This window comes from Telopea speciosissima, chromosome 9 (assembly GCF_018873765.1).
Source record: "Telopea speciosissima isolate NSW1024214 ecotype Mountain lineage chromosome 9, Tspe_v1, whole genome shotgun sequence".
Taxonomy (NCBI): domain Eukaryota; kingdom Viridiplantae; phylum Streptophyta; class Magnoliopsida; order Proteales; family Proteaceae; genus Telopea; species Telopea speciosissima.
The window spans coordinates 25,975,825-26,047,913 of NC_057924.1; the positions used below are offsets into that span (position 1 = coordinate 25,975,825).

General features: G+C 44.1%; 1 protein-coding gene across 3 annotated transcripts; it reads left to right on the forward strand.

Moving 5' to 3' along the window:
• Positions 1-36,445: 36,445 nt before the first annotated feature.
• On the forward strand, positions 36,446-59,886 carry LOC122640820 (GDSL esterase/lipase At5g45670-like). Of its 3 annotated transcripts, none has more exons than XM_043834066.1 (6): positions 36,446-36,719; positions 36,826-36,950; positions 37,533-37,766; positions 37,893-38,162; positions 53,911-53,913; positions 59,873-59,886. In XM_043834066.1, the coding sequence occupies exons 1-4, from the start codon at positions 36,458-36,460 to the stop codon at positions 38,160-38,162; spliced, it is 891 nt and encodes a 296-aa protein (XP_043690001.1). In that variant the 5' UTR covers positions 36,446-36,457; the 3' UTR covers positions 53,911-53,913; positions 59,873-59,886. The 3 variants fall into 3 exon arrangements, with proteins under 3 accessions (XP_043690001.1, XP_043690000.1, XP_043689999.1); XM_043834065.1 differs by lacking the exon at positions 53,911-53,913 and adding an exon at positions 55,421-55,425; XM_043834064.1 differs by lacking the exons at positions 53,911-53,913; positions 59,873-59,886 and adding an exon at positions 38,958-39,188 and having other exon boundaries at positions 37,893-38,151.
• Positions 59,887-72,089: the final 12,203 nt, after the last annotated feature.

Below are 72,089 nucleotides of genomic sequence, written 5' to 3' on the forward strand. Positions count from 1 at the left end.
GTCAAATAGACACTATCTTATTTTAACCCGACCTTTGACTAAGTCCAAGTAATGGGCAAATAGACATGTTGTTATTCAACAAGCCCTTACCCTTGAGACCCTAGCCGCCTCAAATTTTGAGGATGAAATTTTTTATAAGGTTGGGGGGATGTTACACCCGCACCCTAACTATACCCCTATACCCCGGGGCAGTGTAGAGTTTTACTTAGAGGACAATGCCATGGTGGCACTAGCCAACACCTGTAACCTCAGACTTAAAATATTACTAAGAGTATCCCCTCGAAGACCTGAAAGTGTGGGTCAAAGCCCCGCAACTCTCCTTGAAGTTTGGGCCCTGACAGCAGCACTGGAGTCACGAACGGACTCACTCGATTTGAATCCGCTCTAGGATTTGCTTGTGCTGTCATCTACATTTTTGGTCTATTTTCCTGTGGGACCCACATCCCCGTATCCCAAACATTATGATTGGACCTTTGGACCATATGGACCCCTACCCTTACCATTAGATGGTTAGTTGAACCATGAGAGTGGGCCCACAAGGCCCAACGTAGGTGAATAATGGATTTTATATACCCTAACCTAAACTAAACACACCTTAGAGGGAAATTAAGTCCTATGGACTTAGGATATACCCTAAACATGACCTAATGAACTTAATGGTTATGACTAAGGCCAAACAAGCCCTAAGACCTAACTAAAACCCATTTAAAGACCTAAGGGCCACTAAGTGTTTGGGGGTACCTAAACCAAACATGGCCTAAGGCCCATTTAATCCTTAAAAGGATAAGAGAATCCTTATTCTCTTATCTCTTCACCTCCCAAGTAAACCGTGGAGGAGAAGAGACAAGAGAAGAAGGAGAAGTAGGAAAGAAGAAGAAGAAGTAGAAGTAGGAGAGGAATAGGAGGGGAAGGGAAGAAGATGGAAACCATGCCAAGATGGCTGGCTACCCCACATCTCCACCCTAAGCTGACCGGACCCAAGGGATAAGAGAAAGAGGAGGAGAAGAGATGGAGAGGATGGTTGGAAGGAGAATCTCACCAAGGTAAGACTCCAAGCTTGGAATCTCTCTCTCCATTTCCATTTTATATTTTTGATGATTTCTTGAGCTTGGGCTAACCTAGGGTTCCATTTGGGACTCCAGGTGATACTTGGCTCTATTTGGGAGCTCTAATGGAGCTAATCCAGACCTCTACGTGCTACATTTGTAGCCATTGTTGGTGAACCCTTGGTCCTAAGCCATGAAACCCAACCCTTGGACCAATGTGAGACCAATCCTTGTTGGATCTTGAATCCATGAGCTGAGCCTAGGACCTAGTGACCCTAGGAAGGCTTAGATACTTCTCCCTTGTCCTTGAGAGCTTGGGGCACTCCAAGCTTCAAGCTGGAGCAAAAGCCCTCTGAAATCTCAAAAGAGATTGCCAGCGGACGAACGATCGGATCCACCAATCATGGTACCGTTTGTTAGTCCGCCCAGTATAACCCTGTGTGTTGAACTGCCTAGATGAAGGAACGGACTCAGGTTTGTTGCATCCACCAGAGGCTAGTTGCTCTCGGGTATGTCTCAGGGATTAAATGGATGCAGGGGCAGACCCAAGAAGCACATCCGCCCGTTGATCCTCTCCCTTTTTGGTGTGTCTTAGGTGTCGAACAGATGCACAATCGGATCCAAGTAAGATGTTCCGCCCGTGGGTTCGCTCGCTGTGTTTTTACCTTTTGGCTTGAACGGAGTCAGGGATGCACTCACCTCTGCTAAAATCGTACGTGAGTCCGCTCATGCTGTCTTGGTTGAAATCTAACTTTAACCTTGAGGGCCTAGCATGTGACCCTTCTATACATGCTTTAATAATTGTTTTTATATTCCTAGGCTACCCAACTCATTGGATAGTGGGGAGCCCAGGTGAGATTTATGTCAACCACACATGACGACGCCTGTGTTAGGTGAGTGGGTTCTGGGTGATTTGCTGGGTTTGAATATATATAATATGCAAATCTTAAACATGCTATTATATTTATAAGCATTGTGATTGCATTCCTTATCTCAATTGTGAACTATTATGAATGTGATAATATGCTCACCATTGTATCGGGCTACAGCAGGCACCGGAACCCCAATTTATTTAAATTATGAAAACTACTATATGCCATTCTGATCTGTATGTGCCGTGTCGGACTGGTACCCGGGTACTAGATGGAATGGGACGTTGATGTACCTGGAATACCTCTCGAGACGATAAGACTTGCATATAGTATATCTGCGGCTAGGATGCTTGTTCCCTTATGCTACGACCCTTACCAACAAGGGTTTATGTGTTGGATAGTCTGAGCACCTGATGGCTGTGGAGGCGGGAGAGGCCAAGTCAAGGGTAGTGATGGCTATCGGGTCTACGATTGGGTGGTCATGATGGCTTCTACCGACATAGGTCCCCTCGTGATAATTGAGGTTTCACTGGGGTGGTAGGATAAGTGACCCTTAGTGTCTCCCGAGTTATCACAGTAGCATATATTTGACCGATAGAATTTGTGTGCTAGGTGAAAAATGAATCTAACATTAGCATGCATCATTCTGACATTGAACTGTTTGTGTGGTGTATGTGCATTCCCCTTTGCTCTCTCACTAGCTAGTGTATCTAACCACGTTGCGCAACCCCTTTTTTAGTTGTTATGCAGGAGGTACTACTTTGATGAGCATCGTAGGATGCAAATTAAGTGGTGCTGGAGGCCGTGACTTGGATGTAGATGTACACCCAAGATTGGTGATCTTGGGGCAATTATTTATTATTTAATTCCTGTCTTCATTCCACAATCATGTATAAACTATATGTCTATTTATAAGGAGAGTAATGAATGGTTATTTATAGAAAAATTGTAATATGTATTATCATTAGAGAACCGATGCTATATAATTTCACATGAATTAATTTAATTTTGCTTCCGCTAACTCTGTAATTGGAATGATTTATTCCATTTTGGTACGTTCCTTTCTGTTATCAATGTGTGATGACAGGGTGGACTGTGGCTCGGGACACTGTATCTACGATCTTGGTAGGTGTTGGGATGACACGTGTTGTCCCAGTCATACCCCTATATGGCAAAATATCTTACATCGGGATGGGGGCGTAACAACAATGTTAGTCATGATGCTCTTCAAACATATTATCATGATCCTTATTTGACAAACAAAGTTATGCAAAGGGCTGATAGTTTTATTGCTTAGATTGATTTGAGTAAACCTCCCATTTTATATGATTATCTTGATGAGGTTACTGATATTCATGATCCTTTTGATGCTTACTGTGATCCATTCTTGGTTGGTTTCTGCGATAATGACATGCATTCTGCATTGATCATGAGAGGGAATGGGAGGATATGTCTACATGGACTATTTTTCACTGCCTCCATTTTTCACTGTCCCAGGATGACAGATTTTCCTGTTGGGTATTTATCATTTGTACTTAACTTCCATGTTATTTCTCGCTTTACTAAAATTCATGGTCAAGTATTTTTTTATTCTGAAGCTCTTTTTACACTTACCGGCCACGGATTGAGATTTCTGTTGATGCTCCTAGTACCTGTTGTAGAGCTCATGACTCTTCATGATCCTCTTTATTGATCATATCTGGTAAGCCCCTTCATCTCCTCCCTTGTCCTTATTCTTTCTTTTCTGCATGCATTGCGGACACTGCATGATCTAAGTGTGGGGGGTGTGTGAACTTAATTGGTGAATTGTGATTGTGGCGGTAGTCTTGGTTTTGTGCAAACGTTTCTTTGATTGCGAAGTAAGAGAGCGAGGAAATTAGGTGCCCTAACATGTGAAATAATAAAAAAATTCTTTTTCAAGGACGATAATTGGTATGTATCCGGTGAGAGGGACTGAGTTGAAAAATATGACCACTATTTTGTTTGATGGCTAGATTCCTCTATGTGTTTTATGGACCCTTTGATCTTTTGGCTAGTAGTTGAGACCAATTTGTTTGTGGCAAGGCATGAAAGTGAATGAAAAAAAAAAAAAAAAAGGAAAGTGGAATTCCTTGGAACTACATAGGGCATTGTTGCCTCAGGAAGCAGGGTGACTTGTTTGAAATTCCTTGGAAGGATACTCAAAAAAACTCTTGCAACAATGTCTCAATGTCTTTATAGATATATGCAAAAAGCGAAGCTACCAAGTACTTGAGTGTCTGGTGTGTGCTCTACCATATCATTCAGGGAATAGTAGTGGAGTAGAAATAGAGTTTACTGTTGTGAAAAAAAAGCTATTGCCTTAATGCCTGAAAAGAAAGTATGGTAAAAAATGCTCAAAGCCTAAGTCTTTGGTTCCATCGATGCTATGAGTGGTTTACTTGAAGGTGAGTAGTGTTCGGAAGATATGAGGAGATCCCTTAATCTTGATGCATGCTTATTGCTTGAATTGATGTGGGACGATAAGATTCAAGTGTGGGGGAACCTTTCGCTCCTTGATCTTTAGTTGAGTAGTTTTAGGGATTGTGTGCACTACCTTACTTACGTCATGATTAAAATTTGCAGCATTTTTTTTGACTTATTGAATTTTGGGTATACATTCACTGCAAACACCCACGAGACACAACTCGTTCACTAGGGGTAACCTAGGGGTTCAAAGGCTTGTTGCACATGCTAAGTGCAACGGTGATTCCTACGAAAGTGAGTTAGGATTTTTGCATTTTAGATTAGTTTTTGTTTTGTTTACTTGAGGACAAGTAAAGTTCAAGTGTGGGGGAATCTGATGAGCACATTTATGTGTGAAATCTTAGGGCCATAAAGCGTACATTTTTGTACTTGGAACGAAGCTACTCAAGGTTTTTGTTTGTGTTTTCAGGTTTTATATGAATTCTTGTGAAAATGGAGCAAATGATACTAAGGAGCTGTTTTTAAGCTGTTTAGTGGTGTTTGAGGTGTTAATAGTATGGATGTGTAGCCCATTGAGTTAGCTTCGTAACGGTTCAAATGGCACTTGATTCTGAGTTGAAACGAAGAAGTTACAACCATTTTTGTAACGACACGCGAAAATGGCATGACACTGTTTTCAATTTTTATGATAGGAGTTTGTTTGTAATTATCAAAAATTAGCCGGGGATAAACTAAAGCAAAAGTTCGGATTCGAGGGACCATAGTATAATTATCAGAAGTTATCTTAAAATTCAAGTAGACGCCGATCCAAAGGCTGATATTAAGTCCGATTTTTAGAGGTAGATCTGACGGCCCAGAATGATGCCGTGGCACAGAAGTTCTACGTATGTGCCTACATCACGATAAATCCGGAATTGACTTTTCTATTAGCTGAAAGATTCCATTTGGAAGGCTTTGGAGCAATCCAACTTCAACTTGAGATATCTTGGGCTCCCGAACTCCAAATTAGACGAAATCTGGGTCTATTTTGGGTGATTTTTCGCAAGGAATGCAACAGTGAGGACTATATAAGCATCTCATGCTCCACATATTTTGAAGGACAGAATGGGAATTTAATTAATTCTTGAAAGGAATCCCAGTCATCACACTCTCTCTCCTCCAACTTTCCAAGGGTATTTTTTGAATTTTACTATGGAAGGATATCTTTTGGGAGAATATTCTCTCATCCTTGGAAGGTTGTAAAGTCAATGATTGAAGATGCCTTGATCATTTTACTTGGAGAAGAATCCTACAAAGCAAAGGAAGCACGAGAATTAAATTGGAAAGTCCACTTTTTAGGAAATAGTAGATTTAGGGAGCCAAGCTTTGTATTTCTCCTACTTTCCATATTTTTTTTATTCTTTTTGGATTCAAGTTTTTGGAAGGAAGGAGAAGAGAATCTTTTTTTTTTGGGAGGACTCTCTCTCCAAAGCCTCCACGGCTTTAGAAGCAGAGAGCCTCCCAAAACCGTGGGCTCTCTCCCTCTCTTCTCCTCTTCTCCTCATTCCCCTATAAATACCCCTATGCTTTGGGGTTGTAAAGTGTTAATTTCTAATGCAATTTTAGTTCAATTTTTTATGAATTTTCTTCTTCTTTTCCTTCTAATTTATGATGTTCTAGTTCTAGTTTGATTTTATGAGCTTAGTTCAATGGTTGTAATGAGTTTATGCAAGCTTTAATTTCAATTATTGTCTTCAATATGGTTGTAATCTCTTAATTCTAATTTAGTTTTAAAGCTTTCTAGTCTAAGTTTCTAATTCTTGTGAGAAGACTTGAAGATTTGGAAGAGGAAGTCATGCAAGGATTATTCAAATTGTTCAAGCTTCATCAACTACTTTCATTCAAACCCTATCAATTCATGCACTTACAACTTTGATTTAGTAGGAGCATTTCAAGTGTGATAGAGAAAGCAAGCAATTTCAGTCCGGTTCAAACACCTTCGGGTTTTACCTCCTTCATCTCTTAGATTTATTTTTTCTTTGTTTTTTTTGTGTGATTGTGATGTGTGGCTGTGGTTATTTAATCCTTCAATCCACGTTAGTATTGATAGGTTAGATGGATGTGTGTTAGGACGCCAATTCAATTTGTTAGATGCGTAATTTTGTTAGATGGATGTGAGTTAGGATTCGTTAGTTTAATACAACACTTTAATTAATTTGGTTCACTTTGCATTGCTTTTAAGTAAGATAGAGTGGCGTACATCTCCTTGTGTTCGACCCGTAGCTATGATTGATCCCTACGCTTGCGGTAATTATTTCTTGCAAACACCAATCACATACCCTTGTCGCCCAAGCGGGATAGCGCAAAAATGGGTCTAAGCGCAAGAGACAGAGAACCACTGGGAATCAGGATCAAGCTCAGAAAGCTGCACCAATTGGGTGTAAGACCACCAAGCGTCGGCGTGGCAAGCGAGGTGGAAAGAAAGATATACCAAAGTCAAGTGCTATAACTGCCAGAAGATGGGGCACTTCGCTCGTGACTGCACTGAAGTGAAGCAGATACCATTTCTGCCTCTCTCTCCTTGTACTTTTGTATGTACACATGTTTTTGTTACCAAAACCCAATCTGATTGGATTGTGGATACAAGTGCAACAAGACACATAGCGCAAAATCGAGGAGGATTCGTAGATTATAGAAAGATTCCAGATGGCGCCCAAAGTATCTACATGGGGAATGGCACAAGTGAAGCAGTTCGAGGAGTTGGTACCTACCAGCTCACATTGCGCATGTGGGGCATCTTACTACTTCATGATGTGCTATATGCACTAGAAATCCAGCATAATCTACTTTCCGTTACTGCATTATTGACTTTAGGATATTCCTTTATTTTTTATGATGACTCTTTTGAGATACGATTGGATGATAGTAGTTTTGGATATTGTAGACTTGAAAATGGTTTTGTTAAATTAGATTTAATAATTCCTAGTGTTTCCTCTTCATCTTTTGTAGTTGATTCTAATACTAGTCCTTGTAGGTGCAGCGGACAGAGGGTCCCTGACGTGCACCCGGGGGAAAGAAAGAAAATAGAAAAATAGGAGTCGCCACCTAGATTCAGGGTCTAGGACCCATGAATGGTGCCCCTCCTTTGCAAAAGGGGCACTAAATTAGCTCCAATGACTCAATGGATGATCTGCCCCCAGATCTATGTGTAAGTGTCAAGTTGCAGGCTGGGAAGGTGTTAGGCACCCAGCAACAGCCCAGCCGATGGCCGGTCTTCCTAGACCAAACTCTGTTTGTGTAATGTTGTGTTATACATATTATGCACCTAATTAAACTAATTTTTTTGAAGATTTTTTATTATCTTGATTGAAATTTATGAGCCTAATTAGGCTAATTAAGATTAATTTTTTAATCCTAATTACTATCACTAGGCTAGACGATTATGTACATTATGCATCCTAATTAAGCTATTTAATGGATTTTACATACATTAGAAAGCCTAACTCTATGGTCAAAAACATAGTTGACTGTAAAAAAGAAAACCAAGTTTAATTATATCATGGAGAAGGACAATCATTGATAAGCAAAACAGCTCATAGGCTAAACTAGCCAAAATTACGAAAATGCCACTAAAGGGCCAAAATATGTACAGAGGCATGAAATTATATTTAAATGCTATAATTAAGCAAAACACGATTCAATAACATTAACATTATGCATTTGGATCATCAAGAGCACATGAAATGCTAAGGAAATGTGAGGTGGTAAAACTTACCAAAATGCCCTTGTTACGACAAACATATAGAAAATGCATGATAATTCATGAAAATGCTGACTTACGCTTAAAACATGTTTATTAATGTTAAAACATACAGCAAAAGTACCAGGAGCCTTTCCGGGGTCCTAAACAAGGTTTGGTCGCAAAATGACCACAATGCCCCTAAGGGCAAAATGGTAAAAGTGTCAAAAAGACACTTAGAATCATTGTAGGCATTGAAAGTGATGTTAAACATCCTAAAATGACCGAACACACCAAATGATATTTCCATAATGATAGTCTGGGCTCGCATTTGGTAAATTACCAAAATGCCCCTGGAGGGCGAAAATGACTTTTTATGCATATTTATCAAGCATGATGGTCACGTATGCATATGAAAACATCCTAAAACAATCTAAAACAGCATGTCATGCATAAAAACATTTTTTTTCTTATTTTTCCAGGATTTTTCATTATATTTAGAAAAATGACATTTATATCCCTAAATGGGGTGGGGAACACATATAAAAACGATCAAACATGCATGACAGTGGATAATTATTCCATAAAATCAAGCATGATGAAATATGCATCTCATAACTTTTTGTGAATTTTTATGCATTTATACTATTTTTAATATATTCTGAAATTCTAAAAAGAAGGGGAAACAAAGGAAAATACATCCCCATCACAGATCCGAATTGGATCAAACCAGAGCCCATTCCCACTAATCAAAACATGATCTTTAACATGGTCATAATAATTTTGTCCAATTACCCACCCACATTTTTAGATTTTATATAATCTAAAATCCTTCATAGGGGCAAAAATGTCAACAAAACCATGATTTGGAGCTTGAGAAAATTAATTAATATAAAAAATAGTGGTAACCATCATCCCTGGAAATTTCAGAATTTTATCACTCTTGAGTTATTTTTAACATTTTTATAACTGAAAAACGACCTTTGTTGTAAAGAAAATCAAAACAAATACCTAAAAAATAAATAAAAAATATGGGAAAATACCCTTGAGGCGTGGAAGTGCCTGGGCTCAGCTTGGGTAACCTTGTTTGACCACAAATAGTCGCCAGAAACCTCCAAAAGCCGCTCCAAGTGTGGTTGCTCCGAATGGTAAGAGTGGTGAACAAGGGGTATTTACGGAATTTTATATGAATAATAAAGAATAACATATGGATTAGAAAACCATGGATTGAAAGAGGAGATCAAGGAATGCACGAAGATAATTTTTTTACTAATTTTTCTCCTTCTCTAAACCCTCCAAAACACAGCCTATTTATAGGAAAAGATCTGTTCGATGAAAAGACTAAATGAACCCTGGGGCATTGATGGCAGGGAACAAAGGCAGGTTGACACGCACGACTTGTGCACACAGCAGGCGCGACTTGTGCGTCTGGGCTAGGCCTGCTGGGTTGTTGGGCGTAGGCCGGTGGCTAAGTCATGGCCGGTGCAGGCCTGACTTTGACACACCCATGTACGCATGGGCCCATGCCCATGTGGGGGGTGGGTGACTGGTTTTTGGGTCAGTTCTGGTTGGCCCGAGTTAATTCGGGTCATCCCGGATTGACCAGAATTTTTCCCTCTTTTTTTATTTATTTTACTTTTATTTTCCTTTTTTTAATAAAAACAAAGATTCCATTTTAAGGGTCCACATTCAAACATCACTATCTTTTGATCCGGATGGCCGATTTTGATGCATCACATATCGACGCGAAGATTGCAACACATACTTTCCATCCGTAAGGCGGATATAGCCAAATATTTCCAAAAAGTGACACGGATACCGAGAAAAGCACATAATTGGTGTTTCATGCCGATCAAGGTCCAAATGATATCGGAATTACATGAAATTTTATGTGTAAGCACAATATGACCGAATAAAGTTATCCAAATGGTTTTAGGTCACATCGGGTGGCTCAGATACCAAGAACCATGTCAGGGGTAAAATGGTCATTTTCATAAAAGTTATTCGATTTGGCCAAAACTTTACGTGAAAACTTAATATGACCAAATGAGGTCATCCAAAGTGTTTCGGACTAAATCGGGTGGTCTAGATACCGAGAAACGTGCCAGGGGCAAAACGATCATTTTTATAAAAGTTATCCGATTTGGCCGAAACTTTATGTGAAAGCTTAACATGACCAAATGAGGTCATCCAAAGTGTTTTGGACTAAATCGAGTGGTCCAGATACCGAGAACCGTACCACGAGCAAAACGATCATTTTAACAAAGGTGTTGGATTTGGGTGAAACTTCAAATGTGGACTTAAAATGGTTAAATATGGCTATATTAGGGGTTTAGGCTCTATTTGGGACAGTTGGTTACAAAAATTGGGGAAGGGGTAATTTGGTAATTCTTGCCATTCAGTCACCACACGAGTTACGTCCTTAACCATCATTTCCAAGACACACTTCCAAGGTGTCAAAATGTGGTGTCTACAGTCCTAATTCAATTACATGGCATGCTAGACTAGGACACATAGGTCGAGATAGGAAGGGACGACTAGCTAGAGAAGGTCTTCTTGGCTCACTCGCTAAAGTCAACCTACCGACATGTGAGGCCTGTTTAGCGGGTAAGGCCCATCGAAAGCCTTTTGGAAAGGCTAAATGGGCAACCCAGACCCTAGAGCTTGTCCATTCGGACATCTGTGGACCAATGAACGTGAAGGCACGTCATGGTGCTTCCTATTTTCTCACCTTTATCGATGATTATTCACGATATGGTTATGTGTATCTAATCGTTCACCGTTGCGAAGCGCTAGATTGCTTCAAATGCTTTGTGGCAGAGGTTGAGAATCAACAAGGCAAGAGGTTAAAAACTCTGCGTACTGACCGAGGACGCGAGTATTTGTTCGATCAATTTAAAGAGATGTGTGAGGAAAAAGGAATCACTAGGCAGCTGACTATTCCCCACACTCCGCAACAAAATGGTGTAGCAGAGCAGAGGAATATGACGCTTTTAGATATGGTTAGATCGATGATGGCGCAGGCTAACCTCCCAATATCCTTCTGGGGGGATGCTATGTTGATCGCTGCCTACTTCCTTACCCGCGTGCCTCACAGTCAGTTCCCTCTACTTTCTATGAATTGTGGAAAGGCGCAAAGCCCACTTTGGGGTATATGCGACCATGGGGATATGCAGGATATATTTATAGTACCTCCCATAAGTTTGGGAAACTTGGCCCTAAAGCTAAAAAGAGTATTTTTATAAGATATTCCGATACCTCGAAAGGCTATGTAGTGTACGGTGAACATCAAGATGGAGGAATGATAAAGAGTGAGTCCCGCAATGTGGATTTTTTAGAGACTGATTTCCCTAGCATTAGTGATGCTAGCAGATACCTTGATCTTTTTGAGATAGAGACTGATGCAAGCGTCTCACCTACTCTTGGCAAGGGTGAGGAATTAAACACTCATCAAGAGATCGCCAGAGAGGGTGAGAGTGATCATCAGCCCAGTGGGAGTGCGCTACCTAATGAAAGCGCACAACCCACGGGTCCAGAACCCTCTGCGCATAAAAAGCACACATGGACACGTTCCCCGACATCATTTTGAGATTGAAGGGGACGCTACCCTCATCTATACCCCAAGGGATGAGGATGAGCCAGCCTCAGTGAGTGAGGCGCTCTCTTCTCCAGCTAAAGAAATGTGGGAGGCTGCTATGAAAGATGAGTTGAGTTCTATAAGCAAGAACCAAGTCTGGGAGTAGTTGATCTTCCACCTAGGCGCAATGCCATCAGGAACAAGTGGGTCTTGAAGGTCAAGCGAAAGGCAGATGGATCAATTAAAAAGTATAAGGCACGTCTTGTGGCGAAGGGATATACCCAAAAGAAGGGTATAGACTATGATGAGACGTTCTCCCCTGTGGTGAGAATGGCCTCAATACGCCTCATTCTAGCCATTGTCACAAAGTTGGATTTGAAACTCTACCAAATGGACGTTAAAACTGCTTTTCTCAATAGAGAACTGGATGAGGAGATCTTTATGGCTTAGCCTGTAGGCTTTAAGAAGAAGGGACATAAGCGCAAAGTATGCCATCTCAAACATTCCATCTATGGCCTTAAGCAATCGTCCAGGCAGTGGTACATTAGATTTCACCATGCCATTACTACCGCGGGTTTTGACATGATTGAAGGGGACCACTGTGTGTATGTCAAACGGTCCAAGGCGGGGTTTCTTATCCTATCCTTGTATGTTGACGACATCTTGTTGGCTAGGAATGACATTGAAATGATTCTTGCCACTAAAGAGTGGTTGTCCTCTACTTTTGAGATGAAGGACATGGGTGAGGCCAACTTTGTGTTGAGCGTGAAGATTGTGAGGGATCGCACTAGGAGACTTCTTAGTTTGTCTCAAGAGACTTACATAAAGAAAGTCCTAGAGCGGTTCTATATGAGCAACTCAAAACCCATTGACACTCTAATGGACAAGGCGTGCATTTTAAGCCTAGACCAATGCCCTAAGAGTGATGAAGAGAGACACCAAATGTCCAAAATACCCTATGCAGCAGCAGTAGGCAGTCTAATGTATGCGATGATGGGCATGCGTCCAGATATTTGCTTTGCCGTTGGCATGGTGAGCCGTTACCAGAGTAACCCAAGGCCAGTTCATTTGCAGACAATAAAGAGAACACTTTGATACCTACGTGGCACTGTAGACCTCTCGCTCACCTTCAGTGGTTCAGATTTGAGACTGAGAGGCTATAGTGATGCTGATTGGGCTAGTGATAGAGGCAAGTGCAAGTCCACTTTGGGGTATGCGTTTGTCCTGGGAGGTGGGGCTGTCACTTGGAGTAGTAAGAAACAGTGCATCGCCCTGTACACGATGGAGTCGGAGTACGTCGCATGTTCAGCAGCTGTACAGGAGGCCGTTTGGCTCAAGAGGTTCTTGCAGAGACTTAATGTTTCTGCTCACTCAGACAATGCTATGCTTATACACTGTGATAGCACGGCAGCGCTTGCATTTGTGAAGGACCCCAAATTCCATGGTAGAGCCAAGCACATTGACATACAGTATCACTACATTTGAGACATGGTAGTGCGAGGTGAAGTTGTTTTGTAGCATATCTCCACTCGCAATATGTTGGTTGATCCATTGACTAAGCCCATTACCAGAGATGTTTTCCTAGTTCACGTTAGGAACGTGGGACTCAGGCGGATCTGATATGTATTTGCTTTGGGAACACTTTGTTTGTGATGGACATTTATCTATATTTCTCTTACATTTATTAATGAGTATATATTTGTTTGAGTAATCTTGTGTATATACATTCATTGTTTGTAAAGATGTCACCAGGCATAGAATCGACCCACTCACACTGGTGATTCACCTCGGCGCTGGGGTGTAGCAAGCGAGATGAGCCCATGAGCATGTGTGCTCTATGGCGCCTTAGTTAGAGCTAAGATGAGACCTTTACTTGGTCCAACTTGGGAGATACCACACTTCTAAGTAGCCTGTTAGAAGCCAGATGTGAGGTTCTAAGCAGAAACCATGAGGCTGACTGTGCTAGAAACTCAGGTTAGGCGCTTAGAGAAGCGACTAGACTAAGATTTGTATGGCGTTTGTTTATTGTGAGTGACATGCCTACCCTAGTGGGAGTTACGCCACAGCATGCACATCATACTGCATGTGCTCATGACAACCGATAGTGAGAGTAACCGAATGGATCCCTGCTTCCTCACTGTGTGAGCCACATGGATTATATTAATCCCACAGTACCCTTATTACCTAAGATAATGTCATGAAAAAGACACCCAATGATGCTACTTTGACATTCTCCTTAGGACCATGGATGATGCAGTCCAGTAGGAAACGATTGGGAAAGTTGTTGGGGATATTGGGATTGACATGAGGGGCTCAAGGAAAACCATTGGACGTTACACCTTTATTATGTGACTCATTGCCTAGACGACGTGTCGTATTTGTGATCGACGCAGTCATGAGTACATTACATACCAAGGATTGGCACTGCTCATCATGAGGGGTCGAGAGTGTTAGATCTGGTGTAAGTAGATCTTTTGGGGTATTTTGAGAATTTTGAGAGTGATGTACTATGTTGGCTAGATGGAAGTTTGATATAGTACTCCTACCTTATATCATCTCGATAGGTCGCACGCCCCATTACTTGTATGGAGGATAACGCGGACTGAGAGAAACTTTAATGCAGAATATATGCACCTTATGTGGACAAGTGGGAGATGTAAATTGTTGATGGGCTTGAGGCCCAGCTGGTCCGCCCACATGGGGCAGGCCGGCTGAGCCAAAAACGAGAGAGAGAGAGGGACGGTCACTTAAGTGACCGATCCCTCCTCTGGCTGGCTTATCTTAGGGTGAAGCCTATAAATAAACTTATTAGGCTTAACCCTAAATAAGGATTAACTCATATTATTTCTCCCTCTTTCAAGTTCTGTGTTTTTCCTAGGGTTTCCATTCAGTTGCCTAGGGCTTTGTTGTGTGGGTTTCTCTACGTGAGAGAAGCCTGTGGAGATCGTGGAGTGCTCATTACTATAAGCTATGTTCAATCATCTCTTTCGCTGTGATTCCATTCGGTTCAGGTAATCCCTAAACCTCTACGTTTATGGAATAGAATGCATGATTCCCGAACAGTAAGAAATAAAGTAATTAGGGGTTTGGCCAAGGCTGATCCCATGCTGGTTATTCGGGATGTTCTAAAATGGCTTTGTGATTTAAACATCCATCCTCCATCTAATGTGTCCTGTTTAATTGCATCTCCATAGATCACATACCCCACTCCTATAATGCACCAGAATAGTAACCCGATTCTATAACTATCTGGTTTAATTTGCGCAGGCATATATGAACCTCAACTACGATTAATCGGTTGGGTTTTTTGCATTTTGCTAGCTGGCCAGGGATTTTTAACATCTGCAGGTTGTCTTCCAACTCGTGATGCAAGAGAAGTGGATTTGTATGGACTTCTGCAGGGGTGGAAACATGCTGTAAAGGCTAACATTAAAATTGTTGTTTTTGGTTTTTTAATAGAGATCTATACTCCTTCCTTAGAGATTCGAACCAACTGTGCTTACCATGGAACTTAGTTAAAGTCTTTTATAAATTAGTAGATGCAACTGACAATTTCACTAATATTAATATTCACCGTGATAAACCCAAAATCACACCGACCAATTGGAGGTCGCCATATGTCCCCGGTCCAAGGAGGTGGATCGAAACCGGCCCAACGAAAGACCAACTGCGGGTTCGAACCGCACGGCCCACTATGAGCGCGGACCAAACAACCACCCTCCAGGGACCTGGACTTGGATACTACCATCGTCCCTAATAAGAGGTACACCATCACCTGGACTCTATACCACCATCATAAACAAGACTTATACCATCTTCAGGACTCTACACCATCCTCTATCAATCACACAATCCAAGACAGATACAAACACTTTACATTTATCTATTGCAAAAACCATTCCTATCAGGACACTATCTCCCCGTAGAGAAGCAACCAACCATGGAAGACCCCTGACACTCCTAAACTCTATCTGCTATGGGGATTATTCGCCATCAACTAGGACTCTTCGCACCGCCATACTCCATTATAAAAAGGAAGGTATGTTACTCCATCAGGCATCTTGAATTCTATTGATTCATCTATTTGATTAGAGAGATCTAACTTATGCATCAGATAGTCCAAGGCCGAAACCACACCGGTTCTCTGTTGTCACCTAGGTTCTTTTGCAGGTTATGGCACTCGAAGGACCGCTGAACGATTTCCTGACGCAACAGATTGGCGTCGTCTGTGGGAATGACGCTAGCCATCATACCTACTAGCTTGTTCTTATAACCATTCCATGGCACCATGAGGCAAGCAGACCGCTCCCTCCACCAATAATGCTGCGAGGGAGGCCCCCGAGAACCAACACATTGGGGTAATTGACCTCAACCCTGAAGTAGCCATTGAAGCCATCATGGAGCCAGTACCTGATCCTAATGTACCAGTGATTGTGGGTCAGATCAATGACTTACAACAACAGATCCTCCACGACCAACAACTCTTCCGCGACTACCTGAGGCAGCATGCAACATCCCACCATCGTAGGACAGATCCTCGATAGGAGCAGAGCCCTAGGAGATCACCTCCCAGGGGTGATAGGTCAGAAAGACACACCAGCCATCAGGGGGAGCCATCCCAACCTCCCAGGAGAACAACAGACCTTCCAGTATGATTAGACCGTGGGAGAACACCATCACACCAATCCGTGGTACCCAACCCAGAAGGGTCCATCAGGAGGTCGGTGTTCCAAGGCCGACTAGGAGGGAGTCATACACCAGGGCAAAGCCAGACCTACCGAGAAGAAAGCCCCTCGCGTTCACGTCAAGGTTCATCACGACGTGACCCTTCACCATCCCACCAACATTCAAGGCAGGAGGGGACTTCGAGGAGAGGACGAGAACGAGGTTGCAGTGAACGACCAGCCAGATGTGAGGGACAGTCATGGGATGAAGAGCTAGACAAGAGACTCCGAGATTTGGATGAGAAGTTGGAAGGACTGAAGAAGCAAACCAAGGGCGAGACACACTCGATCCCTGGACAACATCCGTTCTCGGAAGAGATCATGTCAGCCTCACTCCCATCCAGGTTCAGGTTACCCACCTTTGAACTCTACAGTGGAACCACGAACCCTAATGATCACATCAACTACTTCAATGGGATGATGACCTTATATGGGGGATCGGATGTGGTCTCCTGCCAAGCGTTCCCTGCATCCCTCAAGGGTGCAGCTACATTATGGTTCTCTAGACTACGACTGAGGTCGATAGGTTTATTCGTAGAATTATGCGAGCAGTTCGTCACCCACTTCCAGAGCAGTGTCAAGCAGAAAAAAACCACGGTCAATCTACTAAATGTGATACAGAACCCTGGAGAGTCCCTCAGGGAATATGTCAGCAGGTTCACTAAGGAGTCCCTGGAGGTCTGAGACTTAGACGACCAGACCCAACATGCAGCCTTGGCTAGGGGCATCAGGGACCTGGACTTGATTAAAGACCTAGCATGTCATGAGACCAAGACCATGAACGAGCTTCTAGACCGGTGTAATGAGTTCGCCAACATGGCCGAGGTACTACAGGCTCGAAAGAAGGTGATCGAAGCCAAACCACAAGATAACAAGAGGTCGGCGCCGGATGACGGCAAAGACAGCAAGAGGTCGAGGACTGAGCGTCGACAGGGGAAGGGTGACTACCCATCAGGAAGGCCAAAGCCCATGCCAGGTTCGTGGGAGTACCAGAGAAGCCGAGCAAGGTAGCCAAGACCGAGATGGTAATCTCCTTCTCGGATGCAAACTTGGAAGGACTGAGCTTTCCACAAGAGGATGCTCTGGTAGTATAGGTAGAGGTAGCCAATTGACCTGTACACAGGGTGTTGATAGTTACAGGGGCATCCATAGACGTACTCTCCCTAGAAGCCTACCGATAGTTCGAGTTCGGGGACGACCAAGTCAAGCCAGAGCCCACCTACCTCCATGGATTCTCGGGCGCCACAGCCTCCATCAGAGGCACCATAGAGCTACCCGTCACCTTTGGAGAACACCCTTGACAAGTAACCATCATGGTGAACTTCATGGTTGTCAAGTCCATGGTATCCTTCAACGGCCTCTTAGGGCGACCATCTCTGATAGCCCTTAGAGGAGTCGTATCACTACTCCATCTGAAGATGAAGTTCCCCATTGAGAATGGGGTAGGCGAGGTCCAAGGAGATCAAAAGAAAGCCCAGGAGTGCTACGCGACCTTCATCAAGAAGAACAATGGCAACACCCGTGGGATGGCACTCTGCATAGAGAACCTGGTCAGTGACCAGAGAGATGAATTGACAAACAGAAGAGGAAGGCCAGTGGAGGACCTCGTCCCATGGCCACTCAACAAGGACGACCCTTCCAAGGTCGTACAGGTTGGCTCACTATTGAGCAAGGAGTAGAAGGAAGAGCTGGGGTACCTCCTCCAAGCAAACATGGATGTCTTCGCATGGTCGACCTCCAACATGCCTGGCATACTCAGATCCATAGCAGAGCACCGGCTACACATAGACCCAACCAGGAAGCCCATCCAACAAAAGCGATAGAATTTTACCCTCGATCGGCAAGCAGCTATAAAGGAAGAGGTCAAGAAGTAGAGCCGATCGGGGTTCATCAGAGAGGAGAAGTTCCCTACCTGGCTCGCGAATGTAGTCATGGTACCCAAGCTCAATGGGAAGTGGAGAATGTGCGTCGACTACACCGACTTGAACAAAGTATGCCCAAAGGATAAGTGCCCGCTAACCAAGATTGATCTGTTGATCGATGCTACAGCCGGCCATGAGATGCTGAGCTTCATGGACGCCTACTCCGGATACAACCAGATCCTCATGTATGAGAATGATGAGTCCTACACTGCATTCTGAACAGACAAGGAGAACTACTACTACCGTGTCATGCCATTCGGACTAAAGAATGCAGGGGCCACCTACCAGAGGATGGTCAACAAGATGTTCGAGGAGCAGATTGGGCACAACATGGAAGTGTACGTGGATGACATGCTCGTGAAAAGCATTCAAGCCCACCAACTCCTGGCCAACCTTGAGGAAGTGTTCACCGTGCTAAAAAGGAACCAGATGAAGTTAAACCTTGTAAAGTGCACCTTCGGAGTAACATCAAGGAAATTCTTGGGGTTCATGGTCTTAGTACGGGGAATAGAAGCCAACCCATCCAAGATCAAGGCCATTCAAGAGATGGCACCCCCTCGGACGGTCAGGGAAGTGCAGAGACTGAATGGAAGGATTGTCGTTCTTTCGAGGTTCGTGTCACGCTCGGGAGACAAGTGTCTGCCATTCTTCAAGACGTTGAAGAACCTCCAAAGTCCTAAAGACTTTGGATGACCAGAGGAGTGCCAAAAGGTGTTTGAAGAGCTGAAGGTGTACCTCGAGAGTCCACCGCTGCTTGGGCGCCCAGAACCCAATGAAGAATTATAGATCTACTTGGCGGCGACCCCTGTCGTAGTGAGCACAGTATTGCTAAGAGAGGAGGGTAAGATACAAAGACCCATCTATTATGTTAGCCATGTCCTGATTGATGCAAAGACCAGGTACACATGGATTGAGAAGGTAGCCTATGCACTAGTGATCGCGGCTAGGAAGCTCAAACCCTACTTCCAAGCCCATACCATCATAATCCTCACCGACCTACCATTGAAGAAGGTACTGCATAAGCCAGACATCTTCGAACGATTGATTTCCTGGGCAGTAGAGTTGAGTGAACATGACATCAGATTTCAACCTCGAATGGCCATCAAAGGCCAGACACTGGCAGACTTCGTCATCGAGTGCACCCTACCTAAAGATAAACCAGAAGTAGAAGAACCAGAGGAGCAGGATCGAGGATCGTGGGAGATGTACTTAGATGGTTCAAGTAATGCAATAGAAAGTGGGGCTGGCTTCATACTCACCAGCCCCAAAGGATTTCAAATCCAATATGCTCTCCGATTCACCTTCCCAGCATCCAATAATGAAGCAGAGTACGAAGCATTACTCGCTGAACTCCGGGTAGCCAAGGCCATTCAAGTCACACACCTATCCATCTGGAGTGACTCCCAACTTGCAGTGAACTAGGTGAATGGAGAGTATGAGGTGAAGGTCGAGCGAATGGCGGCATATCTAGCACGTGCTCGAGCATTGATCGGAGTTCATGAAGTTTGAGATGGTTCGGGTTCTCGGGATCGAGAATGCCACCGCTGATGCCCTGTCTAGGCTAGCCAATGATGAGCTTCAAAACCTGCCCAGTGCCATCTACGTCAAAATACTACATGAGCCAACATATCAGGAGAAGCAAGTTAATGAGATTGAGGAGGGGCCTAGCTGGATGGACCCTATACTCAACTACCTACACAATGACATCCTATCGAAAGACAAGGTTGAGGCGAGGAAGATAAGGATGAGAGCTGCAAAGTACACCGTCCTAGATGGCATACTATACAAGAGGGGGGTCACAACATAACTACTCCGGTGCCTAGGACCCAAGGGAGCCAAGTACACCCTGACAAAGGTCCATGAAGGGATATGCGAAAGCCACATGGGAGGACTAACCTTAGCCTTCAAAATCCTCCGCCAGGGACTCTATTGGCCAAGGATGCAAGAAGAGGCAATATAGTGTGTTAAGACTTGCGAGCAGTGTCAATTCTTCACCCCAGTACCCCATCTACCCTCCACCAAATTGACATTGATCCTCAACCCCATTCCCTTTGCCATGTGGGGGGTGGACATCTTAGGCGACTTCACAGAAGCATCAGGGAACCACAAGTACTTGGTGGTCATCATAGACTACTTCACCAAGTGGGTCGAGGCCAAGCCATTGGCCAAAATAACAGAGAATGAAATGGAGAAGTTTGTTCGAGACGATGTCATCTACAGGTTCGGGCTACCAAGGATACTAGTCTCAGATAATGGGAAGCAGTTCAACAACCCCAAGTTCAGAGCCTTCTGTCAAAGCTACAACATTGACTATCGGCCTATTTCGGTAGCCTACCCACAAGCCAATGGTCAGGTGGAGGTGACAAACAGGACATTGCTAGATGGAATCAAGAAAAGGCTAGAAGGAGCCAAAGGGAAGTAGGTCGAAGAACTACCAAGTGTCCTGTGGGCATACCAAACCACAGTAAGGACGCCCATAGGGAAAGCTCATTCCGCCTACCATATGGGGCAGAGGCACTGGCACTAATAGAGGTCCTCGCCATGTCCCACAGAGTACTACACTTCATTGAGTGCACCTATAACGACGGACTACGATCAAACCTGGACTTTCTAGATGAGGTATTCAAGAAAACACTCCAGAGGAACATGGCATATCAACAGCGAACAACCAAGTACTATAACACCAGAGTAAGAGATAGACTATTCCACCAGGGAGACCTAGTCCTAAGAAGGGCAAGTGCATCACAGCCACGGAAGGAAGGGAAGTTGTCTGCCAACTGGGAAGGACTGTACATAGTTTCCAAGCAGATACGTCCAGGGACCTACTGCTTGAAAACTCCGGGGGGCAAGAAAGTAGACCGTACTTGGAACTCAGAACACCTGAAGAAGTACTACCAGTAAAAGCAACAGTACCACCAACAACACCACTAGTAGTAGCAGCAGTAGCAGTAGCATAGCCATGGTACACAGTAAGTTATATTATAGTTTTCAAAGATAATTTGAAATTTTATTTGAGATTTGAAGTAAATAGTTGATTTTGGGTACACTCGCCTACTCCTACCCATCGATCGGATCACCTACACAACACCATGGTCTACGGACCACCAAGGCGCAATGCCACCAAAGTCTATTGACCACAAGGCGCAATGCCACCAAGGTCCGATGACCACCAAGGCGCAATGCCACCAAGGTCCGCTGACCACCAAGGTGCAATGCCACCAAGGTCTGCTGACCACCAAGGCACGAATGCCACCAAGGTCCGCAAACCACCAAGGCACGATGCCACAAAGGTCCGCAGACCACCGAGGCACAATGCCACTAAGGTCCACGGACCACCAACGTCCACAGACCACCAAAGTCCAAGAACTATCAAGGCTCAAGGCCACCAAGGTGGAACGACTATCAAGGCCTCTGCCATATACGAGTAACGAAGAGCAATACACAAAGGAGAGTGGATCCAACCACAGAAATCCAGAAAGAAGCCTATACGAGAAGGAAACCTCATAAAGACAGACCTCATCCGCTCGTTAGGAGAAGGCACGATTGACTCCCTAGGGGCGCGAAGGACAATCTCAGAAGGTATGTGGTACAATTGGCGAAAAGACACCAAGACTGATACGGTCAAGAGGCTCGAGAACCGTCCCATCCTACTATTGGGATCCTTGACTGGGGGCGCCACCCCAACATCATCTCTAGGAGAACTACCATCTGGGCTAGGACTATCAATGGAATTCTCCCGGTCACTAGAAGTAGGTTTGGGAGGAAGCAATGGGGGGAGAGTGTCTGCAGAAGAAGACGACTTTGAAGAGGGCCCATCCGTAGACCCAACTACAATAGTGGCAGAATCAGATTCGCTAGATGTCATGGACAATGGCAAGGAAGGCTACTTACTTGAGTAGTAGTTCCCCAACACCAAGCCACCGACCCAGGAGAGTGGAAAGCGAGCTGTAACAACCAACAAGCGAACCCAGGAGGAAAGGTACCAAAAAAAAAAAATGCCACGGTGAAGGTCCGTAGTCGACAGGCCATGGACATGGGTGAGGCTTGAGGTTCGAGGTCGAGGTCCGAGGATGAGGTTCAAGGTTCGAGGTTGAGGTTCGAGGTTCAAGGTTTAAGGTTCAAGGTCCGAGGTCAAAGTTCACGAGGGGTCGAGGATAAGGTTCAAGTAAAGATGTGTCTATGGCCAAAGACGAATTGGACTCAATACCAAAAAAAAAAAAAAAAAAAAAAAAGAAGAAGAAGAAGAAGAAGAAGAGAGAGAAAAAGAGAAGGAAAGAGAAGAGAATGAACCCATACCAGGCACAGACCGCAAACGATGAGGGATCACGGGGCAAGGATCGAATGAGAGGTCGTGGGCGCCGATTGTCAAACAAGTGCCCCCGGGAGCGAATCGGATCGAATGAGAGGTTGCGGGCGCTGATCGTTGAACCAGAGGTCAAGGGCACCAATCAAACGAGAGGCCACGGGCACCGATCGTCGAACGAGAGGTCGCGGGCACCAATTGAACGAGAGATCATGGGCGCAGATCGTCAAACGAGAGGTCACGGCCGCCGATTGAATGAGAGACCACGGGCGTAGATCGTTGAACGAAAGGCCACGGGCATCGATCACTGAACGAGAGGCCAAGGATGCCAATCAAGGAATGAAGCCAGGCGTGGATCGAAGGACATCGTCAGGCGTACGACACCAGGGGTGGACCCCCAAGGGCATCAATCAGAGAGGCTTCGAAGGACTCGGATTGAACAAGGGCGTCAATCGAACCAACGTCACTAGGTGCGAATCAGACGTGGGCGCAGATTGAATGGGTGTTGACTCTTTAAGAGGAAAAAAGAAAAAGAGCTAAGGATCCACACCCAAAAGGCATGGGCGTCGACCCTTGGAGAGAGAATGGATAGAAGAAAGAGAGGGTTGGGAAAAAAAAAAAGAGGCAGCCAAGGATGCACGCCCAAAAGTCCATGGGCGCGGACTCTTGATTGAGAGCAAAGGTAAGAGATAGAAGAAAGAGAGTGTTGAAGAAAGAAAAAAAAAAGAGAGCCAAGGATCCACACCCTAAAAGGCATGGGCGTCGACCCTTGGAGAGAGAATGGATAGAAGAAAGAGAGTGTTGGGCAAAAAAAAAAAAAAGAGGCAGCCAAGGGTCCACCCCCAAACGGTCATGGGCGCGGACTCTTGATTGAGAGCAAAGGTAGGAGAGAGAAGAGAGAGAAGAGAGAGAAGAGAGAGAAGAAAGTGAAAAAAAAAAGTCCATCAGTGATTGCCGCCCAAAACCAAAAAAGTAGGAGAGAGAAAAGAAGAAAAAGAAGGAGAGAGAGAAGAGAGAAAAAGTAAGAGAGAAGAAAGAAAATAAAAAGGGAGTTTTGGCCACGGCCAAGGACCGCAGCCGATTGGCGTGGATAGTGGAGCAGCGCCAACAGGCGCGAACAATGGAGCGGTGCCAAAGGGCGTGAATAGTCGAGCGGTGCTAACGGGCGCGAACAGTCGAACGATGCCAATGGACGCAGACATTCGAGGGGCGCCAAGGGGCGCAGATAGTCGAGCGGCACCAACGGGCACGGACAAGCACAAATAGGCTGAGGTACGAGCAAAGAACGTGAGATCGAGGCATGGGTGACACAGGCGCAAGGAGGCGACAAGCTTGTGACAGAGACCGCGGATGTGATCAAGATTAAGAATAAGCAACACTAAGTAGGCCAAGGCTGGGTAAGCCACTAGGAAGGCCAAGGGCTAACAGCCAAGAAAGGAAGAAACTAGAAGAGAGCAAGGGAGACAAAGCTTCAAAACAAAAATGAAAAAGTTACTCTCTTGAACACTCCACTCCAAGAGAATGGGGGGCAAATGATTATCCCAAAATCACACCGGCCAATCGGAGGTCGCCATGTGTCCCTGGTCCAAGGAGGTGGACCAAAACTGGCCCAACGAAAGACCAACCGTGGGTTCGAACCGCATGGCCCACTATGAGCGTGGACCAAACAACCACCCTCCAGGGACCTGGACTAGGATACTACCATCGTCCCCAATAAGAGGTACAACGTCACTTGGACTCTGTACCACCATCATAAACAAGACTTATACCATCTTCAGGACTTTGCACCATCCTCTATCAATCACACAATCCGAGACGGATACAAACACTTTACATTTATCTATTGGAAACACCATTCCTATCAGGACACTATCTCCCCGTAGAGAAGCAACCAACCATGGAAGACCCCTGACACTCCTAAACTCTATCTGCTATGGGGATTATTTGCCATCAACTAGGACTCTTCGCACCGCCATAATCCATTATAAAAAGGAAGGTATGTTACTCCATCAGGCATCTTGAATTCTATTGATTCATCTATGATAAACCCAAAATCACACCAACCAATCAAAGGTCGCCACGTGTCCCTGGCCCCAAGGAGGTGGACCAAGGCCGGGCTAGCGAAAGACCAACCGTGGGTTCGAACCACACGGCCCGCTATGAACATGAACCAAGCAATCACCCTTCACAGACTTGGACTAGGATACCACCATCATCCCCAACAAGAACTACACCGTCACCTGGACTCTGTCCCACCTTCCTGAACAAGACCCATACCACCTTCAGGACTCTATACTATCCTCTACCAACTACACACTCCAAGACGGACACAAACACTTCATCTAACAACACACCTATATCTATCTATTAAAGACACCATTCCTATTAGGACACTATCTCTTCGTAAAGAAGCAACCAACCATGAAGAACCCCAGACACTCTGGGACTCTATCTACTACGGGGATTATTCACCGTCAAATAGGACTCTTTGCACTGCCATACTCCATGATAAAAAGGAAGGTATGTTACCCCATCAGGCATCTTGAATTTTATTCACACATCTGTTTGCTCAGAGAGATCTAACTTAGGCATCTGAGAGTCCTAGGTCGGAATCACACCGGTTCTCCGTTGTCACCCAGGTTCTTTTACAGGTTACGGCACTTGAAGGACCATTGAATAATTTTTTGACGCAACAGATTGACGCCGTCTGTGGGAATGATGCTAGCCACCACCTCTACTAGCTTGTTTCCATACCTGTTCAACAATGGCACCACGAGGCAAGAAGACCGTTCCCTCTACCAACAATGCTGCAAGGGAGGGGAACGGATCACCTCCCCCAGAGAGCTCACGCCGGAGAGCCATTGATCGTGTCTCTTAGGAGAAGGGGGTTCCAGAGAACCAGCAGGTGGGGTTAGTCAACCTCTACCTCGAAGCAGCTATTAGAGCCCCTACTTGACCCTAATGCACCAGCAATTGTGGGTCAGATCAATGACTTGCAATGACAGATCCTCGATGATCGACAACTCTTCTATGACTAATTGAGGCAATAAGCAATGTCACACCGTCGTAGGATGGATCCCTGACAGGACCAGAGCCCTAGGAGGTCACCTCCCAGGGGGGATAGGTCAGAGAGGCACACCAGGCAGTGGGGAGAGCCTTCCCAACTTCCCAAATGAACAGTGGACCTCCCAGTACGATCAGACCGGGGAAGAACACCATCACACCGATCCGTGGTACCCAACCTCAAAGGGTCCATTTGGAAATCGGTGTTCCAAGGTCGACTGGGAGGAAGTTATACACTAGAGCGAAGCCGAACATACCGTGAAGGAAGCCCCTCGTGTTTATGCCAAGATTCATCGTGACGTGATCCTTCACCCTCCCTCCAACAGTCAAGATGGGAGGGGACTTCAAGGAGAGGACACGCCCAGGGCCTCTGGTTGGGGGTATCAGGGACCTTGAAGTGATCAAGGACCTGGCACATCATGAAACCAAGACCATGAGGGAGCTCCTGAAATGGTGCAATGAGTTTGTCAACATGGCTGAGATAGTACAAGCCCAGAAGAAGGCGATCGAAGGCAAGCCCCAAGAGAACAAGAGGTCGGCGATGAAGGATCGCAAAGAGAGCAAGAGGTTGAGAACCGAGCGTCGACAGGACAAGGGTGATCATCCCTCAGGTAGGGGTAACCGTCGCCCAGAAAGAAGTGAACGGGCAAGCAACCTAGAGTTCACACCTCTAAACACCACCAGGTCTTAGATCCTCATACAGATCTAAGATCGTGACCTAATTCGGTGGCCCTGACCCATGCTAGCAGGGCCTGAGAAGCGTAACCCCAACAAGTTCTACCTCTTCCACAAGGATAACGGGCATGATACAGAAGACTGCTACCAACTGAAGAGAGAGATAGAAAACCTTGTAAGAGCAAGGAGCCTGAACAAGTACATCAAAGGAAGGCGCGACGGCCGTTTGGGCTAAGGAGACCGAGGTCGTGAGCAAGAAAGAGAAGAACCAAAAAGGGAAGAAAGGAGGGCAGATCGAGATAGGGAGAAAGAGATCACCCAGAAGAGAGGAGAGATGTACCAGAACCAAGCGACACCAAGGGAGCCCCCATCCTCACCATACTTGGAGGACCGGGGCAAGAGTCTACCAAAAAGACCAAAGCCCATGCTAGGTTCGTGGGAGTAACAAAGAAGCCGAGCAAGGTAGCAAAGACCGAGACGATGATCTCCTTCTCGGATGTAGATCTGGAAGGCGTAAGCTTTCCACATGAGGACGCCTTGGTAGTAGAGGTGGAGATAGCCAATCGACTAGTGCATCGGGTATTGATAGATACAGGGGCGTCAGTGGATGTACTCTCACTAGAAGCCTATCGACAATTTGGGTTTGGAGACGACCAACTCAAGCCAGAGCCTACCTACCTCCACGGGTTCTCGGGTACTTCAGCCTCCATTAGAGGCACTATAGAGCTACCCGTCACCTTTGGAGAACACCCTTGACAGGTGACCATCATGGTAAACTTCATAGTCGTCAGGTCCGTGGTCTCATTCAACGGCCTCCTAGGGCGACCCTCCCTGATAGCCCTTAGAGGGGTCATTTCACCACTCCACCTGAAGATGAAGTTCCCCACTGACAATGAAGTAGGAGAAGTCCGAGGCGATCAGAAGAACGCCAGGGAATGCTATGCCACCTTTGTTAAGAAGAACGATGGTAACACCAGGGGAATGGCACTATGCATGGAGAACCTGATCAGTGACCAAAGAGATGAACAGACGGAGAAGAGAGGTAGACCAGTGGAGGACCTCATCCCATAGCCACTCAGCAAAGATGATCCCTCCAAGGTCGTACAAATTGGTTCATTGTTGAACGATGAACATAAAGAAGAACTGGGGCACCTCCTCCAAACCAACATGGATGTCTTCGCATGGTCGACGATGGACATGCCTGGCATACCTAGATCCATATTAGAGCACAAGCTACACATAGACCCGATCAGGAGACCCGTCCAACAGAAATGGCAGAATTTTGCCCTCGATCGACAAGCAATTATCAAAGAAGACGTCGAGAAGTTGAGCCGAGTAGGGTTCATCCAAGAAGAGAAGTTCCCTACCTGGCTCGCAAGCGTGGTCATGGTACCAAAGTCCAATGGGAAGTGGAGGAAGTGTGTCGACTACACCGACTTGAACAAGGCATGCCCAAACGATGAGTACCCATTACCCAGGATCGATCTATTGATCCACGCAACTGCGGGCCATGAGATGCTTAGCTTCATGGACGCCTACTCTGGGTATAACCAGATCCTCATGAGTGAGGATGATGAGTCGTGCACCGCATTTCGAATGGACAAGGAGAACTACTGTTATAGTGTCATGCCGTTTGGACAACCATTGAAGAAGGTGCTGACTGACCTAAAGCTTTCATGGTACTGAGAAGGAACCAGATGAAATTAAATCCTGCAAAGTGCACCTTCGGAATGACGTCAGGGGAGTTCCTAGGGTTTATAGTCTCAGTACGTGGAATAGAAGCCAATCCATCCAAGATCAAGGCCATCCAAGAGATGGCACCACCACAGACGGTCAGGGAAGTGTAGAGGTTAAATGGAAGGGTCGCCGCCCTTTCAAGGTTCGTGTCACGGTTGGGTGATCAGTGCCTGTCGTTCTTCAAGACATTGAAGAACCTTCGAAGTCCTAAAGACTTTTTATGGACAGAGGAGTGCCAAAAGGCATTCGAAGAGCTGAAGGAGTACCTCGAGAATCCACCACTTGGGTGACCAAAACCCAATGAAGAGCGGCAGATCTACCTGGCTGCAACCCCAGTCGCAGTGAGCGCAGTGCTGTTAAAGGAAGAAGCAAAGGTACAAAGACCCATCTACTATGTCAGTCATGTCTTGATTGACGCAGAGACCAGGTACACCAGGATCGAAAGGGTAGCCTATGCACTGGTGATCGCGGCTAGGACGCTCCGACCATACTTCCAAGCCCATACAATCATAGTACTAACCGACCTACCATTGAAGAAGGTGCTGCACAAACCAGACGTCTCCGGACGATTGATTGCCTGGATAGTAGAGTTGAGTGAGCACGACGTCAGGTTCTAACCTCAAACTGCCATCAAAGGCCAGGCACTGGCGGACTTCGTCGTCGAGTGCACCCTATCTGAAGACAATCTAGAAGTAAAAGAACCAGAGGAGCAAAAAAAAAAAAAAAAAGGGAGAGAGAAAGGTCATGGGCGATAGGCCATGGATAAGGATGAGGTTCAAAGTTTGAGGTCGAGGTTCGAGGTCCAAAAAGTCTGAGGTCGGAGTTCGTGAATGTTCGAGCAAAGATGTGTCTGTGGCCAAGGATCGAGTGCTAAGGGTCGAGATTGAGGATGGGCCAAGCTAGATGGACCCTATACTCGACTACCTACAGAACAACGTCTTATCACAGGATAAGATTGAGGCAAGGAAGATAAGGATGAGAGCTACAAAGTACACGGTCTTTGACGGGTGCTATATAAGAGAGGAGTCACTGCACCACTACTCAGGTGCCTAGGACCCGAGGGAGCCAAGTACGCCCTAGTAGTGGTCCATGAAGGGATATGCGGAAGCCACATGGGACATATAAGGATAACATAAGGGGAAAGCTCATTCCGCCTAGCATCTGGTATAGAGGCATTGGCACCAGTAGAGGTCCTCTCCATGTCCCACAGAGTACTGCACTTCAATGAGTGCACCTACAACGACAGACTACGAGCAAACCTGGACTTCGTAGATGAGGTACGTGAGAAAGCACTCCTAAGGAACGTGGCATATCAACAGCGAACAACCAAGTATTATAACGCCAGAGTAAGAGAAAGGCTATTCCACCAGGGAGACCTAGTCCTAAGGAGGGCAAGCGCATCACAGCCATGAAAGGAAGGGAAGTTGTCTGCCAACTGTGAAGGACCATATATAGTTTCTAAGCAGATACCTCCAGGGACCTACCGCTTGAAAACTCTGGGGGCCAAGAAGGTAGACCATACTGGAACTCGAGCATCCGAGGAAGCACCACTAGTAAGAATGGCGGCACAGAGACGCGATAGTAGCAAGCAAAGTCACCGAAATAATGAGTAGTAGTAGTAATGAGCAGCAGTGGTAGTAGCGTAATCAGATGTCGGCCATGGTACACAGTAGATCGCATTATAGTTTTCAAGATAATTTGAAATTTTATTTGAAGTAAATAGTTGATTTTGGATATACTCGTCTAGTCCTACTACTCATCAATGCCACCAAGGTCCGTTGGCCACCAAGGTCCGTAGACCACCAAGGCGTAATGCCACCAAGGCCCATTGGCCACCAAGGTCCGTAGACCACCAAGGCGTAATGCCACCAAGGTCCATAGACCACCATCGACTGCAGACCAACAAAGTTTGAGAACCATCAAAGCACTAGGTCACCGAGATCGAACGACTACCAAGGTCAATAGACCATACGCATCAGCAAAGAGGAACAGTATGCGAAGAAGATGAGAATTTAACCTTAAATAGCAAGGGAAAGAAGTCACAATATATACAATATAAAGTGCATGGACAAGGGCCGTAGACAACAGGCCATGGACATGGGTGAGGCTCGGTTCGAGGTCGAGGTCTGAGGAAGAGGTTCGACATCCGAGGTTGAATTTCACGAGGGATCGAGGTCAAGGTTCGAGTAAAGATGTGTCTATGGCCAAGTACATACCAGAGAAGACAGGCTTGGACCAAAGGATCGAACGGGGGCACCGATCGAAGGAGGGTCCCTTGACGTGGATCATCGAAGGAGGCTCCCTAGACATAGATCGAATGAGGGTCCCTAGACGTGGATCGTCGAAGGAGGGTCCCTGGATCGTCGAATGAACAACCACGGGTGCCGATCGAAGGACGGTCCCTGATCGAAAGAGGGTCCCCGGACATGGATCGTCGAAGGAGGGTCCCTGGATCGTCGAATCGCGGTCAAGGGCATCGATCGAATCAAGTAGGGGCACCTGATCATCGAAACAAGAAAGGGGCATCAAACCGAAACAAGCAGGGGCACCCGATCGTCAAACGAAGAAAGGGGGGCCTATTGAAGAAAGGGAAGTGATAAAAAAAAAATCAAGTCTATCATTGATCGCTGCCCAAGACCAAAGGACAAGAGAGGGAAGAAAAGAGAAGAAGAACGAATCTATGCTAGGCACTAACTGCAGATCGTCGAATTAGAGGCCCCAGGCACGGATCAAAGTAGAGACCCCGGGCGCAGATCGCCAAACGAAGACAGAACAAGAGCACCGGATCATGGAACGAAGAAACCGAACAGGGGGCACCTGGTGGTCGAACAAAGCAAGGGCACCTGATTGTGGACGATCGAACAAGGGCACCTGATCGTGGGCGACCGAACAAGAGCACCTGGTCATGGAACGAAGAAATCGGGCAAGAGCACCTAGTCGTGGAACGAAAAAATCGAGCAAGAGCACTTGGTCGTGGAATGAGGAAATTGAACAGGGGCACCCGATCGAAGTCAAGTAGGGGCACTTGGTCGTCGAACAAAGCAAGGGCACATGATCGTCGAACGATCGAACAAGGGCACCTGATCGTGGATGATCAAACAAGGGCACTTGATCGTGGGCGACCAAACAAGAGCACCTGGTCATGGAACGAACAAATCGAGCAAGAGCACCTAGTCGTGGAATGAAAAAATCGAGCAAGAGCACCTGGTCGTGGAACGAAGAAATCAAACAGGGGCACCCGGTCAAAGTCAAGCAGGGGCACCCGATCGAATCAAGCACTTGAATGAAGAAAGGGGCTTCGATCGAAGGATGCTGTCACCCAGCGCACGATATCAGGCACGAGTCGTCACCAACATCAGTCAAACAAGCATTGGCACCCAACGTGGACCGCGGGCACGAGCGCTCCTCCCAAGGACGTGGACGCGAGATAAGAGAACCCCACAAGTACAGCATGAAGACATAACCAAGAGAGCACAAGGCTGGCTTACAAAGCAAGCCAACCCAAAGGCCAAAGCCAATAGTGGACCACACTAGTCTTTGCCACCTAAAGCCGAACACTTGGGGGGCACCAAAAAGCTACTAGCAAGTGCAAGGAAGGGAGAAGATTCCAAGAAAGAAAAGTGAAAAAGCAAGAGAGAGAGGAGCACCAAAAATAAAAAAAAATAGGGGAAAAAGGGGCCATGGCAGCCATGGGCATCGACGAGGTTCGAGTTCGAGGTCGAGGTTCGAGCAAAGACGTATCTGTGGCCAAAGACCAATTCGAGTCAATATCAAATAAAAAAAAAAAAAAAAGGAGAAGTACGAGACGTCGCAAGTTCGAGGTTTAGAGGCAAAGTCCGAGAAGTTCATGGAGTTTGAGATAGTTCGAATACCAAGGCGTAATGCCACCAAGGCCCGTTGGCCACTAAGGTCCGAAGACCACCAAGGTGCAATGCCACCAAGGTCCGTAGACCACCAAGGCTTAATGCCACTAAGGTCTGTACACCACCAAGGCACAATGCCACCAAGGTCCGTAGACCACCAAGGCGCAATGCCACTAAGCTCCGTAGACCATCAAGGCACAATGCCGCCAAGGTCCGTAGACCACCAAGGCTCAATGCCACCAAGGTCCATAAACCACCAAGGCACAGTGCCACCAAGCTCCGTAGACCACCAAGGTGCAAAGCCACCAAGGTCCGTAGACCACCAAGGCTCAACGCCACCAAGGTCCGTAAACCACCAAGGCTTAATGCCACCAAGGTCTGTAGACCACCAAGGCACAATGCCACCTCCGTAGACCACCAAGGCACACTACTACCAAGGTCCGTAGACCACCAAGGCACAATGCCACCAAGGTCCATAGACCACAAAGGCGCAATGCCACTCAGGTCCGTAGAGTATCAAGGCACAATGCCACCGAGGTCTATAGACCACCAAGGCTCGAGGCCACCAAGGATTGACAACCACTAAGGCTCAAGGCCACTAAGGTTGAATGACTACTAAGGCTTATTTGCCACATACGAAGGACGGGGAACAACACCCAGAAGGGAGACAAAGCTTCAAAGAAAAAAATGCAAAGTCTACTCTCTTGGACATTCTGATCCAAGAGAGTGGGGGGCAAATGATAAACCCAAAATCACACTAACCAATCAGAGGTCACCACGTGTCCTCGGCCCAAGGAGGTGGACCAAGGCCGGGCCAGCAAAAGACCAACCGCGGGTTCGAACCACACGGCCCGCTATAAACATGAACCAAGCAATCACCCTTCCCAGACTTGGACTAGGATACCACCATCGTCCCCAGCAAGAACTACACCGTCACCTGGACTCTGTCCCACCGTCCTGAACAAGACCCATACCACCTTCTGGACTCTATACTATCCTCTACCAACTACACACTCCAACACGGACACAAACACTTCATCTAACAACACACCTATATCTATCTATTAAAGACACCATTCCTATCAGGACACTATCTCTCCGTAAAGAAGCAACCAACCATGAAGAACCCCAGACACTCTAGGACTCTATCTGTTACGGGGATTATTCACCGTCAAATAGGACTCATCGTACCGCCATAGTCCATGATAAAAAGGAAGCTATGTTACTCCATCAGGCATCTTGGATTTTATTCACACATCTGTTTGCTCAGAGAGATCTAACTTAGGCATCGGAGAGTCCTAAGCCGGAACCACACCGATTCTCCGTTGTCACCCAGGTTCTTTTGCAGGTTACGGCACTCGAAGGATTGCTGAATGATTTCTTGACGTAACAGATTTGAGGTCGAGGTCCAAGGTCAGAGTTCGCAAAGGTTTGAGGTAGAGGTTCGAGCAAAGATGTATCTGTGGCCAAAGACCAATTCGAGTCAATATCAAAAAAATAAATAAAATAAAATAAAAAAAAGGGAAGTATGAGACATCGCAAGTTCAAGGTTTAGAGGCAGAGTCCGAGAAGTTCATGGAGTTCGAGATAGTTCGAATACCAAGGCGTAATGCCACCAAGGCCCATTGGCCAATAAGGTCCGTAGACCACCAAGGCGTAATGCCGCCAAGGTCCGTAGGCCACCAAGGCACAATGCCACCAAGGTCCGTAGACCACCAAAGCTCAATGCCACTAAGGTCCATAGACCACCAAGGCACAATGCCACCAAGGTCCATACACCATCAAGGCGCAATGCCACTAAGGTCCGTAGACCACCAAGGCACAGTGCCACCAAGGCTCAATGCCACCAAGGTCCGTAGACCACTAAGGCTCAATGCCACCAAGGTCCGTAGACCACTAAGGCACAGTGCTATCAAGGTCCGTAGACCACCAAGGCACAATGCCACCAAAGTCCATAGACCACCAAGGCGCAATGCCACCAAGGTCCGTAGATTACCAAGGCACAATGCCACCGAGGTCTATAGACCATCAAGGCTCGAGGCCACCAAGGATCGACAACCACTAAGGCTCAAGGCCACTAAGGTTGAACGACTACCAAGGCTTATCTGCCACATACAAAGGACGAGGAATAATAACACCCAGAAGGGAGACAAAGCTTCAAAGCAAAAACTGCAAAGTCTACTCTCTTGGAAATTCTGATCCAAGAGAGTGGGGGGCAAATGATAAACCCAAAATCACACCAACCAATCAGAGGTTGCCAGGTGTCCCCGACCCAAGGAGGTGAACCAAGGCCGGGCCAGCGAAAGACCAACCGCGGGTTTGAACCACACAACCCCCTATAAACATGAACCAAGCAATCACCCTTCACAGACTTGGACTAGGATACCACCATTGTCCCCAACAAGAACTACACCGTCACCTGGACTCTGTCACACCGTCCTGAACAAGACCCATACCAACTTCAGGACTCTATACTATCCTCTACCAACTACACAATCCAAGACGGACACAAACACTTCATCTAACAACACACCTATATCTATCTATTAAAGACACCATTCCTATCAGGACACTATCTCTCCGTAAAGAAGCAATCAACTATGAAGAACCCCAGACACTCTGGGACTCTCTCTTCTACGGGGATTATTCGCCGCCAAATAGGACTATTCGCACCGCCATACTCCATGATAAAAAGGAAGGTATGTTACTCCATCAGACATCTTGAATTTTATTCACACATGTGTTTGCTCAAAGAGATCTAACTTAGGCATCGGAGAGTCCTAGGTCAGAGCCACACTGGTTCTCCATTGTCACCCAGGTTCTTTTGCAGGTTACAACACTCGAAGGACCACTGAGCGATTTTCTGACGCAACAATCTATTTGCTCAGAAAGATCTAACTTAGACATCGGAGAGTCCTAGGCCGGAACCACACCGGTTCTCCGTTGTCACCTAGGTTCTTTTGCAGGTTACGGCACTCGAAGGACCGCTGAACGATTTTCTGACGCAACACACTGGGATATCAGTAACCTTATTTATAGTAATGTAAAAACCATGGCTCTTAAAGCCGTAAGGAACTTTTGTAATTGTTGCGGCAAAATTTGAGCTGCGGTCCACCTGGTCGGGTCGACCTGCACAAGTAGACAACACCAGACAAGAGAGTGCCAGCCTAAGCCAGTAAGTACACTCCAATGCCTAAGTTAGACCTCTGCAACAGATAACTCCCCCAAGTTAAGAACTTAAGAAATGAGTTAAGAGAGTCCCCTTTACCTGGGTTAGGCATGTCTATTTATAGTTTTGGTTTACTAGATCGGTGTGTACTATTTGTTAATAGAAGGTAATCTCGGCTTCATGTAGTCCTAGGTGGGATTCTTTGGATTTGACATGTGTTAGGCTGGTAGTCACGTAGAAAGCATGACTTTGACCTGATCGAGATCTATGGTTAGGTTAGTTAACCGTTCCAGGCTCTCGGAGCGCCGACCTGAGTCGATTATCCCGACCCGAGGTTTTGAGGCTTTCGGTTCGTGCCTTCCTGCACAGCTTTGTTTGACCTGGTCGGTTCGATAGTTGTCCGGTTCTCCACGTGTGGCCTGGGGATTGGTTGAGTCGAACTATGACTCATCAGTAATGATCCACACCACGATGTACATTTTCTTTAAGCTAATGAAGTTTTCTTATCATCACAAAAACAGAAAAAAAAAAAAAAGGTGGGCCGATAAGTTATGCCAATATATTGATACATTCTCAGAATTTAACAAATCTTTGACTATCAAGTCATATAGTAAAACCGAACCGCATTCCCACTCCATGCATATTTAGTCAAGATATCAAGATTGGAAAATGTAGCAAACCTCCTCAATTGCATTAATTGCGCCTACGTAGGTTTGGTTTCTATTAAATTTTCCATCTAATTTCTTTTGAGTAGGTTCATAGTTAATGAGAATCAATTAGATCTAGATACTTAATTGGTCAAAGGTGAAAAAAAGGTAGTTGAGGAAGGTTGGCGTTGGGGAATATAATAAATTGAACTTACTCCCCTTACTACTCCTATTGCAGACAAGACCTTGTAAATATTAAGATGTTCACAGATGCAGTCATCTGCTCTTCTCCTCCTTTAATGAGGTGAGTTATAAAAGCCTCGGAGGCCTCCTCCCGTATGGGACTCAACATTAATTACTAGACACCAATTTAGTTACAACTGCACAAATCACTTTGTACCTTAGTTTGCTGTCTCTCAGGAGATACGAATAGATATAGTCCACAAATCATAGTTGCATTGTGTAGAAGTTTTAAAGTACACACTAGTCCTCGGCAAAGAGTCAACTCATATCATAAAATTTTTCGGTTAGTCAGTAGGTCCTTGATTTTGTAAGTTACACACATGATATCTTTTTCCATATATATAGAGATAGATAGTACTAATCTTTTTCTTAAAGCAATGCTGCCAAAGCCTCATTTATTCCCTTCCACTCTCTCTTCCATCCACTGATTATTTTGCCTCCTTCTTTAACTCCATGATGACTTATGTGGTGAATAGCATATGGGTTTTGTCTGTGATTCTATCGTTCTTTACATTGATGACAGGGATTTCGATTAGAGTCTATGCTGAACCTCAAGTTCCTTGTTATTTCATCTTCGGGGATTCCCTGGTCGACAATGGCAACAACATGGCCCTCCCTACACTGGCAAAGGCACTCACCCTTCCCTATGGGATCGATTTTCCCAGAGGACCAACCGGAAGGTTTACCAATGGACGAACAGTGGTCGATGTTGTGTGTGAGTTACCTATCTCAGATAATTCCGTTTTGATACATTTTAAATAGAATTGCTTTGAGATTACTAGAAACGTACATTAATTGTTTACACTCAATCTGGACTGCAGCTCAACTCTTGGGTTTCGAAGATTTTATTCCACCCCATGCAACTACAAGAGGCACAGATCTACTCAAAGGAGTGAACTATGGATCTTCTGCCTCTGGAATAAGGGACGATATCGGCCAAGAATTTGTAATTTATCTCTAACCCATTTCCTTGCTATGCTGATCTGATATATTGACTACATATGCATTCTGTTAACTAACATTTCAAATATTGAGGCAGCTAGTCAGTAATTCCATATGTATGTCCTAATATTTCTGAGCTCAAGAGTTGTCTCCAATATTATGTGTGTCTTGAATTCTTGTTCCCTTTTCAAAGTTTATCCTGCTCTGACATTTTTGTTGTGGCGATCCGAAAGGGAAATTTTGTGAGGTCTGTGATGGTAGCAGAGGCCTTAGACCGTGGATCGACCTGATTTGGAGAAGTATTTCTTTCTTTTATTGTCTTGTTATGTAAACAAGAGATAGAAGTGGGATTTGGGCATTTTGGTGTTGGGATTTTCTGGAGAGAATTTTCTTTGGGTGTTCTTGAGAGATCTCCATTGTATTTTTTCTTCTATCATATAATGAATCATCTTCAGCTTCGCCCATGTATGTAGCATATCTAATTGGTGTGTGAACCACGTTAAATTCCTGTGTCATCATCCTTGCTTAAATCTGTTTTGTTTCTTCGTGTTTCTTGATGTTTACGTTAACAAATATTAATCCACAGGGTCGTGTGAACGGTTTGGATAGACAGTTAGATAATCACCAGGGTACCGTTTTACAAGTGGTAAGCATACTTGGGAACCGAGATAGAGCGGCCAAGCACCTAGGCCAGTGTCTCTACTCGGTGGGAATGGGTAGTAACGATTACCTTGGATACATGAATCCTCAAAGGAGAAGCCAATACGCACCGGAACAATACGCTGACACTCTTATGCACCAGTATTCTAAACAACTAAGGGTAAGGAACAACAGCTCTTGTAAGGGTATCTTTAGCGTTATTCAGATATTTCCCCCTTCTTATTCCCTTGCTAATGGACCACAATATAATAAATGGGTTATCTTGTTTTTTGTTTTTGGTTCATAGACTTTGTACAGTTACGGAGCAAGGAAGGTGGCCATAATGGGAGTTGGTCCAGTGGGTTATTCCCCATTTGCAATTTCTGAATGTAGTCGTCGCAGTGGTTGGTCATGCGTGGAGATGCTCAACAATGCAGTCCAGCTTTTCAATGCCAGGGTTAAAGGACTTGTTGATGACTTCAACAAGAATCTACCAGGAGCAAGATTTACCTTCTTGAATGCATACCATATCCTTGATGGTGTTTGGAGGAGTTCTTCATCTTATGGTATGTTATAAGTGAAAAAAGGACAAAAAAAATGGTAGGTTCAAATAAATTGTTAACTTGAAAAACTAAGTATCTCTTAACACTATCAATCCTAAAAGAAGGCATTATTCTTCCAAAGAAACAGCTGGGCGAGGTGAGAGTCAGGGTTTCAGGTCTCCACTTAGGGAAGCCAACCCCTGAAAAGAGCCGTAGTATTTGATGCATAGTTCAAAATTTTCGGTTCGTTTCGATGTTTCGGTCAGATTGAGATGAACGAAGTTTTGGAAAGAACCGTATTGGATATTTTGATGTTTAGGAATAACTTTTGGAATATATTTTTGGTTTACATATCTAATTTACGGGAAAAAGAACTTTGTTGGGCAGCCCCTAAGCACTCTCACATGAGGCAGTGAAATGACCACCCAACCCTCCCCATGGATGCCGTGCACACAATCTCATTGGCTCCTGAGCTTGCATAGGGCCATACAGCCTGGCGGCAAACCCTTTGCCTTTATTTATATATTATTTATGGGCAAGAGAACGCTAACTGGTCATGTAACCCCTGAACCAGCGTGGTAGCCAATGAAAGTGCACACAGAGGCTTTGATTTAGATATAATTTTCAATTTCACTGGGGGCTGAATGATTTTTCGCGCACAAAGGCATTGGTTTGTGTCTAGGCACAGGATCCACGTTAATCATGCAACCGGTTAGCATTCTTTTTCCCATTATTTTTTTTTCTTGAATCTTCATTAAGATGTTACTGAGATATGTTAAAAAAATTTAATTAGGATTATTTTAACATTAGTTCTGTGGTGATTTCATCAGGATTTAGGGTGACAAGCACATCATGCTGTGAGAGGGTACGTGACCATTCTCAATATGCATGTATGCCACTTCAAACTCCATGCAGAAACAGGACCCATTATACCTTTTTTGATGCTTTTCATCCAACAGAAGCTATGAATTTGATCATTGGAAGGAAGTATTACAGTGCCGAATCTCCCCTTGACGCTTATCCTGTTGACATCCGTGGCCTAGTTCAGCTATAAACTCGATCTACGTACAATTGAGATTACTACTACGGAGACAATTAAATATTGGAAATAAGTGTTCTCTTCTAATGTAAAGTGGTTTGGTCTCTGAAGTATCACTAGTATAGAATGGGCATATACAGTAGTGGGCAGGTCCTTTGTTTAGTTACTAAATAGAACATTTTGTTTAGTGTGATTTCCTTTGTTGGATGAGGGAGTCTTGAAGAACGAAAGAAAGAGGAAAGAATAGACCAAAAGTTAAGATCAGGATTCCATAAATAAATGAATGAATGCTACGTACCTATATGTCTAATGTTTGCTTCGATGTGTGGTTTGTTAATGCATGAAGGAGCCGCTTCTCCTTATTGACCAAATATTGGATTCCCTCATAAATTTGGGAACCCAATATTTGATCTTATCTTCCATCTCAGATGATTGCCACGAATCAATTGTAATCCATTGTATCCATTGTGTCTATTGTACATACCAAACATAGATCAAGTTATCTTTGTACACTCTATACATCTATATGTACTATGTATTCTTCAATACAATCAATCAAAGAAATCACATTCAATTAAATCCTAGTTTATTACGGTATCATGAGCCTATTCTAGGCTAACGCCTAAAATAGATTCCCTCCCTTTTCTCTCTTCATTTCTCCCCTCAACCGTTCTCTCCTAGTTTCTCATTCCCATCTCCCTGCTCCTTCACCTCTACAATGATGGAAGGCCAATCTGCCACTACTAGAGCTCTCACCACCTTGTCTTCTACCACCAGTCTCTCCACCCCCTCTTCCACATCAGCCTATCATCACCTTTTTCTCAAACTCACCCCCACCAATTTTCTTCTTTAGAGGACTCAGCTGGAACCCTTTCTTCAAGGGCAGATTCTCTATGGATATGTTGATGGCACTCTTTTATGCCCAACCGCTCCTATTGCTGCCTCTCTATGGCTTCAACAAGATGCTTTATTGCACTCCTTGCTCATTGCCTCTCTCTCTCTGAGGACGTTGTCCCTCTGTGTTATAACTGCACCCCGAACTCTAATATAAAAATTGTAATGTTGTGCCATGCAGGCGAGGCAACAGCGTACGCCAGTGAATTATTTACGATGGTTGTCAAGCCAACTCATAAGATTGTCGACCGAAGCACTAGACTCCGGTTGAAGAGAGATTCCTTAACCGAGACTGGGGAAGGTTTGTGGATGGTGATTTCCTAGATTGCCCACCTAGCATTAGTCCCAAAAGCGAAGAGGATCGCAAGGAGAACCCGATGGCCGCTTGCATCAACAAGTGGTGCCTCTGTGCCGTGTGCATTGAAAGACTGTTGTTCGGGGTCCGTGAACTAAGTCTTGATGGACATAGTCCTTATCCTAGCACTCACGTGGTCGGACTCTACTCGAAGCCCTTGAAGTGATGGTCAAAGCCCGTGGCATTTCTCGGCTGATTCAAACTTGATAGTAGGAACGGATCCACGAATGGAACCACTGCTGGTGAGTCCGTTCGATCATCCGTTCAAGCTGTCATAGTTGTTTTGTGTATTTTATGCGTGAGACCCACAACCCCACACTCCGAACATAGTGTCTATGCCCCCCGAGAGTGGTAGGCCCCACTCTTGACCTTTACTTACATTATTGGGCCATGTAGGTGGGCCCACAAGGCTAAACTTGACAAAAAGGTGAGTCTAATAACTTGAGGCCAAACCAAACATGACCTTAGGGCCATTTGCATTAAATAAAACCTTTGGCTTTATTGGCCATTATTCATTCCAACCACAATCGATTAGGGCATTGAAGAGAAGAGAAGGAAACGTGGAGAAGAAGGTGAAAGGTTTGAATGCTTGCTAACTTGGGGGAGGTTTACATTAACTCCTACATTGATTGAGGTAAACACCCTTCTTCTCTCTTTCCCTCTATTCTATTTTGGGTTTGGGAATTCTCTAGGGAATGGATCTTACCTAGGGTTCCACTTGGAACCCAAGGTATGGGCTAAGCTATACAATAAGCCTCACTAGTGGGTTCCACCCTCTACATACAACCCCCATGGAGCCCTATTTGCAAGCTTATTGCTATCTAATTATCCCTCCAACCCTAACCTAGGAATCGATCATGGGAGAGACCAATCCATGGATTTTCCAAGGCCAATGGTGTAACTAGGTGTTAGTGACTTTAGAGAGGGTTAGGATAGCCTCTCCTAGCCCTTGTAGTTGTTGGATCCCAAGGAAAGTGGCTGGGAGATAAAAACCTGTAGAATGCCTGTGTTGCCTTGAACGGATCAACGAACGGAACCAGTTATCGTGCTTCGTTCGTAGATCCGTTCCATGTAAATTGGGTGACATGGCCAGGCGGAACAATGAACAGATCCAAGGATTGATTCTGTCTGTGGTTCCATTTCTCCTGGTAAGACCTCAATACTGGGCAAAACAACGAACAGAACCATAGGATTGATTTCGTCCGATGTTCCGTTCCCCTCGGTAAACTCTCAGTTATGGGCGGACGGACAAATGGACCCAATGGTAGGTTCCGTCCGTGGTTCTGTTCCACCTGTTTGAGCTCAAATGCCTAGGCGGATTCAGGGACGGACTCACCTTGCTGCCTCCGCCCCTGAATCCATTCGTGCTGTGTTTTTAGGAACCAATAACTATTTTGGGGGACTTCCCTTGGGCCCCTCCTACACCTTCTAACCATGTTCACACATCTCTAGGTGATCTAATTAATACGAGGGAGCGTGTATCAAGGCAATCCATAACAATCGCACCGAGCGATACGTGGACAATAATTGAGTGAGTTTGGGCTTTGTTTGGGTTTGCCTATATGCATCTATACATCTAAATAATATTAATTGCATCATTATGATCATGTTTGCATTATTGCATCTACTTCTATTTGATACTGATGATATGGGATATGAAATTCATGTGATGTGACTTGAGTTATACTTGTAAGTGGGTTTCGATGTCGGGTCATCCCGGCATTAGGACCCAGGATTGAGAACTACTATTGCATGTCACGATGGCCTGTATGCGCCATGTTGTGCTGGTACGTGGGTGTTAGATGGAATGGGACTTTGATATACCCGGAATACCTCTTGACACGATAGGAAGCATGTAGTATAACTGTGGTTAGAACTTCGTTCCCTATATTACGACCCTTACCAACAGGGATTTAGGTGTTGGGTAACCAGAGCACCTAATGTCTGTGAAGAGTTGGAGAGGTAAGGTCAGGGGTAGTAATAGTTATCGGGGTCTGCCTTTGGGTGGTGATGGCTATGACCGTTGCGGGCCCCATGGTAATAACTGAGGTTGCATTGTGGTGAACATGGAAGGATCCATGGTTTCTTCCCGAGTTATTGCAATAGCATATATCCATTGACTTAGCATTTGTGTGTTAGGTGGTAATTGAATTAGTAATGGCATGTACCATGGACTATTTGTGTTGTTGTGTGTATGTGCATCCCCATCCCCTCACTGGCTCAGTAGTGCTAACCCCCGTGTACACAATCTTTTTAGATGATGATACAGGTACTTGTTGTCTAATTGGTCTCGAGGTTGAACCCTCGGGATATGAAGATATCAGAATTGGAGATCCGAAGACTGTGATCGAGGAACACAACGACGGATGCCAGTGTGATGATTGTGCCTGCGGGCCTTGGTGATTCTTGGGACGTGGTCCCTTTTTGTTAACTTTTGGGCCTCGAGCCTTGTATAAGCATTTATTGTTATACCATATTTTGTGTAATTATGTCATGGTCAGTCGGTAACGGTAACAGAACTTTATTATGTATCATTAGCCAGTTGAACATACTATAACTACTACCTTTAAACGCTTCTGCTTAAACAATGGATACCTGGGAATATAATATTTATTTCCTTTTTTGAACTCTGATATTGATGAGACATTGATGTTAGTTTAGGACTATGGATTGGGACACTGTATCTGTGATCCTGGTAGCTTAGTGGGATGACGTGTATCACCCTAGTCACCCCCTTAATTATTATTATATTCCTTATTAGAATGGGGGCGTGACACTTTGGCCATAGGCAAACCTACTCGTTATGATCTTTGGACAACCCTCAACAATGCTTTTGGCTCTACATCTGGGACTCGACTGATGGCTCTCCATATCAGCCTCAAGGATTCTATGCAACAATCCGGTGAGACAGTTTTTGTTTTTCTTTGCCGCCTTAAAGCTTTGGCAGATGAGCTTGTAGCCACCGGTCAACCTATCACTGATGAAAACTTCAATTTACAAGTGTATCGGGCATTAAAAATGGAACTCAAGGACATTGTTCCATCTTTGCTCACACAGACAGAACCCTCCTTTTCACCGAGTTCCACTCTTTGTTACCTAGCCATGAATTCTTGAAGAATTCATCTCTTCATCAGGCTGCAACCGTGGCCCCTAATGCTACTATCCCAACTGCCCATCTCACATCCAAGGATAACCCTGATGCCTAGATCCCTACTTCTGGCCATGAGCCTTACTGTGGTCCATGGGGACGTGGTTCTGGCCATTTTCCAAGAGAGCGTGGTCAAGGCCATATGTGGTGCTCTCACTGTCGTCGCAACAATCATTTTGATGCAACATGTTACTATCGCACAAGGGGAACCCTTGTTGCCCATTACACATCCCCCAACCCCTTTCTCCATAATCCATCTCCCCTCCCTACCCCTACCTACCACGGCAACACCCCCCTCTCCTTCCCACCCCCTTACCCCCCATCCGCAGTCCTAACTTGGTACCCTGATATGGGGGCAACACACCATGTTACGCCGAACCTTCAGTCCCTTGCACACTATGATTCCTATGGTGGTAAAGAGCAGCTATTTGTTGGTAATGCTAAGGAGCTGCTAATCTCACACATCGGTTCCGCCTTCATCACTTCTTCTTCATCCTCTATTTCATTTCATTTACATGATGTTTTGCATGCTCCTTGCATTTCTAAACCACTCCTCATAGTTCAAAATTTTTCTACTAATAATAATGCATTTTTTGAATTTTACCCATCTTTCTTCTTGTGAAGGATCGAACAACCAAGAAGTTCTTCTATCCGGCCCGAGTAAGGATGGACTGTGTCTCTTCTCCCCATCATCTTCTTAAATGAGTGCTAATATTACTGCTGGAACAACATTGGATGGGTGACATAGCCAATTGGGCCATCCCCATAAAGACTTGCTTCATCCCATGATTCGCCAAAATAATTTGCCTTGTAATAATAAATCCTTATCCTCCCTTTGCAAGGCTTGTCAATTAGAGAAATCTTGTTGTTTACATTTACCCCTTTCACCCTCTAGAAGTTTATTTCCTCTTGAATTACTTTTAAGTGATGTTTGGGGCCCTACCCATGTTCTATTTGTTTCAGGTCATCAGTACTTCGTCATCTTCGTGGATGACTTTTTCAAGTACATTTGGTTTTACCCAATGACCCATAAATCTGAAGTTTTTAAAATCTTTCCTCGTTTTCAAAATTTAGTTGAACGCCAATTTTCACAAAAAATTCTTTCAATCCAAATCGATTTGGGAGGTAAGTATCGAACTCTCCCCTCTTGTTTGCCTAAATAGGCATTAAACATAGAATTTCGGTCCCCCATACCCATGAGCAACAAGGCTCTGTTGAGAGGCAACATCACCACATTGTTGAAACTGGCCTCTCTTTGGCCATAGCTCTGTTCCCTAACAATATTGGCACAATGCATTTGACACTTTTGTCTATCTAATAAACAGAATGCCCTCCAGGGCTTCAATAGACCTTCCCCCTTTCAAATATTGTTTCACAAGGCACCCAATTACTATTCCCTTCAAGTATTTAGGTGCTTATGTTTCCCCTTTTTAAGACCATATAATAACCACAAAATGGACTACCAATCCACCCCATGCGTATTCCTAGGTTACAGTAATTCTCACACGGGCTATATTTGTCTTTATCGCTCTACCAATAAAAATATATATAGCTTGGCATGTCAGATTTTATGAATCTGAGTTCCCTTTTACAACATCATTCTCCTCCCCTACATCTTTCCCGGCACCTCTACCATTACCTCCATGGGCTATTGCTCCCAACAATTTACCATCATCATCCTAACAACCACCACTACCTCATTAACCTGGTAACCTTCCCTCCCCCCAACTGAACCCATACCAACCATCCCCTCCTCAACCAAACCCATACCCACCATCCCCTCCCCAACCAAGCCCATACCCACCCTCCTCTCCCCAACCAAGCCCACTCCCACCTTCCCCTCCCCAACTGAACACCTCCCCCTCCCCAATGAGGCATACCAGGTCGCTCCATGACCTTTACCTTAACACCTCTCCCACAGCCCTCTCTACCACTACAACCTCCCCCATTGAACCCACTTGTTTCACCTAGGTAAACAAAATTTCAGAATGGCGTACGACGATGACGAAGGAATTTAATGCAGTTTTGAAAAATGGCACGTGGGACCTTATGCCACCCTCTCCCCCATCTAAAAATATTGTGGGCTGCAAATGGGTGTATCGGGTCAAGTGGAAAGCGGTTGGCTCTCTTGTGCATTATAAAGTCCGCCTTGTTGTAAAGGGTTATCATCAACAGTCTGGGATTGATTACATTGAAACTTTCAGTCCGGTTGTGAAGCCCACAACTATTTGTACCATTTTGTCTCTTGCTATCTCTAATGGTTGGACCATGTGACAATTGGATGTTCACAATACCTTCTTACATGGCATACTTCAAGAGGAGGTCTACATGTCTTAACCTCCGGGTTTTGTTGATCCAGCCAAGCCCAATCATGTATGTAAATTATTGAAGTCTCTATATAGGCTCAAATAGGCTCCCAGGGCTTGGTTCACATGCCTTTCCAAGTTCCTTCTTAGCATTGGATACGGATCCCTCCTTATTCATCTATCACCAGGGTGCCAACACCATCTTTGTTCTTATTTATGTCAATGACAGAGTTGTCACAGGGAGTTCCCCAGGTCCCATATCAACCCTTCTTAAGCAACTAGTGGCGGAGTTTGTTATAAGGACTTGGGTCCGTTACATTTCTTTCTCGGGGTTTAGGCTCTCCCCCATGCCCAAGGTCTCCTTCTTTGTCCATCCCACTATATTGGAGATTTATTGACAAAGGTTGGTATTACCGACTGCAAGCCTCTACAGACACCAATGGCCACTTCAATGGCCCTTACAGCTACCTCTAGCACTCCTATAGCTGATCCCACATTATATCGATCCATTGTTGGCGCACTTCAATATGTCACATCAACTCGCCCAGATGTGGCCTTTTACAGTAAACAAGGCCTGCCAATATATGCATGCCCCAACTGAAACTCATTGGATGCTGGTCAAGCGGATTCTCTGCTATTTGAAAGGCACCCAATCTCATGGTCTTTTGATTGATCGCCACTTTGATCTATGGTTAGAAGCTTTTAGTGATCCTGATTGGGCTGGCTGCGGCGATGACAGAAAATCTACCTGTGGATTTGCCATCTTTCTTTGTTCTAACTTGATCTCATGGATATCAAGAAAATAATGCATTGTTGCACGCACTTCCACCAAAGCAGAATACAAAGCCTTGGCAGATGCGGCCGCTAAACTAATATGGCTTGAAACCTTATTCACAGAACTTGGCATCTCCTTATCTGGTCCTCCAATCCTTTGTGCGACAACATTGGCTCCACTTATCTCTCTGCAAATCCAATGTTTCACGTCCGGACCAAACATTGTGAAATTGACTTCCATTTCGTCCGAGATCAAGTAAGGAACTATGAGTTACTGGTCCAATTCATCTTCACAAAAGGCCAACTTGCTAACATTCTCACCTAGGCCCTAGCAATGGCCCAGTTCCAGTTTCTATGTGACAAGTTGATGCTCCGATGCTTGGGACCTTCCACTTGAGGGGGTTGTAGACGTTGGTTTTTTGTCACCCCCTAATTGGCGATGATGACAACGGGACATGGATGATGAATGACGCACTCTCCCTCTTTTTAGACCCAAGATACCTAACCCATAAGACCAAGAACCATGCTAAGCACAAAATGGCCCATTTTAGGCCCAAAAACAAGGAAAAATAGCACTACGCTCCCACGGTGCCGTGGGCGCCTTCCCACGGCATCGTGGGGATGTGTACCAGATTTCCACGGTGCCATGGGGGGTGTGACATCAGCCTGCTGACATCACCCACGACGCCGTGGGTGAGTTCCCCACGGCGCCGTGGACATCTCCCTATAAATAGGAGGGTCCCCTCCCACATTTCCCAAGGAAGATTGGGTGGAGAGACCCTCCCCAAGTGATTCCTAGCCTCTTTTCCTCTCTTTTCACCATCATTTCTCCTCCTTCTCTCATGAGAGTGTGAGTACTTGAAGTTTTCTTATGGCAGACAGATCCTTGGATTGTCCCTCTGAGTATAGAACGCTTTTGCTCCTCGGCATTGTTATCCCATCTGTGCATGGATAACCATCAAAACTCCTTTAGTACAGACGTTATTCTGTCTGTTTATCCCTCTCCAAGTCACTTGAAAGAGCCGTTACTCTGCCGAGAAAGAATCAGCGTCAGTCCATTCGTCTATCTCCCTTGAGCCAGGGGAATATAACCATACAGGTATAATTGCTGTATTTTTGTTGATTCAATGTAGTCCTTTCATATTTCATCATTTTAGTCCATATTTTGCATATATGTAATGTAGTTTGTTATGCTTTAGTTCAATTCATAGCATCTGAATGTAGTTCATAATATCCCCCATCCCCGTAATAAAAAAGAGAGAACATTTGTCCTTATGTAGCATCTAACACAGAGAGACCGGCTTCGGCCGGGCGAGGTGGGTGCCTAACACCTTCCCACACTCGTAACCTGACCCCTTACCCGAACCTTTGGTCGGACCATATGGAGTCACGTAGCCCGATTCCACTCACAACGGGTAGGGCTACACTTAATGGGTCCTAGGCCCTAACCCTAGGTGGCGACTTCACATTATATTAGCATATTTTAATGCATGATCCCAATCCCCTGTTTATCAATATTATACATTGACAATATTATCCATATCCATATACACACACACCGTATATCTCGCGAAACCCTATGTCGCCATATACCATAAGGGCAGAGGAACCCTCGTCCTGATGACCATGGTACTTACAGTGGCGACTTCACTGGGGAAATGGTGGACAAATGTCCACCCGAGGTCAAACTCTCTAAATAGGTGCTATCAATAAATGACAGAATGTTCTCTCTAAACTTTTATAAAAAAAAAAAAGAATAAAAAAAAAATAATAATAATAATAAAATGTAATAAAAAAAAATGTACAAAACAAAATAAATAAATAAATAAATACCATAATATGTTTGTCTGGCTAACCCTTGTGTGTACTAACCGCATCATGCATAGTGCTCGAAGTGAAATCAAACGGCGAGGGTACTCCCTATCGTGCCTTTACCCCTTGGGAGGTGAGGCACGTCATACTAAGTACTCTGAGATCGGATGATAGCCGCTTTCTGTACCACTTTCTTGCACACATACATTACATGTGAACCCCTCTTACCCCCGTAGTTAGTCGTTGGACCCCATGAGTAGTCATGGGTAATTCGCGGCGAAGCTACAGCCCTTGATATTTACTATACGAGTTTAGAATCACTAGTGAGGGTATTCACTAGTGTGATGTGGAGTGCTTTGCCACTCAAAAAAGGCACTAGCTCGATTACTCTGAGTTTGTGTGACCTATTCTCCAAGTATATCAAAAGAACCACGTGCCTACAATTCGCGATCACGAGCGATAGGTATATCGGTTCTGTCAAGGGTGGCCTTGTTCTGTCCTATGGAAGACTACCCATTACATGCATCATGTAGGAAAATAGACCACATATGATTAGGGTACGATACAAACTAACCTTTGTTAGCTGTAAGAAAGACCGAGTTTAGGGTCATTTGACGATTAACCTGGTTTTGATATGAGATGCCACCAAAGATAAGGAATTCCATAGTCCAACGATGGTCCCTCAAAGAAAAATGGAAGTCCACTTCCATATAATGGAACTTTACATGTCCCCCGAAAAAAAAAAAGAGGGCATCACATTTTGACTCCAGACATAATCGTCAATAACCCGGTAACTAAGATCTTTCTTTTGTTTGTTTGTTTTTTTTTTTTGTGTGTTCGAAAATGCTTGGACAATGACGGCATTCAAAGTTTGGTCTCAGAAGGAGTCTGTTGAAACTCTGATGACCACTCCGATTACTCGAGTCGAATAAAATAATATGAAACAAATGTTATAAAATACCAAAAAATCATAAAAACTCAAAAGGAAAAAATGACAAAAAATAAAAAAATAAAATTCTTTTTTAGCCTTCTTAGGGTCTAAACTAGGTATTCTTCTCTCTTTTGTAGAAGCACGATTTCGTCCTTATCCATTTGGATCTGACGCGGCGAAAGGTTGACTCGAGCCAACCCACCATTCTTCTCAAGATCCCTGATTCCTTCTTATTCTTCTAGTTCATCTTCTGAGATATCACTTGTGAGTAACATGAATCCTCCGGAGGACCACTTGTCTAAAATTCACGTCGAAGATCGAGTGGATAGACTGCAAGTAGACATGGCCGAAATGCGGCAACTCATGGCACAACCAGTTCAGTCGGTCAATGAACTATCTAAGGGTGGATCCATAGCTGGACCAGCAGAGCAAGAAGTCTGAAAAACTAACCCCGTAACCCTCAAGACTCCAATCATCATACCAGTTGAAGAAGGGGAAGATAGCCGCCCTATGGACCCTCCTGAGACTGAACGGGAGAGGAAAATGAGAGAAAAAGTAGCCGAGTTGGAAGTGGTTGTCAAGGGCAAAGTCAAAGAAAAAGATGAAGAAGACCTGGTGTTCTTTCCCAAAGGGAAAATCCTTGAAGATTTCAAGTGGAAATTGGATAAGTTCAACGGATCGGGAGATCCTAGGGCTCATCTCAAGATTTTTGCCACCATTGCCAGATCATGGGGACTTTCTGAAAACCAAATGGGATAGGCGTTCTTGTATTCTTTGGCCGGATCTGCTTTGAGGTGGTTAACCCAGCTTGATCACACTCAAATCCAGTCATGGGCCTCTGTGGTTAAAGCTTTCACTAAGCAAAATTCGTACAACACCGAGATGGATATTACTCGAAGAGAATTTGAAACCTTGAGGCAAGAACCAAGTGAAGAATTTTCAAATTACATCATGAGGTTCAGAGAGAAGGCCGCAAAGATGTGGAACCGCCCCACTGAGGAGGAGCAGGTCGAGATATTGTTAAAAAATTTATACGGGGAGTACCGTGAGAAGATATACTACCAACATATCAAGACATTTGATGCTCTTATGACAATTGGGAAGAAGATTGAAGATAAGATCTTTAAAGAAAGGCAGAATCAGGGTATGACCCATGAAGCATTAGGAAGCTATTCGGCAAGGAAAAGCCCAAGAGCTAAAGGAGGAAATACTGTAGGGACAAGCAGCCCGGCAGTAGAAGTCCAGGTGGTAGCCGCAGGATCCACCCCTCTTGTGATCCAAACTGAATCTGAAGCATCCAGGAGGAATTTTTACTTTGAAGGAATGACATCCTTGTTGTTATTCACCAAGCTCAAGAAGCAGGGAATGATCAATTCAGTTCCTCCTAGGCCTGTGGATTTAAACAATCCACCTACCTGGTATAAGCCCAATCTGTACTGTCATTACCACGACCAACAAGGCCATCATTCGGATAGATGCCTATCTCTTAAGCATGCGATCTAGGACTTGATTGACGAGGGCAAAATTGAACTTCAGAAGAAGCAGCCGCCAAATGTCACCACAAATCCTCTACCTAACCATGGAGTAAACATGCTTCAAGAGGATGCCAAGCAAGCAGATCCTACTACTTTGATTCATCCAGTCGGGAAGAGGAAGCTAATGAAGGCACACGTCTACATAGCAATGTTGACCAAGAAACTTACCAAAGAAAAAGAACCATAGATTCGACAAGAGGTGTCTTAGGAAGTGGATCGGCCCGTTCCCCTTTCTATCATCCAAAGTCAGAAGGTGCCACATAGGTAGAATACCAGATACCTACATGGAAAATCTCACAACCACTAGTGAAGGGGACCTATTCCCCAGAGTCATCTATAGGGTTAGTAAACATGTTGCAGGAAGAGACACCATTCCAAGATCCTACTACATTGATCCAGCCCATCCCGTGGTATTTAGGAAGAGATGAGCAATCACGGCAAGCACGGGCAGAAAGGATGCAGGTTTGCATTTACTGCGCCGAAACCAACTGTGACGGAAATATCCAAACAGGCGGGCAACCATGTGACCAAGGCAAAGGTATAGCATCCATCAACCTGCTTCAAAAGTTGGACTTCTTGGAGTATGGATTAGAGGGTCTTGAGACAATGACACCATTGTGCAAGTATGGTTTCTCATCATCCGAAATATGTCACCTGGTTCCTGAAGAAGAAGAAGGGAATGAAATCATCAGAGTCACACCTCAGCTCCTTAAAGCAGTCTCAACACTGGCTATTGGACAAGCTTTGACCGAAGAAGTCTCTCTTATCCATATAGGGGGGGATACTGACAACAGCTCAGATGAGGTAGACGATCGAGAAATCCACGAGGGATGAATAGAGTATGCCAAGCAAAGTCCAACAATGGAGGACGAAGGAGTAGAAGCGATGGATTGGGTAAATAACATCGAAAGCGATGATAATAATGACCCTACCAGCCTTATTCAACCCATATCATCAGATGAGGATGAAAGTAGAGATGATGAGGAGATATCATCTCCAGAGGTCCCCGGAGGCGATTGGACGGTGTCCAGAGAAGATTTTGCGTTGGAGCATGAGCGCCTTCTACCAGGTCGCAGATATACTCGATGTTTCCACCAATACTCAAGAGATCCTGTACATGGCTACTTCTCTATTTCCAGATCTGGCGTGTAGTAACTTCGCAGCATGTTGCAAGAGCTTGGTGATGCCAAATGAGAGCGATGTACTCGCTCGAACCCTCCATGAGCTGAAAAACATGACTTGGTTAGTCAATGCTTTGGCCTGTGATCTGTTCGGAACTCCTCCAGAAAACCTAGTCTTGTTTTCGGATTCATTCTCCTATCCGGATCCATCCCGAAGAAGTGAAACATGGGATGCATGGATCAATGATATCAGCCTCAGAGAATTTTAGATTGACCCCACCAGAGGTATCTTTCCTATGGACATCGATGAGGAAGGGGAAGAGCCATTAGAAGAAGAACAATCATCTGAAGAAGATGAAAGTGAGAAAGAATCTGCATAAGAGGAATCCAATAATGAAGTGTCCGAAGGAGAAGAAGAAACGGAGGATGAGGAACCTTGGCAACCAAGGACGCGTCTGGAGAAGTATGAGAACATTTGTGGACCTGCGCCATGGGACTTATCATTTTAGGTGAACAAGATCCACCGAAATGTGGATAAAATCCAGGAAATACTCATGAGAATGGTGGTCTTGGATGATACGTACCAGGAGGAGCTTTAATAGCTGGAACCTGTTAGAGAATAGTGGGTGCTCCCTCAAGTAATTCGTCATTTGGAAAACTCTGTAAAGCTAACTTTGGCCTTGGCACAAGACCTATGTGGGACTCCTCCCCCGTCTCCGTATCAGGGTAACAGAGAATACCATGCGTGGGCAAGAGCACATGACGATTTCTATATGTGTCATGTCAATGAGGGAGGAACAATAAATGACCCAACAGGGAACATCCACCCAGTTATTTTAAGCCCGGAAGAGAGGTCCGAAAGTTCAGTTTCTCAAGGAGAAAAGAAGGATCATAACTTCTATAAGCCATTGGCGGAAGCAAGAAAGATGTACCAAGTGGCTTCGAAAGCCTTTCATGCCATTAGCCAATTGATACCAGGAGAATCTCACACAAACCAGCAGGTTGCTGAAAAGCAAGAAACCTTATCAGGAATCCTAAATCAGGCCCGGAAGTCTATTGTGGCCTTATCTGGTGAAGAAGGTAAAACCCGAATTTGTCCCAAGGGTCCTCTTATCATTACTGATAGTGACGAAGAAGATGGAGACTTTTGCCCAGTCCTATTGGTCATCAAAGAAAGAGAGTCAGATGTGGCAGAAACCAGGAGTGGCCGAAACTTCAAGAATAAAGAGTTGACAATGGAAAAACATTGGTCTAGCCAATCAACGGCGGTTGTTGAGCCAGAAAACCGAGTACTAGACCAATTGAAGAAAGCCCAAGCTAATATCTCAATCTAGGGATTATTAATGGCGTCACCAACCCACCGAGAAGCTATTTTGAAAGCTCTTACCAAGGTTCAAGTGCCCATAGAAATGGGGCCTGAGGAATTATCTCACATAGTGGGGGCCACTTATGCCATTCAGTCACTCTTTTTCTCAGAAGAGGATTTACCCCCAGGAGGAAAGAATCACAACCGAGCACTTTACATTACGGTGGAATGTAACAAGAATCAGGTCCCCCAGGTTCTGATAGACAATGGGTCCGCCCTCAATGTAATGCCCCTCAAACCATCAGGGCATACGACAATTCCAGAAGGGAGGTAATTGGGATTCTTACCACCAGTGTCAAGATTGGACCAGCCTGCTTTACCATAGACTTCCAAGTCATCGACATTCAAGCATCCTTCAATATGTTGCTTGGAAGACCATAGCTACATTCAACAGAAGCCCTAGTATCAAGTCTTCATCAAAAGCTGAAGTTCATATATGACCAGAAAGTAATTACCATCTTTGGAGACCCAGAGATGGTACACACTTTGGTCAACATTGAAGTAGGTGGTTAATCCTCGCAGGAAGTGCAACTGGGTGGGTTTGAAATTGGTCACATTTGTACTACCTCTGCAAGTGAAGAAGATCAGAGTCTAGGGAAATTCCTGACGATATGGAGCGAGGCCTCTGTAAAGATCATAAAAAAGATGAAATATTTCCCTGGATTAGGATTGGGAAAGAACCAACAGGGGATACCGGCATTCCCGGAGATACCAACCAATGCCAACCATTGTGGATTAGGGTTTAACCTGAAGAATCCAAGGAAGAAAGCCACAGGACAGAGGGACAATGTAGCGAATGACACGCCATACTTCAAGACTCTGAACGGGTACTTCGTGAAAGAGGGAGAAGACTTCCCTTACTATGGAAATCAAGAACCATGGTTCAATCAAGAGCAGGGCAAACGTCTACTAGGACTTGAAATATTCTTTAAGAACGAAGTGGACTGGATAGCCATGGAATTGGACCAAGCCAGCAAGAAGGAAGTCATAAGGGATCAAGGGATCGGCGAGCTGTTCGAAGTGGCGGTGATCATTGAAGAAGAGGAAGAAGGACCGGCACCACATCTTCTCATACAACCTCTCCAAGGATCCATAGCGAATTGGGCAAGAATGATGGAAGATTTCCATATTGATAAGTCTGAAGTTGTAACCAGCTCTAGCATAGTCTTGTCTAAGTCTGTTTCTGAGTCTGTATCTGAGTCCGATGGAAATGTCTAGTCCATTGGGTCTGTCTGTACTCTTCCCCTTATCATGAATGAAATTGCTGATTCTGAGTATGTTTCTTCTTCTTCTTCCTATTCTTCTGATGATGATAATGTCTTAGAACATCGTACTCTATTAGAACAATTGGAATAAAGAAGAGCTCAACCCGTCCGAGAGGACACCCACCCCGTAAATATAGGGACCAATCAATGCCCTCAAATAATCAAGATTGGTGCTTCTCTCAACAATGACGAAACATCCCAAATGATCTCTCTCCTCAAGGAATTTGAGGAAGTCTTCGCCTGGTCCTATAAGGATATGCCCGGCATCGATCCAAAGATTGTGCAACATGAACTACCAACATATCCGAAGGCTCGCCCAGTCAAGCAGAAGTTAAGAAGGATGCGGCCGGAATGGAGTGAGAAGATCAGAGAAGAAGTCATCAAACAATGAAATGCAGGATTTCTCTAAGTAACCCAGTACCCTCAATGGTTATCCAATATTGTCCCAGTCCCTAAGAAAGATGGGAAGGTCAGAATGTGTGTGGATCAGCCCGAAGGATGATTTTCTGTTACCCCACATTGATATTTTGGTAGACAACACTGCAAGCCATGCTCTACTGTCTTTCATGGATGGTTTCTCAGGATATAACCAAATTAGTATGTGCCCGAAAGACAGGGAGAAAACTACCTTCACCACACCCTGGGGTACATTTTGTTACAAAGTAATGCCTTTTGGGTTGAAAAATGCTGGGGTAACATATCAAAGAGCGGCCACGGCTATCCTACACGATATGATACACAAAGAAGTAGAGGTATATATCAATGATATGATAGTCAAATCTATTGACCGACAAGGCCATTTTGCAGCTCTCAGAAAGTTTTTTGAAAGAATCAAAGAATATAAGCTAAGGTTGAACCCTCAAAAGTGTGTGTTTGGGGCCAAAGCAGGAAAATTACTGGGATTTCTTGTTAGCGCAAGAGGGATAGAAGTGGACCCTGACAAGATAAAAACCATCACAGAAATGCCACCACCCCGGACAGAAAAAGAGGTACAAGGGTTTTTGGGCCACATCTAGTACATCAATAGATTCATATCTCGGTTGACATCCACTTGTGAACCTATCTTCAAACTCCTAAGGAAGAAAGAGCCGAAAGAATGGAACGAGAAATGCCAAGATGCCTTTATGAAAATAAAAGAGTATCTACTTTCTCCTCCTATAATTATCCCTCTAGTGTTCGGTGAACCTTTGGTCCTATATTTGTCAGTAGGAGAACCAGCGGTCGGATCAATGATGGCCCAAGTTGGCAAGGCGGATGGAGAAGAGCATGCAATCTACTATGTAAGCAGGAAATTCCTCGAGTATGAAACTCGATATGCTCCAGTAGAGAAGACATGTACATCTCTGGTTTGGGTAACTAAGTGCCTGAGGCACTACATGGTGTCACATCCCATCAGGTTGATCTCTCGAATGGATCCAATTAAGTACCTCTTCGAGAAACCAGCATTGACAGGGAGAATGGCTAGGTGGTTGTTGCTATTATCAGAATTTGACATTACTTAAGTCAGTCAAAAGTCAATGAAAGGGCGGGCAATCTCTGACCATCTAGCAGCATTTCCCTCAGATGATGATTCCCGAGCAATAGAGGACCTCTTCCCAGATGAAGATTTGCACTCCATAGAAGCCGAACCAACTAAAAGGTGGCAATTGTACTTTGATGGAGCCGCTAATCAAAAAGGATTTAGTGCAGGGGTATTATTGATAACTCCAGAGGATTTTTACTTGCCGATGGTCTTTAGATTGGAATTTAGTTGTACCAATAACATAGCAGAGTATGAAGCTTGTGCTATTGGGTTAGAAATGGCTCTATCTGTCGGGGTTGACAAAATTAAAGTTTACGGAGATTCCTCCGTTGTGATTTGTCAAACACAAGGAAAGTGGAAGACTAAGGATGAGAAGCTGAAGCCCTACCAAGTTTATCTGGAACAACTGACGCAATGCTTCAAGGAAGTTTATTTTGAGTATCTACCCAGGGACAGCAATCGGTTTGCCGATGCTTTAGACACTTTGGCGTCCATGGTAGAATGTGATACTCGGGACAAGATCCTGCCCTTCCTAATAGAAAGAAGGACCCTCCCAGCATATGGAGAACCAGTCAATACACTCACCGAGAATGGAAGGCCTTGGTATGCTCCAGTGGTTGACTACATCAAGGAAAGGAGATACCCTAAAGAGTTTTTAAAAAGAGAGAAGAGGCATTTGAGAAAATATGCTACTCAATTCATCCTCCAAGGAAACTTGTTGTATAAGAGGTCTTATGATGGTACCCAACTATTATGTGTAGATGAGGATCAGGCTCAAATCATTATGGAAGAAATCCATCAAGGAATATGTGGACCACATATGAATGCAAAGATGCTAGCCAAGAAAATTCTCAGGATGGGATATTATTGGGTCACTATAGAAGCTGAATGTGCTACCTTCGTAAGGCGATGTCATAAATGCCAGATATTTGCCAACATCATTCATATTCCTCCGACAGAGTTGCACTCATTAAATGCCCCTTGGCCATTTTCTACCTAGGGAATTAATTTAGTTGGTAAAATAACTCCAAAGGCTTCAAATGGACATCAATTCATGTTAGTCGCCATCGACTATTTCACAAAATGGGTGGATGCTCAATCTTATGCAGTTCTAACTTTTGCCAAGGTGGCAAAGTTCATAAAAGAGAATCTCATTTGCAGATACGGTATGCCGCAACAGTTGATTTCAGATCAAGGCCTGCATTTCAGGGGAAAAGTGGAAGAACTCTATAATCAATTTGGCATTAAAAGGCATAAGTCTACTACTTATCGGCCACAGACTAATGGAGCAGTAGAAGCAGCCAACAAGAATATGAAGGTCATATTGTAAAAGATGGCAGATACACACAATGACTGGGCGGAGAAACTTCCACTAGCCTTATGGACATATCGGACATCCATCCAAACCTCTACCAGAGCTACTCCATATTCTCTGGTATATGGGATGGAAGCCGTATTGTCGATAGAAATTCAGGTCCCTTCTCTTCGAGTCTTACTCGATAGTCAATTACCAGAAGGGGAATGGGTAAGGGCTAGATACGAAGAGCTCAATCTTCTGGATGAGAAAAGGATGAAGGCCATGGACAATCTCAAGAAATATCAGCAAAGAATGGCTAGGGCATTCAATAAGGGTGTCCGTACTCGAAGCATTGAAGAGGGAGATTTGGCCCTTAGAGAGCAACGAGCTCCAATCCACGACCCAAGAGGAAAGTTCCGACCCAATTGGAGTGGACCCTACAAAGTCAAGACCATATTGCCAGGACAGGCGGTCCAACTCTCTGATCTTGACGGAGAAGATCTTCGGGGATTGGTCAATATGGACCAGCTAAAGAAGTATTTTGTCTGAGATATGTGAAGCAATTTGAACTACGTTTGACCTGATTCCTCCGAAGAGATACGTAGGCAACTTGATGTATTCGGGTACGGTCTCAAAAAAAAAAAAAGAAGAGAGGGCATTGTATTGGTTTCCTCCCATAAATTCCGCTAGCCAGTGTCCCTTGCACATATGAGTAAATCTTGCCATTTGGCCTTCTATTCCTTGACCTAGTTTAGGAGTAAAGTCATCTAGAGCTGGTTATTAACAAAGGATTTATTCCTTCTGAGTCGCAAAATGCTAACCCAATCCTTGATGCAAGAAGTATGAGGGGACCAAAGAAAGAAGGACTCGACGAACAGTTGCGTCTGTGGACTCTCCGGATGAATGTAGACGAGCCTTCACTTAGAGGATCACCATCTGATAGTATTGGGAAGGATTGGTTGCTTCAAGCTCCATCATGATTTACTAAAGGAAGTGTTGAAGTGCTGGAACCCCCAATTGCATGCGTTTCGCTTCGAAAAAGTCTGGCTGGCTCCGACCATTGAAGAATTTTGGGCTTGCATGATGTCACCCCCTCGAGGAAAGTTGTTCCTCCCAACTATGAAGAAAGAATAGCTTTTCAAAAATTTGGGAGATTTCTTTGCCATGAATAAGAAGGAGTTAAAGCAAGTTCTCAATTATGATAAGGTGGATGCGTTGAAAGTTGTGAAGATCTTCAACAACAATGGATTTGAAGAAGAAAGACAGATCTGACGCAGAAAGTAGGCGTACTTATTCTGTATGATTGGGAGGTTCTTCTTAGCATGTCCAGGAAAAGGCATGTCTCCAATAATTACAGAAGTGGTTAGGCAAATTGAAGAAGGATGCGACATCGCTCCTACCATTTTAACAGAAACATTCAAAGGGTTTGATACCATGAGTTAGTCTCAGAAATACGGAACAGACTTCCTTCATGGATCTCCGGCGGTATTCCAAATTTGGTTGATGGAAAAACTAAAATTGGTCACACCAATTCCGTGTCCTCACCTGCGGCCTATGCATTATCAAATATAAAGGGAAAAGTTAGAATTCCACAAGGTCCAAGACTGGAAGGAATATTTGGAGGAGAGAGATGTCCAAGAAATCCAATGGAACTGCCCTTGGATGAAGGCCGAGATAGAAAATTAGAAACATCAGGGTACAATTATGTGAGATTCATGGGTTTAACTCACACCAGTTTTTATATCCCTTCCTTAGTATCTCCAAGGCAGGAACAACCTAAGATGGAGAATTTCAGAACCCCAGAGATGTGACACAAGAAGTGGTGATTCTGTTATCCAAAAAATGTTACAAATAAGTGATATCAATTTGATGTTCCTATCTTTACTTGTTTGTCTGTCCTTTCTCAATTTCTCTGTCCTTTCTCATGTAATGAAACCATTTACCAATGGAATTTGTGCTTCTAAGGAAAGGGATGGAGTCTCATGTGCATTTCAGAGAAAGAAATATCCAATGAATTCATAAACAATTCGTTTATGTGTACAAAAAAGGAAGAAGAAAAGTGTACATAAAAATTGCACCAGTATCCATACCAAAATGTATAAACAAAAAAAGAAGAGGGGAAGGAGTGTAAATGTACATAGTTGTAGCAATACTTCTAAATAAAAAAAAGAAAGGAATAAAAACAAAAAAAAAGAGGAGCGATCATGACTCAGGGGAGTAATCGTCAACATCCAAGCCTTCCCCCTCTCCGCTTTGGGACGCTATCAGGGCATCCCTCTAGACCTCAACCCGCGTAAGGTTGAGCTACAACTGATCATTTGCAAGCCTGAGTCTCTCAATCTCTCTCTGGCAATGGTCGAGCTCAACCCTCTAAAAAAAGAAAGAGAGAGAGGAAAATCAAAAGATAAGCAAGAAAAAAAAAATAATAAGAAAAAAATGAAATAAGAAAAAAAAAAGAAGAGAGGGGGGGAAAGAGACGAAGCATTACCATCCTATGGCCCGCGTCCACACGCGAGATGATCGTCTCATCCATGCTCACCATCATGCGCCTCATGTCGGCGTATCGGCTCGCATCCACCTAAACCTGATAATCATCCAAGATGTCAAGAATTTGAAAAATAATGGATGAAGTTACGAAAGTTGGATGTGCTTACCCCATCATAAGGAAGAGGGAGGCCTAGGTCCATGTCTGCAGCCCGAGGAGGTGGTAAGATGACCTCAACCATCCCAGGCTTGTGGTGGCGAATAAGCCACGAATGATACCCTGGAATGTGGTCATCTCGACCAGTAATCCATAGGGCTGGAACCTCTCCAGAAGGCCCAACACCTGACTCCACCTCCCCTACTCGGGAGGCACGAGAAGAGCTCCCACCACCATAGACCCCTGAATCATGGGGCGACCTGGAAACTGTCAAGAAAAGAAACACATCAGGATAAAAGCCAACTTAACAATCTGAGGAGAAGAGGGAAAAATGGAGAAGATCTTACCTGAGGTCCCTCATGGGTAAGGGGGACGCAGACTGTCTCTCGGAGAAGGAAGTCGGTATAGTCCGTCTCGGCTAGCACCAGCCTAGTCGCAGGCTCACCAACCCTCCAGTGCTCGATCTCATCCAGATCCCTCAAGGCTGGCTGATGGACCCGAGCAGGAGGAGGGTAGGGCACCAAGCGAGCCTTAGACCATTGCAGGGACACTCGCTCTCCCAAGTAAAAGGCAAACCCCCCATGGGCCCTCAAAAAGGACCCTACGAGTGGAGAGAGCTGAGGCCCTGTCAAACATGTCCGGCTCTAAAATCATCTCCCCCAAATAAGGGCGGAGAGAAGCCTGTCAAGTAAGAGTCAGGATCAATGCAAAAAAAAAAAAAAAAGAGAAAGAGAAGAAAAGAGAAAATAAGATAAGCAACCACTTTAGATTTACCTTGGTAGGCTACAGCTCATTCAGGAGGCCGCAAATGGACCCAAGGTCCTTATGGAGACTGCTCCTAAGCAAATGGGACTTACGCCATTGCGTAGTCCGAGGAAAGGTGGTTTCGGGGTCATCCCTAGGTCTGAAAGTGGGGACCCAAAACTGAAGGATCTCATAGCTCCACATCTGTAATAGGTAATCATAAATGAGCTCAAATAAATAAGAATGGGATCAAAATAAAAAAGGGAAAGAGAGAAAGGCAAAGGTGAGAGAACTAACCCATAGGACGTAGCAGCATCCGATCAGGTTCGACAACCCCACAACTAGATAGTCTAGCATATCTAGGAAGTAGGCGAATGTCAAACCCCCCCAATCGTAGCCCATGGCCAAGTCAAAGTGCTCAAAGAAGCAAACATATGCGGCATCGGCTATCACCGTACCTGTCATATCGCTGAAGATCACCTCTGCCAGCAAGAAGAGGAGGAAGCATCGAGCCTGCTGATCCTGAAGGACGGACGACGACTGGTCTGTAACGACCCTCTCATCCCAGGTACCCCTCAAGACCGATGCGGGGATCTCTCTCCCTATAACGGTAATCCCCAACTGCTGCCTGTAATACTCCAGGTGCTCTGATGGCTCCGTCGAGGCTATAATCCTCTCCTCCGGAGTCAGTGTCATGGGTACCCCACCAAAGGGTAATCCCATGATCATGTAGAAATCTAGGGGGGTGACCATCGCCTCACCAAAAGGAAGGTGAAACTTATGGGTGCTTGGCCACCACCTCTCTATCAGAGCCCTCGCAGTCGGACTGTCCAACTCACGAGCTAGGGACAAGGCGATGTGTCCCAACCCGGTCTGAACCACCCACGATTGTACCATCAGGCAGAGTGTGCAGTACCACTCTGAAACAGCCTCCAGCCCACAATACTTCTTGGGCGAAGGAAGGGGGCTGCCCTGCAAAGAAAAACAAGGCAAATGATTAGCCAAAATAATTGGGACAACAATTAAATAAATAGTAAAAAAAAAAAAGAGAGGGAGAGACTATAAAAAGGGGACATTACCTCAATTTGCATGCCAAAAGACACTTAGGATAGTGTCTGATGGCCTCGCTTTGATTTGCGTGCCACTAGGTACCTAGGATGGTATCTAGAGGCGTTACCTCAATTTGCATGCAAAAAGATACTTAGGGTAGTATCGGATGGCCTCGCTTTGATTTACGTGCCACTAGGTACCTAGGATGGTATTTAGAGGCATTACCTTGATTTGTGTGCCAAAAGATACTTAAGGTAGTATTTGATGGCCTTGCTTTGATTGACGTGCCACTAGGTGCCTAGGGTGGTATCTAGAGGTGTTACCTAGGTTTGTGTGCCAAAAGCCACTTAGGGTAGTGTTTGATGGCATCGCTTTGATTTGTGTGCCACTAGGTGCCTAGGATGGTATCTAGAGGCGTTACCTAGATTTGCATGCCAAAAGACTCTTAGGGTGGTGTCTGATGGCCCTGCTTTGATTTGCGTATCACTAGGTGCCTAGGATGGTATCTAGAGGCATTGCCTCAATTTACATGCCAAAAGATACTTAGGATAGTGTCTGATGGCCTCGCTTTGATTTACATGCCACTAGGTGCCTAGGAGGGTATCTAGAGGTGTTACCTAGATTTACGTGCCAAGAGACACTTAGGGTAGTGTCTGATGACCTTTCTTTGATTTGCGTGCCACTAGGTACCTAGGATGATATCTAGAGGCATTACTTAGATTTGTGTGTCATTAGGTGCTTGGGGCAGAATCTAGGGACGTTACCTCAAATCTATGCGGTGAGGTATGAAGCTAATATAAATAAAATGCATAAATTGAAAGGGAAAGAGTAAGAGTACTGACCTAGCCCCATATGGAGCGGCAACCATAGCGGGCAGTGTTGGCTAAGGTAACCCCTGAAGGATACCATGCAGCTCGTGCATCGCGAGCGGTAGTACCGAGTAGTGGCTCCCAGTGAGACTGGCATCCTCGTCGGTGGAAAGACATGATGTGAGTGAATAAAAAGGGAGTGAAGCCAAAAATAAAAAACAGTAGAGCTTCGCAGTAGAAATGAGAGTGAAGAAATGAGGGAGGGAGCCCTCTATTTATAAACTCTCCATCGTGCCCACGGCGCCGTGGAATTCTCCACAGTCCCATGGGACAGCGGCCCACGGTGCCGTGGAGGTTTGCCCACAGAGCCATGAAGTCTGGCACGGAGCCGTGCACGCGGGGCCGTGCAGACCCCCACACGGTGCCGTGGACCAAGAAAAAAAAAAAGAAGAAGAAGAAAGGAAAGAAGAAAAAGAAAATTAAATAATAATAATAATAATAATAATATAAAGAAAAAAAATCCCCAGTGAAATCCCTCAATACTGAATGCTTCGGTCGAGTGGTGCCTTATCACCCTCTAAACTTGATGGTTTCGATCGAGTGGCACCTTATAATCATCCAAGTTTGACTTTCGGTCGAGTGGTGCCTTATCACCCTCCAAACTTGATGGTTTCGGTCGAGTGGCACCTTATAACCATCCAAGTTTGACTTTTGGTTGAGTGGTGCCTTATCACCCTCAAGTTTGATCTTTAGGCCGAATGGTGCCTTATTTAGATCTTCGGTCGAGTGGTGCCTTATCACCCTCCAAACTTGATGGTTTTGGTCGAGTGGCACCTTATAACCATCCAAGTTTGACTTTCGGTTGAGTGGTGCCTTATCACCCTCAAATTTGATCTTCGGGCCGAGTGGTGCCTTATTTAGATCTTCGATTGAGTGGTGCCTTATCACCTTCAAAATTCTATCCCAGTGGAGTCCCTCAAATTCGATCTTGTGGGCCGAGTGGTGCCTTATCTAGATCTTTGGTCGAGCGGTGCCTTATCACCCTAAAAAATTGTTTGAACAATGCTCACAAGATAAATATTTGGTTCTTCCAAGTTTTTCTTTTGAGGATTATCGAAAGCTTTCATCGCGATTAACCGCCTGTTTTTAGCAACTCTGTTGCCTTTGAGCAAAGCGTCAGCAGTACATGCTCTTGGTGACAAAATTAGTCGGTCTTTTGTCTTTACCCTTCGACTGTTGGCACAGGCCTCAGCCAAAGAGGGGCAAACTGTAGACGCTGATTTTTGTCACCCCCTAATTGGCGATGAAGACAACGGGACATAGACGATAGACGACGCACTCTCCCTCTTTTTAGACCCAAGATACCTAACCCATAAGACCAAGAACTATGCTGAGCACAAAATGGCCCATTTTAAGTCCAAAAACAAGGAAAAATGGCACTGCGCTCCCACGGCGCCGTGGATGCCTTCCCACGGTACCGTGGGGATGTGTACCTGATTTCCACGGTGCCATGAGGGGGTGTGACATCAGCCTGCTGACGTCACCCACGGCACCGTGGATATCTCCACGGTGCCGTGGAGGACTTATCCTGTCAGGAGAGAGAAGGGGTCCCTCCCTATAAATAGGAGGGTCCCCTCCCACATTTCCCAAGGAAGATTGGGTGGAGAGACCCTCCCCAAGTGATTCCTAGCCTCTTTTCCTTCATTTTCACCCTCATTTCTCCTCCTCTCATGAGAGTGTGAGTACTTGAAGTTTTCTTGTGGCGGACAGATCCTTCGATTGTCCCTCTGAGTATAGAGCGCTTTTGCTCCATGGCATTGTTATCCCGTCTGTGCACGGATAATCATCAAAACTCCTTTAGTACAGACGTTATTCTGTCTGTTTACCCCTCTCCAAGTCACTTGAAAGAGTCGTTACTCTGCCGAGAAAGAATCGGCGTCAGTCCATTCGTCTATCTCCCCTGAGCCAGGGGAATACGACCATACAGGTATAATTACTGCATTTTTGTTGATTCAATGTAGTCCTTTCATATTTCATCGTTTTAGTCCATATTTTGCATATATGTAATGTAGTTTATTATGCTTTAGTTCAATTCATAGCATCTGAATGTAGTTCATAATATCCCCCATCCCCGTAATAAAAAAGAGAGAACATTCATCCTTATGTAGCATCTAACACAGAGAGACCGACTTCGGCCGGGTGAGGTGGGTGCCTAACACCTTTCCACACTCGTAACCTGACCCCTTACCCGAACCTTTGGTCGGACCATATGGAGTCACGTAACCCGATTTTGCTCACAACGGGTAGGGCTACACTTAATGGGTCCTAGGCCCTAACCCTAGGTGGCGACTTCACATTATATTAGCATATTTTAATGCATGATCCCAATCCCCTATTTATCAATATTATACATTGACAATATTATCCATATCCATATACACACACATCGTATATCTTCCGAAACCCTATGTCGCCATATACCATAAGGGCCAAGGAACCCTCATCCCGAGGACCACGGTACTTACAGGGGTGTATTGATCAAATATTGGATTCCCTCCTAAACTTGAGAACCCAATATTTGATCTTATCTTCCACCTCAGCTGATTGCCAAAAATCAATTGTAATCTGTTTGCAAGAAATAATAACCGCAAGCATACGGATCAATCATAGTTATGGGTCGAACTCAAGGACATGTATGCCACCCTATCTTACTCACTTTAAAGCAATGCAAAGTGAACCAAATTAATCAAAGTGATGAATTAAACTAATGATAATTAAACTAACGCATCCTGACTCACAAGCATCTAGCGAAATTACGCATCTAACGAATTGAATTGGCGTCCTAACACATACGCATCTAACCTATCAATACTATTGCGGATTTGAAGAAATAAATCGCAGCAGCCACACACCACAACCACATAAAAAAAAAAATAAAAGAAGAATGAGACTAAGAGATTAGAGAGGTGAAACCCGAAGGTGCTTGCTTGAACCGGACTGAAATTGCTTGCTTCTACAACACTTGAAATGGTGCTACCAAATCTAAAAAATAAACAAAAATAATTAAATTAAGATCTTAACCTAATGCATGATGATGATAATAAAATAAAAAAAAAAACAGAATTCCACAAGCATGGAATCATTAGAGAAGTAGAGAATGAGAATAAAAATAAAAAGTGGAGAATTAGAGTCCTACTAGAATGGAGGGAATAGAAGTGATGAGAGTGTAATTAAAATAAAAATAATGGAGGAATTAGAAGGTTAAGAAGAAGAAGAAAATAAAAATAAAACTAAGAAATCGAACCAATACTCCCTTCTACCAATAGTTGAAAGTACATGAATTGCTTAGGCTTTGAATGAAAGTAGTTGAAGAAGCTTGAATAACTTGAATAATCCTTGCATTGCTTCCTCTTTTATATCTCCAAGTCTTCTCACAAACTTAGGAACTTAGACTAGAAAGCTTTAAAACTAAACTAGAATTAAGAGATTACAACCAAATTGAAGACATTAATTGAAATTAAAGCTTGAATTAAAATCATTACAACCATGGAACTAAGCTCATAAACATCAAAACTAGGACTAGAGAAATCACAAACTAGAAGGAGAAGAAGAAGAAATCTCATAAAAAACTGAACTAAAAATTTCATTAAAAGCTGAACTAGAATTAACTCTTACAACCCAAGAGCATAGGGTATTTATAGAGGAGGAGAGGAGAAGGGAGAAGAGGGAGAAGGGCTCCACGGTTTTGGGAGCTCTTCTCCTTCTAAAACCGTGAAGGGGAGAGAGAAAGAGAGAGAGGATCCCAAAAATAAGAGAATATTCCCTTCTCCTTCCTCCTTTACATTGCTTGAATCCCGAGAAAAAAGAGAAAAAATAGAAAGAGGGAGAGATACAAAGCTTAGCTACATAAACCTTCTATTTTCCAAAAAGTGGACTTTCTAATTCTATTCTGTGCTTCCTTTTCCTTGCAGAAGTCTTCTCCAAGTCATGTGATCAAGGTATCTTTGACTTTTCAACCTTTCATGGATGAGAGAATATTTTTCAAAAGAAATCTATCCAAAGTTAAATCCCAAAAGTACCGTTGGAAAGTTGGAGGAGAGAGAGAGAGTGATGATGATGACGACTAGGATTCCACTCAATCAATTAATACAATGCCCATCATGTCCTCTAAAAATCGTGGACAACTTGGTGCACCTTCAAAAATCATGGAGGGTAGTGGCAGTGTAGGCCCCCCCATGTGGATGGCAATTCTTCTCTCTCTTCAAGATTGAAAATTTGCCAAAATGGTCCTATACTTGCAGTAGATCTCTATCACTGATTGGAAATGCCTTCTTTAATGTCAAAAGTACCCTTGGAAAGTGGCAAAATGGCTATGGGCTTGCATTCCTGCTCATTTCTGACCCATTCTCCTTTCTTAGCCTGAAAAGAATAATCAACTGCATGGAGGCCTAAACGAATGCGTAACCAAATTTCGTCACATCCATCTTGCTCAAAATTTAGCTCTAAACACAGCCATGCAAAAACATTGGGCAGCTTTATGTGTAAATTTGGACATGCAGCTCCCGATAGTCCAGAATAGTAATAAATAGCCCAAAAACCTGATAAGCACAAGAAAGCAACGAGTAACTCTGTCCAATGTGGTAAAATGCATGCTTTATGACCTAAGATTTCACACATAAATGTACTAATCAGATTCCCCCACACTTGAACGTTACTTGTTCTCAAGTAAACAAAACAAAAACTAATCTAAAATGCAGAAATCCTAACTCCCTTTCGTAGGAATCATGGTTGCACTTAGCATGTGCAATAAGCCTTTGAACCCCTAGGTTACCCCTAGTGGACAAGTTGTGTCTCATGGGTATTTGCAGTGAATGTACACCCAAAATTCAATAAGTCAAAAGATGTTGCAAACTTTAATCATGGCATAAGCGGGATGGTGCACACAATCCCTAAAAGTGCTCAACTAAAGATCGAGGAGCCAAAGATTCCCCCACACTTGAATTTTATCACCCCACATCAATTCAAGTAACAAGCATGCATCAAGATTAAGGGATCTCCTCATATCTTCTGAACACTACTCACCTTCAAGTAAACCACTAATAGCATCTATAGAACCAAAGACTTAGGCTTTGAGCATTTTTTACCATACTTTCTTTTCAGGCATTAAGGCAGTAACTTTTCTTTCAATACAGTAAACTCTGTTTCTACTCCACTATTGTTCCCTGAATGACATGGTGAAGCATACACCAGACACCCAAGTACTTGGTAGCTTTGCTTTTTGCATATATCTATAAAGGACATTGAGACATTGATGCAAGAGTTTTTTTTTTTTTTTTTTGAGTTTCCTTCCAAGTAATTTCGAACAAGTCACCCTGCTTCCTGAGGCACCAGTGCCCTGTCTAGTTCCAAGGAATTTCACTTTTCTTTCTTTTTTTTTTCATTCACTTTCATGCCTTGCCACAAATAAATTGGCCTCAACTGCTAGCCAAAAGATTAAAGGGTCCATAAAACACATAGAGGAATCTAGTCATCAAATGAAATAATGCTCATATTTTCCAACTCAGTCCCTCTCACCGGATAATAACCAATTACCGTCCTTGAAAAGGGATTTTTTTATTATTTCGTATGCTAGGGCACCTAATTCCTTCTTTCTCTGGCTTTGCAATCAAAGAAACATATGCATAAAATCACAACTATTGCCACAATCAAAATTCACCAATTAAGTCCAACACACCCCCCACACTTAATTCATGCAGTGTCCTTAATGCATGTAGAAAAGAAGGAATAAGGATAAGGGAGGAGATGAGGGGGCTTACCAGATATAATCAACAAAGAGGATTATGAAGAGTCATGAGCTCTAGAAAAAATGCTAGGGGCAGCAACATAAATCTTAATCCATGGCCGGTATATGCAGAAAGAGCGTCAGAACCAGAAAATACTCTACCATGAATTTTAGTAAAGCAAGAAATAACATGGAAGTTAAGCACAAATTATAAATACCCAACAGAAAAATCTATTCTCATGGGACAGTGGAAAATGAAGGTAGTGAAAAATAGTTCATGGAGACAAATCCTCCCATTCCCTCCTATGGTCAATGCAGAATGCATGTCATTATCGCAAAAACCAACCAAGAATGGATCGCAGTAAGCCTCAAAAGGATCATGAATATCAGTAATCTCATCAAGATACACATAAAAAATGGGAGGTTTACTCAAATCAATCCTAGCAATAAAACTATCCACCCTTTGTATAACTTGGGTTGCCAAATAAGGATCACGATAATATGCTTGAAGAGTATCTTGACTAACATTGTCCTCCTCAATAAAATCATCAAACCTAGGAGGTTTGGACCAATCAACATACGGGATTATTGAATCCTCAAAATGACAATTATCTGGGTTTTCCAAAGAGAGAGAAGGAGATCGAATGTCCTAGGTTTTTATCCTATCATAAAAATCTGATTCTAAATCAGTAGAAACACTAGGCTTACTAAGATCAAAAATTTCAGGCAAAAGTTGGACTTCCCTAGGTGGCTCATCGAACTTCGCTTCACTAACATCTTCAGGAAACTTAATCTCAACAAATAAATCATCTTGAAAATCATCTTGTTGGGACTGACTCTTATTAACTTCTAACTAGGGTGGTAGACTTTCAACATCATTAAACTGGGGATAAGGCGGTTCATTTTGACCAGGAATTTGGTAACATGGATTAGGGTTAGGCTGACTAGGTAATTTACCCATTTCCTCCTCCTGCATCATGGTGATCAGTTGAGAGAGTTGCTTCTCCATGTTATTACTACTTTCTACGAAAAGCGCAACGTTCTTCTCAAGCTCACTCATTCTAGCCTCCTCACCCATTTTCTGAAACTCAAGGGGTTGGTGATGTGGTTCAAGGAGAGGTGGCTCATTGAGATTCAATGGAGGGTTGGGCATTGGAGGACCAAACTGACCATGGTATTGGAAATTGGGTGTTCCAGCTTGGTTATTCCATTGATCCCACAAGAAATTTGGATGATCACTCCACCCCTGATTGTAAGTGCGAAAAGAATTGTGCTGAAATAGAGGACTCACATTCTTATCACCATAGCTACCCCCATAAATATTACGACATCCTTCCATTACATGGATAGTCTGGGGATGTAACCAATCAAAATTTTCTGAAGGCCCATAGTTGGGTTGGGGAATAAAATTGTACTGGGATGGTGCAAAGTGGTTCTCTAACTCACTACTTTTGGCTGCCCTAGCCTGTTTAAACCTTTCCCCCAAAGTCATATGTGCCTTAGCATGGTTCCATCTTTTCCCCAAAGTCATAGGTAGAGGTGTATCTCCCATTATTCCAAACATGCATAAACTAACCACCTATCCAAAATTGAGGTCTCCCTAAAACAAAATTTTTTTCTTTTTGCCCTCAAGAATCGAAACAATGGTTCCAAAACTGTAAGGTTACCATATATGTTGACACCAAGGGAACCTATAGTCTTCAATAGCCACCTACGTGCGGCTCCAAGTAGACTTGATGTGGAGGACTACTATACGTTTCTGTTTCCAAAGGAAAGCACTCACTATGTCGCTTTCCTGTTATCAAAGTTGGTCACCTCCAAAGATAAGTCACATGCTAATCCACCCAACCAAGTCAAGATGCGGTGTCATAGGTAACTTAATCCTATGAGGGACACCAAAAGAGGCTGGGTTTGGGCATATGAAGGACTTTAGATTAGGCGCACAGTCTTTGAAACAGAAGAGAAACAAGATGAGGTTTTCAAAAACTTATTTTTTATTTTTTTCAAAAAAAGAAGAAGAGAAAGAAGAGAAACTAAAGCACATTGAATTACTTAAAAATCAGAAAAATAAAGTGGATAATAATCTCCCTGGCAACAGCGCCAAAAACTTGTTTGCAAGAAATAATAACCGCAAGCGTACAGATCAATCGTAGCTACGGGTCTAACTCAAGGAGATGTATGCCGCTCTATCTTACTCACTTTAAAGCAATGCAAAGCGAAACAAAATTAATTAAAGTGTTGAATTAAACTAATGATAATTAAACTAACGCATCCTAACTCATAAGCATCTAGAAAAATTACGCATCTAAGGAATTGAATTGGCGTCCTAACACATAAGCATCTAATCTATCAATACTAACGTGGATTTGAAGAAATAAATCGTAGCAGCCACATACTACAACCACATTAAAAAGAAAATAAAAAAAGAATGAGACTAAGAGACTAGAGAGGTGAAACCCGAAGGTGCTTGCTTGAACTGGACTGATATTGCTTGCTTCTACCACACTTGAAATGGTGCTACCAAATCTAAAAAATAAACAAAAATAATTAAATTAAAATCTTAACCTAATGCATGATGATGATAATAAAATAAAAATACAGAATTCCACAAGCATGGAATAATAAGAGAGGTAGAGAATGAGAATAAAAATAAAAAGTGGAGAATTAGAGCCCTACTAGAATGGAGGGAATAGAAGTGATGAGAGTGTGATTAAAATAAAAATAATGGAGTAATTAGAAAGTAAAGAAGAAAAAAAAAATAAAAATAAAACTAAGAAATTGAACCAATACTCCCTTCTACCAATAGTTGAAAGTGCATGAATTGCTTAGGCTTTGAATGAAAGTAGTTGAAGAAGCTTGAATAACTTGAATAATCCTTGCATAGCTTCCTCTTCTATATCTCCAAGTCTTCTCACAAACTTAGGAACTTAGACTAGAAAGCTTTAAAACTAAACTAGAATTAAAAGATTAGAACCAAATTGAAAACATTAATTGAAATTAAAGCTTGAATTAAAATCATTACAACCATGGAACGAAGTTGATAAACATCAAAATCAGAACTAGAGAAATCACAAACTAGAAGGAGAAGAAGAATAAATCTCATAAAAAACTGAACTAAAAATTTCATTAAAAGCTGAACTAGAATTAACTCTTACAACCCAAGAGCATAGGGTATTTATAGAGGAGGAGAGGAGAAGGGAGAAGAGGGAGAAGGGCTCCACGGTTTTAGGAGCTTTTCTCCTTCTAAATCCGTGAAGGGGAGAGAGAAAAAGAGAGAGGATCCAAAAAATAAGAGAATATTCTCTTCTCTTTCCTTCTTTACATTGCTTGAATCCCTAGAAAAAAGAGAAAAGAATAGAAAGAGGGAAATATACAAAGCTTAGCTACATAAACCTTTTATTTTTCAAAAAGTGGACTTTCTAATTCTATTATGTGCTTCCTTTTCTTTGCAGGAGTCTTCTCCAAGTCATGTGATCAAGGCATGTCTGACTTTTTAACCTTCCATGGATGAGAGAATATTTTTTAAAAGAAATCTATCCTAAGTCAATTCCCAAAAGTACCCTTGGAAAGT

Coding starts and splice junctions, on each gene's coding strand:
- LOC122640820 (XM_043834064.1), top strand. CDS start 36,458: ATGATGACTTATGTGGTGAATAGCATATGGGTTTTGTCTGTGATTCTA. Junction 37,767..37,892: donor AGTATTCTAAACAACTAAGG/GTAAGGAACAAC, acceptor TTTGGTTCATAG/ACTTTGTACAGTTACGGAGC. Junction 38,152..38,957: donor GAGGAGTTCTTCATCTTATG/GTATGTTATAAG, acceptor TGATTTCATCAG/GATTTAGGGTGACAAGCACA.